The sequence below is a fragment of the Chanodichthys erythropterus genome, chromosome 14, assembly GCF_024489055.1.
Source record: "Chanodichthys erythropterus isolate Z2021 chromosome 14, ASM2448905v1, whole genome shotgun sequence".
NCBI lineage: Eukaryota > Metazoa > Chordata > Actinopteri > Cypriniformes > Xenocyprididae > Chanodichthys > Chanodichthys erythropterus.
Window position 1 is genome coordinate 1306506 of NC_090234.1, and position 60948 is coordinate 1367453.

General features: G+C 39.0%; 2 protein-coding genes across 14 annotated transcripts in view; both read left to right on the forward strand.

Annotated features, from left to right (window-relative positions):
* The window catches only part of LOC137036379 (NLR family CARD domain-containing protein 3-like), a 32817-nt gene extending 9925 nt beyond the window's left edge, over positions 1–22892 (forward strand). The window contains exons 8-13 of one of the 12 annotated variants that reach the window (XR_010897173.1): positions 9046–9092; positions 14481–15006; positions 15170–15269; positions 15457–17313; positions 17402–18728; positions 19855–19962. Coding sequence is in view for 3 of the 12 variants with exons in the window: in XM_067410523.1 (XP_067266624.1) it covers positions 9046–9092; positions 19855–20435 (628 nt within the window). In the remaining 9 variants the exon portion in view is untranslated. Of the gene's footprint in view, positions 1–9045; positions 9093–13915; positions 17314–17401; positions 18729–19854 lie in introns of those variants that run through there. The other 11 variants (XR_010897166.1, XR_010897167.1, XR_010897170.1 and 8 more) reach the window with 11 other exon arrangements.
* Positions 22893–32156: 9264 nt separating this feature from the next.
* On the forward strand, positions 32157–57797 carry LOC137036297 (NLR family CARD domain-containing protein 3-like). 2 transcript variants are annotated; one of them, XM_067410389.1, is made up of 10 exons: positions 32157–32271; positions 32498–32580; positions 37017–37130; positions 37350–37463; positions 37684–37785; positions 37883–39691; positions 40803–40976; positions 44054–44227; positions 45694–45740; positions 57033–57797. In XM_067410389.1, exons 2-10 carry the CDS (start codon positions 32531–32533, stop codon positions 57587–57589), a joined length of 3141 nt encoding a protein of 1046 aa, XP_067266490.1. In that variant the 5' UTR covers positions 32157–32271; positions 32498–32530; the 3' UTR covers positions 57590–57797. The 2 variants fall into 2 exon arrangements, with proteins under 2 accessions (XP_067266490.1, XP_067266489.1); XM_067410388.1 differs by lacking the exon at positions 32157–32271 and having other exon boundaries at positions 32473–32580.
* The last annotated feature ends 3151 nt before the right edge of the window (positions 57798–60948 follow it).

Sequence of the window (60948 nt, forward strand, 5' to 3'; positions counted from 1 at the left end):
ATGTAGGGAATCTAAAATATATGAAAGTTTCATTTTTAAAAATAATTTACAATAAAAAATGAACTTTTTCACGATATTCTAATTATATGACCAGCACCTGTACACACACACACACACACACACACATATATATATAATATACAGTGCTCTCCACAATTATTGGCACCCTTAGTAATTATGAGCAAAGGCGGCTGTGAAAATAAATCTGCATTGTTTATCCTATTGATCTTTCTTTCAAAAAAATCACAAAATTCTAACCTTTCATTGAAGGAAAACAGTTGAAAGTGGGGGGAAACTCACATTATGAAATAAATGTTTTTCTCCAATACATGTTGGCCACAATTATTGGCACCCCTAGTAATTCTAATGAGTAAAATATCTCTGAAGTATATTCCCATTCATATTTACATTTTTTAGCACACCAGGGTGAATAAACATGAGGAAACACAAAGGCCAAATTCCCTTAATCATTCATCACAATGAGTAAAACCAAAGAATATAGTTCTGTTGTGCAGCAAAAGAAAAACTGATTGTCGAGCTTCACAAAAAAGAAAGTGGCTGTAAGAAAATAGCTAAAGCATTGAAAATCCCCATTTCCACTATCAGGGCAATAATTAAGAAGTTCCAATTAACTAAAGATGTTACAAATCTGCCTGGAAGAGGATGTGTGTCTAAATCGTCATAATGCACACTGAGGAGGAGAGTTTGAGTGGCCAAAAACTCTCCAAGGATCACAGCTGGAGAATTGCAGAGATTAGTTCAGTCTTGAGTCTCAGAAAGCCTAAAAAAATTATCAAACAGCACCTACATCCCCACAAGATAACTAAATCAATAACTAAATCAGCATATTATCATCTCAAAAATATTGCAAGAATTAGATGCTTTGTCTCCAGTCAAGACTTAGAGAAACTTGTTCATGCTTTCATCACCAGCAGGGTGGATTACTGTAATGGGCTCCTCACTGGCCTTCCCAAAAAGACCATAAGACAACTGCAGCTCGTACAGAACGCTGCTGCCAGGATTCTGAGCAGAACCCGAAAACATGAACACATCACACCAGTCCTCAGGTCCTTGCGCTGGCTTCCAGTTGCATTTAGAATTGATTTTAAAGTACTGTTACTCGTTTATAAATCACTCAATGGCCTAGGACCCCAATACATTGCAGATATGCTCATAGAATATAAACCTAACAGATCACTCAGATCATCAGGATCAACACACTTAAAAATACCAAGGGTTCACTTAAAGCAGGGAGAGTCTGCTTTTAGCTGTTACGCCAGCCGCAGCTGGAACCAGCTTCCAGAAGAGATCAGGTGTGCTCCTACAGTAGCCACATTCAAATCCAGACTCAAAACACATCTTTTTATCTATGCATTTGCTGATTGAGCACTGTGCTATGTCCGAACTGTTTGCACTTTATTTTATACGTATTATCTTTTTATTCTTTTAATTCCTTTTCCTGTTTTTATTTTATTTTTAATGTATTTTATATCTTTTATGTATCATCTTGATTCTGACTTTTAATGCATTTTAAATATTGCGGTAAAATTCTCTGTTTTTACTGTTATTTCTATTCCTTATGTTCTATTTTTATTATTATTCTTTATGTAAAGCACTTTGAATTACCATTGTGTATGAAATGTGCTATACAAATAAAATTGCCTTGCCTTGCCTTGCCAAGATGTTCGGGAGGGTTTCAAGAAAAATCCTCTGCTCTCATCCAGAATCAATCTCCAGCATATTCAGTTGTCAGACACGACTGGAACTTTAAATGGGACCGGCTTCTATGGTCAGATGAAACTAAAAAAAAGGGCTTTTTGGCAGCAAACCCACCAGATGGGTTTGGTGCACAAATGGATAAAAAGTACCCCATGTCCATGGTTAAATATACTGCTGGATCTTTAATGTTGTGGGCCTATTTTTCTGCTGGAGGTCCTGGACATCTTGTTCAGATACATGGTATGCATTTTATGAAATACCAACAGATAAAAAATCAAATCCTGACCGCTTCTGCTAGAAATCCAATAATGGGCTGTGGTTGGATCTTCCATCAGGACAATGATCCAAAACAAACATCAAATCCAACACAAAAATGGGTCACTGAGCACAAAATGAAGCTTCTGCCATGGCCATCTCAGTCCCCTGACCTGAATCCTAAAGAAAATGAGTGGAGTGAATTGAAGAGAAGAAGCACCATCATGGAGCTGGGAATCTGAAGGATCTAGAGAGATTCTGCATGAAGGAATGATCTCTGATCTCTTGTCAGGTGTTCTCCAAACTCATCAGGCATTATAGGTGAAGACTCAGAGCTGTTCTCTTGGCAAAAGGAGGTTGCAAAAAGTTTTGAATAAAAGGGTGCCAATAATTGTGGTCAACGTGTTTTGGAGAAAAACATTTATTTCATAATGTGAGTTTCCCCCCACTTTCAATTATTTTCCTTCAATTAAAGGTTCGAATTTTGTGAATTTTTTGAATGAAAGATTAAAAGGATAAACAATGCAGATTTATGTTCACAGCCACCTTTGCTCATAATTACTAAGGGTGCAAATAAATGTTGAGGGCACTGGATCACACGTCTCTTACGGTGTGGTTAGGAGTACATCAGATGACCACTTCCCCCCCTTTCCCTAGTTCAGAGCACTATTTAAGGTCTTTTATCTTGACAGTATGAGAACACTCTCAACAGGGGCTTTTCATTAATTTAGAGTTAATGTTAAGTGGTCAACTGATTTCTTTGAAAGATTGCTGATATTCCTAACTTGTAGAGCCTTTTCTGTATTATCAGCACAAGGAAGACACAAGTATAATAAAATACATTTTATTAACAAAAGATAAACAAGAATAACTAACAAAACTACTAAACGAATACCATGAATGATAAAGGAATAAAGTGCATAAGATGAAAAGAAAGAAGAGTTACGTTATCTTATGGAAAGATAAACTGTTTCTCTGAAAATAATAAGGTGGAGAACCTTATTATGCACCAAACAAATAAACGAGAGATTATTTGTTATTAACTAACATCAGCTATATTACATCTAATAGGAATTAGGAAATTATATACTGATAATATACAACAATGCCAAGGTCTCTGGAAAGAGGTTTGGTTAAGTGATATTTACGTTCCACTTGGTTGAGTCCGATGACGGTGACGTCTTCCACTGATTGTGCTGGGTGACAATGCAGTGGGGAGAGGAGCCAGAATCTGTTTCAACAGTCTTGAACACGAAGCTCTGTGGGATGCTGATCTCCTGGAGCACCAAAGGGTCCTAAAATCTGGAACACGCAGATGAGGCCCTGCTGTAGGTGCAGAAGATCCTTAACAATCTGGAACACGCAGACGAAGGTACCTTGGAGTGAAGGTTTGCTCTCCTGAGCTTAACCTTGTTGCAGATGCTGTTACTGTCTTGCTGGACGGAAACTCTGAACGTAGTGTTTGTTAATGTCTCTTTCCTCGCAGGCTAGAGGCTCAGAATGTGGTCGTCTCTGTTGCTGCCTCACAAGCTGTAGACTCAGGTCGTAGGACCTTTTGTTGTCTCTCTGGATGAACCAGAGGCTCAGAATAGTGTTGTATCTGTTAGTGTCTCACCCGATGGGAGACTCAGAACGGTGTATCTGTTAATGTCTATCCTCATGCAGGACAGACTCAGAACAGTATATCTGTTAATGTCGCACTCCTCACAGAGTTAAGACCAAGAACAAGGAGTGTCTGTTGAAAGGGTACCTTTATCCCTTTCCGATGAGGAGGAGATTGCATTTTGGCGCTTCTCCATTTGAGTGCTGTGATTGGCTGCTGGCATCAGAGGGGACACACACAGTGTGGCCCACACTTCTCCCCCCTCTGGAACTCATTTGCATAAAGCACAAAGTTGGAAGTCTTTACAGTGTCTTTAAAGTTTACTGTGGCGAGGGGGGCGTGGTTCAGCGAGGTCTGCAACCGGAGAGAATAGCGGGAGACGCTTGGTAAGTGAGTGGGTTGAATACAAATCACGAACACCTGTTTCTCATTCCAGTGATTGGCGCGGAGATAGGATAAAACGCCGTGAGAAGCAGGAGTGTGAGAGAGAGGGGAACTGCTGACTGAGTCGTGTCGAGGTTCTTGGAGTGAAGCCCTTGTGGATTGTGTATACCAAACTTGGAGAGAAGCCCTTTGTGGATGGTGTATACCGAACCTGGAGTGAAGCCCTTTGTGGATTGTTTATTTTTGTTGTTGTGCGCTGCACAGTCTTTCTGTTGAACCTTTTTTGAAAGTTAATAAAGTCTCAGTCAGCAGTTGTTCGTCGACCCTGTCCTCTTCCTTCCCCAACTACGAACTTAACTGTGCTACACTGGTGCCGGGACGGACCCCACTCCTGCTTCTCCCCTTTCTCCGCGCCAACCATTCAGCCCACTCTCTGCCACTGGGGCGGCGGGCAGGTCTGGGCCGGCCTGTTGGCGGTGTGGGGATCCGGATCATTTTGTGGATAAATGTCCGGTTATGGAGGTCGGGACAATGATCCGGGTCCCCGACAATCCACAGGCCGCCCCTGGTCAAGCTGGCGGGTACCAAATACCTGTGAGTATCAAGGGGGGTACCTATCAGGCTTTGGTGGACTCGGGCTGCAACCAAACCTCTGTTCATCAAAGCCTGATTTCATCTGAGGCGTTGGATACAGGCCGCATGGTTGGGGTTCAGTGCGTGCACGGGGACGTGGTGAGATATCCTGTAATGCCCGTCATCATTAAATTTAGGGGACAAAAGCATAGTGTTGAGGTGGCAGTTAACACGCACCTCCGGCATCCGATAATTTTGGGAACGGATTGGCCTGCGTTCAAGCAATTATTGGGATGTTTATGCTCGGATGCCTCTTGGGGGAAAGGAACGCGGGGTAGACAGGCGCGCGTGCAGGTGGGAGAGACTGATCAGAGACCGGAGAGTTCTGCTGCAGGGGAGCGGAGTGAAGCCGGAAGACTAATTCTTCCGGAACGCGATGATTTTCCCCTGGAACAGTCTCACGATGAGACGCTAAAACATGCATTTGAAAAGGTCTGCGTAATTGATGGTCAGCCTCTCCAGCCTGGACGTCCGCTTGTTTATCCGTATTTTGCGATTATAAGAGATAGGTTGTATCGAGTGACCCAAGACACTCAAACAAAAGAAGATACAACCCAGTTGTTAGTGCCAAAGAGCCGCAGGGAAATGCTTTTCCACGCGGTTCATTCTAATCCGATGGCGGGGCATTTGGGACAGGCGGCGACACTAAATCGTCTCATAATCCGTTTTTTCTGGCTGTTCCAGTTGGTAAACCCACCGGCCACCCCAAAAGCGCCATTGCGCCCACTCCCATTAATGCAGGTCCCCTTCGAAAGAATTGGTATGGACCTCATCGGGCCATTAGAACAATCCACAAAGGGCTTCACTCCAGGTTCGGTATACACCATCCACAAAGGGCTTCTCTCCAAGTTTGGTATACACAATCCACAAGGGCTTCACTCCAAGAACCTCGACATGACTCAGTCAGCAGTTCCCCTCTCTCTCACACACTCCTGCTTCTCACAGCGTTTTATCCTATCTCCGCGCCAATCACTGGAATGAGAAACAGGTGTTCGTGATTTGTATTCAACCCACTCACTTACCAAGCGTCTCCCGCTATTCTCTCCGGTTGCAGACCTCGCTGAACCACGCCCCTCTCACCACATTTACCAATGCATTTCTCACTTTCCAAACCACCACCAGAATACCTTTGGCAGTATTCTAAACAAATAGAGACTAAACATGATGGAAAAAGTTTGAATTGTCATTCAATTGTACGTTAACAGCTGCATTTGTATCAGATGTTGCACTACAAATAGCTGTCGCTGAGAATACTTATTTCTGTGAATAAGTATGAAATGGATGTGTAGTTTGCATCAGTTCTAAGGTTTTCAAACATAGTTTTGAATGGATTTGGATGGATCTTGGTGATCTCTCTTTGATTCACCCATTGCTGCTAAGGTCCCGAGGAATTTTTATGGCAGTCTCTAGGAAACCTTAGCAAGCAGTCTTTAGATAGATGAAGGGCAGAAACTCCATGTGGACCAATGAGAAGTCCTGTCCTTCTCAGGCTTGGTACAAGAGGTCTTCTTCTTGCCCTCTGAAAGAGGTCTCAATGTTGTCCTTCCATCTTTATCTGATGGCGTTGGACAGTTTGTTTGTGTTAGTCCACCAAGATCCAATCAAAATGTAGCAAACCTTTGTCCACTGTTATGGACAGAGAGGGGCCCGGCCATAAACTGGGCCCTAGAATGTGCTGTTTACTACACATTTGAACTTGTTTTGCGGATGGCACTCTTGGATTGAGGATCTTGCTGTGTGAATGCATCTTTAGAGAGCGTCATATTTGCTGAGAGTGACGACATGGTTTGGGTGTGTTTTATGTAAATGACTTACCTCTGGCACACGATCCCTCATTTAAAATACTCTGAATTCATCAACATTAGAACGAGGTAAAGAACTAATTTCTGTGCATACGCACATGTTGTGAATTAGGTGGAAAGTTTTCATAAGAAGTTCAAATGTAAACAAGGCTGTACACAACACATTGTGCATATACAGATATGTAGGAATATATAGATTTGTGTATGTCAGTGTTTGGTATACAATAGAAAGAGAATAAAGATTACACATTATTTACTTGAACATAATCTTTTACCAATTTAATGCATCCTTGCTGAATACATTTTTTTAATACAAAAATCTTACTGACTCTGAACTATTGAATGGTACAATGTAATGAAATATTTTATAGAACAATGATCAATTCTTACCGCATCAGAATACATTAAATAGACCATAAATCAATCCTCTCAGACACATCAGTAGATCTCCTCATGATCTCTGATCTTCTGGATCTTCCCCTCTTTCATCATCACAGTCTCCAGCATTACAGAGCATCAAAGTTTCCACTTCTGATGCTGTGACCTGGATGTTTTTTTTGTTCCAGTGTCTAAAGTGAGAAGAAAACAACAATTAAAGTGTAAATGTAAAAACAAAACAAGGCTTGTCCCAAGTGCAAAGTGTACGCTTGTGTTTTCCTACTGTTGGGACATTTCCACCTGATTCAACATAATTTATTCACTACCATTTTGATGAATTTTTATAGAAAATTAAGAAATGACCTCAGAAATCTACAAACCCGATTCCAAAAAAGTTGGGACACTGTACAAATTGTGAATAAAAAAGGAATGCAATAATTTACAAATCTCATAAACTCACATTTCACAATAGAATATAGATAACATATCAAATGTTGAAAGTGAGACATTTTCAAAATGTCATGCCAAATTTTGGCTAATTTTGGGTTTCACTGTAATGTCATGTCATGTCTTGTTTTGGTTTTGTTTCATGTTCACGGTTTATGGTTTGTTTTCATTGTTATGCTTTGTTTATTTTGCCATGTGTTTTGTATCATGTGTTTCCATTGCCCTCATGTGTTCATGTCATGTGCTTCCCCTGTCTCATGTGTCATGTTCTGATTGGTTGTCATTGTCATGTGATCTCAGTTCTGTCTTGCCATTGGTCCTCTGTCTTCATTGTTCACAGGTGTTCCTTGTTTGTCATTAGTCTCCCTGTATAAATAGCCCTCATGTTCCATTGTAATCTTGTCTAGCTTTGTTGAATGTAACCTGCTGTTTGGTGTGCGTTTGTGTTTATAGTCAAGTCAAGTCAAGTCAAGTCAAGTCTGTGTTTATGTTCCTGTTCCTGTTCATGTTAGTATGTTGGATTATCGTCATTAATAAACTGCACATGGGTTCTTAACTACACTTGCCTCCAGTGGACTCCAATGTTACATTCACGAGAGCTGCACATTCCAAAAAAGTTGGGACAGGTAGCAATAAGAGGCCGGAAAAGTTAAATGTACATATAAGGAACAGCTGGAGGACCAATTTACAACTTATTAGGTCAATTGGCAACATGATTGGGTATAAAAAGAGCCTCTCAGAGTGGCAGTGTCTCTCAGAAGTCAAGATGGGCAGAGGATCACCAATTCCCCCAATGCTGCGATAAAAAATAGTGGAGCAATATCAGAAAGGAGTTTCTCAGAGAAAAATTGCAAAGAGTTTGAAGTTATCATCATCTACAGTGCATAATATCATCCAAAGATTCAGAGAATCTGGAACAATCTCTGTGCATAAGGGTCAAGGCTGGAAAACCATACTGGATGCCCGTGATCTTCGGGCCCTTAGACGGCACTGCATCACATACAGGAATGCTACTGTAATGGAAATCACAACATGGGCTCAGGAATACTTCCAGAAATCATTGTCGGTGAACACAATCCACCGCGCCATTCGCCGTTGCCAGCTAAAACTCTATAGGTCAAAAAAGAAGCCATATCTAAACATGATCCAGAAGCGCAGTCGTTTTCTCTGGGCCAAGGCTCATTTAAAATGGACTGTGGCAAAGTGGAAAACTGTTCTGTGGTCAGACGAATAAATTTGAAGTTCTTTTTGGAAAACTGGGACGCCATGTCATCTGGACTAAAGAGGACAAGGACAACCCAAGTTGTTATCAGCGCTCAGTTCAGAAGCCTGCATCTCTGATGGTATGGGGTTGCATGAGTACGTGTGGCATGGGCAGCTTACACATCTGGAAAGGCACCATCAATGCTGAAAGGTATATCCAAGTTCTGGAACAACATATGCTCCCATCCAGACGTCATCTCTTTCAGGAAAGACTTGTATTTTCCAACATGACAATGCCAGACCACATACTGCATCAATTACAACATCATGGCTGCATAGAAGAATGATCCGGGTACTGAAATGGCCAGCCTGCAGTCCAGATCTTTCACCCATAGAAAACAACTTATTTTTCCCTTAAAATGATACATTTTCTCAGTTTAAACATTTGATATGTCATCTATGTTGTATTCTGAATAAAATATTGAAATTTGAAACTTTCACATCATTGCATTCTGTTTTTATTCTCAATTTGTACAGTGTCCCAACTTTTTTGGAATCGGTTTGTAAAAAGTTTACTTGTGTGTGTATGTGTGTGAATGTGACACTGTGTGTGTTTTTCAGTGTGGATCATGGAGGAGAGATCAGGATTACAGCAGGACTACGTAAATGTAAGTACACACAGACACTAATTAATAAAATTTAATAAAACATTGTTTAGTATGTTTTTAAAGCTATTTTAAATATGAGACTCATGAAATGTCCTAATTTTTCATGTTTACATCATAATACCAGTGTAATACCCATGAAATTATACAAATTTGTGTCATCATAAATCACAAAAAAAGCACACACACATACACACGCTTATTCACTCTCTCTCACACACACGCATACACACAATTACAATTACACTCTATAGTCCTATCTTATCCATGGCAATTTCAGTCAGAACCTCATTTAGTACAAAAGCTATTACAGAATGACGTTTCTTAAGCGCATTATATTATCTTAACTAGCAACAGGAAAAGTGTATTACAGAAACATCCTAAACTGTCTTAACTTTAGGACAACCCCACTGATGTCCTAACTTCAAAATATTTTGAAAGCCAAAAAAAAAAAAAAAATCACATAACCCTCAGTTATTTAATAGTTTAGTTTTGTGGTTCACTTCATCAGAATAATATATCATGTATATTTTAGTGTGTGTTTTAGCATTAGTTGTGTACTTATTTAGTTTTAAAAAATAGTATTTTATCCTCTATTTGAGTTATCATTCCTATAGGGACTTTTATTTTGAAGTGTGGTTCCACAGGAGAATGGAAGATGGACACACAAATGAACAGAAAGATAATTAATGAATGTCATGTGACGTCACACAGTGGAGCGGTCTCCATCTGTAGGACTGAACTGTAACATGCGTCTATCTGCTGTACTGTGGTCTGATAACAGCAAATCACAAAGAAATGGATTAATGTTTTACAATATCCCACAAACCCTGAGCGTCCTCAGTAATGATCGCTGCTATTGTAGGGTTGACACAATGCCACCATCCCGTAAAATACAGGATTTAAAGGTTAAATTATGCATATCAAATCAGTACAGGACAAGATTTGTCCCATATTTTACACAGATCCACACATACTTGAATAAACGAACAAGCATTTTGCATTGTGGATAACACTAATAGCAGTAATAATGAAATAAATTTCACAAGAAATAACAGTGAAGCTCATTTTAGCATCTTTGTTTCCATAGCGACAGAGTCTGGAGAGCGTGCACTGTAAATCTGTGTGTAAATCTGTGTGTAAATCTGTGTTCACACTTCAAGCTCATGACCGTCTTTTAAACACAAGACACTCTCTGGGTATTGAGCTGAATGGGGAAAGTTATCACTGGGTCTTTCAGAAACTTCTGATGAACACAAGTTAAAGCAGCATGTGGTGACAGACACATCCATGATTATAAAATCTGGATAATTTATTAGCCTAATATAATATTCCATACATTATCAGAGCTGCTTAGACAGATAATCATTATATTTTTTAGACATTAATAAACAGATTAATTAATATGATTGATTTATCATTCATATTAATCATATACATGCATAATAAATAATCCTATCTGTCATTTACAATTTATAAAATTGAAAAAAGTTTCTGAAAGTGCTTAATTATTTACATAAATATGGGACAAAAATTGACATAATAACGTATTCCTTATTTAAGGCCCCATTTACTGAAATCATGTGACTTTGACGCTCCGAACCACTGATTCGAAACAAAAGATTCATATAGCTTCGAGGCAGTGTTTTGAAATCGTCCATCACTAGATATTGTTGAATAGTTATTTTGTTTTTTGGAGCACAAAAAGTACTCTCGTCGCTTTATAACATTAAGGTTTATTGTTGAGATGCTGATATTGTTGAGGGTCGTGAACGCCTTATTTTGCCTTACTGATAAGAGAGATCACTGGACTCCTACAGAACACTCCAGACTGATCAGAGAGCTTTATTAGTGTAAGTAACATGACTGACAACACAAGAGATGTGCTTTACCCACATTATTGACAATTTCATTCAGAGATACTTGATATTCATGTAACATTACAGGTTTTTTTTTCAATTGCTAACGAGCGTTTACCAATACTTAAAGTACTTTTTCTAAACTCTTACAGTTTTTCCAGTTGCTAACAAGCATTGTTTAATACTGAAAACACATTTTCAAAACTTTTCACACAGTCAGTGAAACAGAAGTCAATGCAGACCAAACTGTGAACCATTTTGCTTTCAGACAAAATGCATTCAGTGACCACACTTTTCAAAATTCAGGAACTCTTTTCCCATTCGTACTCCACATCATGCAAAATCTTATGTATTTTTCTAATGCTAACACCCTGCATTCAAAATGATTAAAAACACATTCAAAACAGAATGATGGCAAATTCCAAGCATTTATGCAGTAATTATTTTAAAATATTCTCAATTTTATAGCCAAAAATTAAAAAAATAATCATTACAAGCTATTTGCAATTTTAGCTGAAATTCCACCCAGGTATTCTGCCTTAGTCTCATTACCATGATTTAGTATAGAAGGGGATAGTTTGGAACAGAATTTGTTGGCCAATATGGATCAAAGAAGAGCGGTTCAGAGAGGGAGAGTGCGTGGAGGACAAAGGAGAGGAAGGCCAAGAGTGGTGATCTCTGGTGGCCAAATGCAAGAGAGAGAGTAGACTAGAACCATCACTGTAATTTACAGTTTTTTACAATCACTTTGCTACTATTTTCAGAACCTTGATGTCATTTTTCAAAACTCTAGACATAAAAAAAACTCAAAACAGTTATCATTTGTAACACAGGCTGTCTAATGTTCAAAACATTGCATTGTGCATTCATATCTTTAAAGAAATCTTGCACTTGCACAATCATTGGTTCAAAACACAAATTTACTGTGAAATACCACTGAAACATAACTATAGATCACACACAAACAAGCAACCGATAGTTTCACTGTGTCATTGTTCGTACAATCATTAAATATTGTAGAACAAAATAGGTGATACAGGTTTCATTATGGTACTACATGTACAGTAAATACATCTCTGTAAAAGTACTGCAGTAGTAGAGAGAATACTACAGACACAGAATCATTGAACAAAGTTTGATATATATTGTTGCAAAACACTACAATACAATCACAACATAGCTTTATTTGAATCAAAGTAAAAATAATTAGCTATGAAATAGAAAAGAAAAGACAGTACTGTAAAACATCAAATGCAGTGTTCCTCAACTTGCTTGTACTGTATGAAACTTTCATGATTTAAAGTAAACATGGAAGATTGTTTGTCTGTTTCTATACAACTATGCAATAAGAGTAATGCAACGGTTACTTATCATTTTGAGTAGTTGTATCAATTGATAGTTAGATCATTGTAAGGAAATGAATAGACACTCATTTGAAATGTTATGTGTGAATTGCCTTTTGAAATAGTAGTAATTTGATGTTAAGTTGTGTCATATTTAACAGGTGATTTTTGTTGAATGAACAAATGATCTAAGTTTTATGTGTATTGTATCCAAGCAATTGAGAAAAGGGTTAGAGTTTTGAAAAATGTGCATTTTGATCATTGGTTGTGAGTTTTGTGTCTAGAGTTGTGAAAAATTACATCATGGTTCTGAAAATAGTAACAAAGTGATTGTAAAAAAACTAACTCTATGGGGTGTGTGTGTGTGTGTGTGTGTGTGTGTGTGTGTGTGTGTGAGTGTGTGTGTGTGTGTGTGTGTGTGTGTGTTTGTGTTTGTGTGTGTTTGTGTGTGTTCACAGTTTGATCACTTTTTTTCAAGAGTAAATCATATGGACGTAACGATTGATTGTTTTTCCTCAAAGTTTTGTTCTTTGTAGACGTCCCTATCTGCTATTTTACATACAGAATGTGTATGTTGTGATACTGCAAATTAAACACATAAACTACATTGTGTAGACATCGCCTACTGCTTTCCCTTACTACAGCCCTTGTGAACAGTGACTGAAGAACATGTTGTATTCTGCGCACTGTCAGGGAAGGGCAAAAATACATCAAAATGTATTGTAACTGCCGCTCTTTCATACAAAAGCTTTGGCTACACATCTATATTAGGGAGGATTCGCTGTTTGTTCATAAAAAAGGTCTTCCTGTCTTACTAGGTGTGTAAAATAAACAACCCACAAAGTAGTTTCGAAAATATGCAAAGAGATATATTCATAAGAATTAATAGTTGAATGTCTCACACAATAGCATTACAATCAATACCTCCAAATATAAACAATTGTGAGCAATAGAGAAACAACAATTCTTATCTGGAATAAGTTGGTGTGAAGTCCATACAGTTAATGTCCAAATCCCACAGGCAGAAAGTCAGACAGAAATCCAAACGATAAAGGTCTTGCAAAAATCGCAAAAAAATAAGTCCCCAAAGACAAAAATAGATGTATTTAATCATTGTGAAACATTGTCCATCATCAGGAATTCACACAGGTTGAGGCATTTGTTGCCTTTCAAAATCACGACACCGACCCAGCATGAATTAAACCATTAAAAGCCCCATGCAGCCATTCAAGCAGGCCAAACCATGTGGGACTAGCGTACCACGTTAACCCACTTAGCGGTAGTCACCAACCATGAAGCCCCTTTACAATAGACAATATGTGCAATTAGACAAACATCCACAATATTATAGTGAGTAAATACACTTATGACATGAAAAAGAAAACATGACTTATACTGGGCGAGAAACCTGCTCGACAGAAGTGACTTGAGAGTCAAAATCAGGTAGGCCATTCCTACCTCCCCATAGCAGACTGACTCCTCTGACTAAACAGCAATTATTCCTACCTGCCTATAACTCACTAGCACCCCCTTTATGGTGAGGCAGAGAAAACTATGATAACAGTTTCTCAAACTGTTACAGTATTTTAAAATAAAATACCAAATACCTTAATTTTTGTCACAGAGACGAACTCCGTGATTCCCTCCTCTGGCCATCGGAGGGAGCCCTCTCCCGAATACTAGCACACACACACACTATATTTCCCACCAACCCCTGCACTTGGACTAATTACCCACCTGCTGTTCATCATTTACTGGACTAATAAGGACGCTTTCACACCTCATTCAAACACGAAGTCTTGTATTGCCGTGGTGTACAATTCTGAGCGTTATTCTATATTCTGCCTGCCTGCCTGTTACTGAACCTGCTGTTTACCGTTTACGAATCTCTGCTGCCTACCCCTGACCTGTGCTTTGTTACCCTGATCTGTGAGTGTTATCTGCCAGCCCTGACCTTTGCCTGTTCCCTGTTATACCTGTTTGCCCCTGATCTAACTTGCCTGTACGACTACGAGCCTGTCTAATAAAAGCATGCAAATGGATCCCAGCCTGAATGACGATTCATTACAGAAGACTTCGCCAGCTCAAGATCCAGCTGCTTTCAACCACCTGTGTGCTACCATGTCAGCTCAAGCCAGCCAACTCGCCACTTACCAGCACCAGCTGAACCACCTTACCTCTCTCTAAAGGCTCTGCAAGGTCTCCAGACAACTGCGCCGCCCATGCCACCAACACTCGCAGTGGCGGCCATTAACCAGGCAGCCGAAACGCCACCCTCTCACCACCCGCGCTTGTCTCTGCCAGAGAAGTGTGACGGCGATCCTTCAAAATGTAAAGGCTTCATGTTGCAATGCTCACTATACCTCAACCAGCAACCCGCTCTGTTCACCACTGAGGCTGGTAAGATTGCTTTTGTATGTTCATTATTCTCTGGCAAAGCGCTTGAATGGATAACTGCTGTATGGCGGGATGATGGTACCGCATTTTCTTCCTTTGAGTATTTTGTGCAGAGATTCAAGGAGGTTTTTGATCACCCCAGCGACGGAAAAGGGGCGGGTGACCGGCTGATGAAGCTGAGACAGGGACCCAAGACCGCTGCCCTGGCGTTTCGCACCCTAGCTGCACAGACGAACTGAGTGAACGATACTTTGTAGACCTGTTTTCAGAGAGGGTTAACACATGAATTACAAGCTGAGCTCGCCTGCCGGGATGAAGGTAAAAGCTTAGATCAGTTCATCAAACTCACCATCCAAATAGCCAATCTCCTCCGTTCTCGCAAAGTCACCACTATGTCTGGGGTTCGCACAGGTCAGCCCAGTGAACATGATAATTCTGAAGCCATGCAAATTAACTCTTATCATCTGTCTAAAACGGAGAGAACTCGTAGGATGGCTCATCGCCTGTGTCTGTATTGTGGAAATCCAGGACACATACGGAACAATTGCCCAGTCCGATCACGCTCTGAAGACCCACGACCGGTGAGTGATGATAAAACAGTCTATCAATCTGACATGTGTGTTTCTGTCCCCATAACGCTACAGATTGATTATCTCAAGTACAGTACTCACGCTTTGCTGGATTCTGGAGCAGCGGGGAACTTCATGTCACAACACTTTGTTCAACAGAGTCATATTCCCATAATTGCATGCTCTTCTTCCCTCACAGTGGAAGCGATAGATGGACGCCCGCTGGGCACCGGGGATGTGAAAGCCATCACCAAACCACTCACCATGCAGATAGGACTCTTCCACACCGAGAAAATCCAATTCCACATCTTACCCACCTCCACTTCTTTTTCGCAGGGAAAAAGGATGGCGGTTTACGGCCCTGCATTGATTACCGTGGACTCAATGAAATAACTGTCAAGTTTCGCTACCCACTTCCTCTGGTCCCTGCAGCCCTAGAACAGTTACAAACAGCCAAATACTTTACCAAACTGGATCTTCGCAGCGCTTACAACCTGATCCGCATCCGGGAAGGTAATGAATGGAAGACAGCATTCTCCACTGCCAATGGCCACTATGAATACCTTGTAATGCCCTTCGGCCTGGTCAATAGTCCTTCCATATTTCAAGCATTCATTAATGATGTATTCCGTGACATTTTAAGTAAGTTTGTTATCGTCTACATCGATGACATTCTGATTTATTCTGACACCCTCAGTGAACATATTCAACAGGTCAGGGAAGTGTTGAAATGGCTGATCCAGTATCAACTCTATGCGAAAGCTGAAAAGTGTGAGTTTCATCAGACTTGTGTGTCATTCCTGGGCTACGTAATCAGCCCCGACGGGGTAGCCATGGATGAAAAGAAGGTCTCAACGATCTTGATTTGGCCACAACCAAAGAGGCTGAACCTACGTCAAGCCCGATGGTCCCTGTTGTTCTCACGCTTCCACTTCATAGTTACATACAGGCCAGGCTCAAAGAATGTCAAGGCTGATGCACTCTTGTGGCAGTTTGAAGGTGAGCTCATACACAAAATTCCTGAAACTGTGTTGCCTGAATCTCTCGTTGTTGCTCCCATTCAGTGGAATATCACGGCTGAACTCGAGGAGGCCAATTCCCAGACTGAAATCCCGCCAGAGTGTCCTCTGAATAAAACCTTCGTCCCTGAGAATTACAGAACCTGAGTCCTGGAGATGGTACACAGCTTACCCGCATCTGGTCACCCTGGGATCACAGCTACAATACACCTCCCAGAACCGCTTTTGGTGGCCATCACTGGACAGGGATACTATCCAGTTAATTCATCATTGCACCACCTGTAATGTTAATATATCTTCCCATCAGTCACCTGCTGGTCTACTCCAGCCACTACCCATACCTCAGCACCCATGGTCCCATATTGCCATAGATTTCGTCACAGACCTACCACCATCTGATCAATACACCATCATACTTACCGCTTCTCCAAAGCTTGCCGACTCATTCCGCTGCCCAAGCTCCCCACTGCTATGCAGACTGCTGAACACCTGTGTAACTGGGTATTTTGACTGTATGGTTTACCTGAAGACATCGTCTCTGACCGTGATCCCCAATTCACATCCCGTCTCTGGTCTGCTTTCTGTCAAGCACTCAACATTAACGTCAGTCTCACCTCCGGCTACCATCCACAATCGAACGGACAAATTGAATGCCTTAATCAAGAACTCATCCGTTTCCTTCGATCATACTGCAGCCAGCATCAGAATGATTGGGCCCGATTCCTCCTGTGGGCCGAATATGCTCAGAACTCACTCCGCAAACTAGCAACAGGTCTGACTACCTTCCTGGGATACCAACCTCCTTTATTCCCGTGATCAGGGGAACCCACCGATGTGCCCGCAATAAATGACTGGATGAACCGAAGTGAAGCAACCTGGAACAGAGCACACACTCACCTGCAGCACGCTGTCCGCCGAACGAGAGAGCAAGCGGATCGCCACCGCCATCCCGGTCCCACTTACCGTCCAGGCCAATGGGTATGGCTGTCTACCAGGGACCTACACCTTCAGACACCCTGCAAAAAACTTAGCCTGAGGTATGTTGGTCCATTTCAGATCATTTCAGATCACCAGTTTCATTCCGTTTAGCATTGCCTGACCATTTCCGTATCTCTCCCACTTTAGGTGTAGGGGTAGGGGGGGGGCTCTGTCACAGAGACAAACTCTGTGATTCCCTCCTCTGGCCATCGGAGGGAGCCCTCTCCCGAGTACTAGCACACACACACACACACTACATTTCCCAGCAACCCCCGCACTTGGACTAATTACCCACCTGCTGTTCATCATTTACTGGACTAATAAGGACGCTCTCACACCTCATTCAAACGCGAAGTCTTGTATTGTCATGGTGTACAATTCTGAGCGTTATTCTATATTCTGCCTGCCTGCCTGTTACTGAACCTGCTGTTTACCGTTTACGAATCTCTGCTGCCTACCCCTGACCTGTGCTTTGTTACCCTGATCTGTGAGTGTTATCTGCCAGCCATGAACTTTTCCTGTTCTCAGTTTATGATTTTGCCTGTTCCCTGTTATACCTGTTTGCCCCTGATCTACCTTGCCTGTACGACTACGAGCCTGTCTAATAAAAGCATGCAAATGGATCCCAGCCTGAATGACGATTCATTACAATTTTAAGCATATCAAATTAAACTAAAAAATACAGCAGCCACACCATGTATCAAAATAAACTCCTGTATTTTTGTATTTTAAAAATACTAAAAAAATACTTTTACAATAGAGCATGAAATTTATTCGCAAACCTTCCATCATTTGGACTATTTGATCGATCCCTTCACCATTACACTGACTTAAGTAAACAATGTTTGATAGCAACAGCTTTTTCAATCAATAAATCTGACATATGTGACCAGTTAAAGGCACACTATGTACAGTAAGATTTTTGGATTAAAATATCCAAAAACCAGTAGAACAATGTTATATATTTTGTTGACTTGTGTACTTACATTATCCCAAATGTTTCCAAGAATGTTTAAATCCAGAGAAACAATTTTAACAGGACAAGAGCTGTGTCCGTGTGTCGCCTATCAATGCATCATACCCTCAATTTCCGATTTTATTTTGTAGAAACCATGGGAACACCAAAGACACATTATATTCCTCATATGACTAATAAAACATATTATATGTTTTATTCAACAGATAAGGAACTGTTTGGATTCATTCATCGACTGAAAACTAATCATGTTATATAGCTGCTTTTTAAATCTCGTTTTCTTGATTTACAGTGAGTACCATGTTTTACCATGACTAACATTGATCAAGCTTACTGCAGTGTCTCATAGTACCTGCCAATGTTAATAATCTCGTCCATGAACATGATTTCTGCCAGAGTCCTGTCCCGATTCTTTTCCACTGGCTGTAGACATGAAGACAACACATCCCATGATTCCACAAAATCAAGGATAAGCAACTGAATAAGCGACTTCTAGTGGTGAAAATTTACATATTGTGGCTTTAACAGATCAAATATTAAAATATCCCTGTGATCTCCCATATGAAGGTCAGTTTTAAAGTAACCAACAGTTTAATGTTTAACAGTTTGTGAATGACTCTTGAATTGTGTCTTAATGTAGTAACTTTAAGTTTGGTAAAAAAAAAAAAAAAAAAAAAAAAAGAGCCTACTTTGCATTAGCAACACTGACTCAATGACAAACAAGTCATTCATAAGAAGACAACTGATGGCACCTGTGTTCATAGCAACTAGTTTCTAACTAATTAATCAATTGATTGTTAATCATAAATATAGGGGGCTGCTGCTCTGTATAATAGTTTTCAAGAACATTATGTAAATTGGTAAACTATTTAGCCTAGCTACCAAAATTAACACCAAAACTTAACATCTGTTCTGAACTCAAGTCTGTGCAAACCACTAAATAAGCACCAATCAGAGGCCGCATTTTTATGATGTCATCATGTAGACTTCATACAAAGTATTTTACAGTATTTTAAGTCGATGTTTGATGCTGGAAAGACTTTCTGAACACACAAATGATGTGCAACAAAACACTATTTCATGGAGTCTGTAATTACTGATCAGTGATAGACTTTGTCTTTTCTATCGCACTGATCAAACTTCTCCTTCTGCAGCTCTTCATTAAAATCACACTGTTTTGATCCTCCATTTTAATCTGGAGCGTTTCTTCACAGCAGCTGCTCTTGGTAACAGACCTGAGAATCGATCACCGAACTGATGGAGGCTTTAAGATTCACAACTACAGATGAGATTCTGTGAGAGAGGAGAAGATCCTAAATCAAGTTCAGATCTGAGACAAATCCTACATGAACTTGTCAGATTCTGGAATAGATCCAGACCAGAGCAAAGCATGCTGGGAACTGCCCAGTTTCAGTTCGTTCAACACAAATGATGAAGTGAACTTCAGTTTGACGTGTTTAAGTGGATTTACTCCATTAAATCAGGACAGAATGTGCAGTAATTGTGTGGTTTAACTCATTTTAATGAAGTTCATTTAACAAGCAGCAGAAATCATGTTTACAGTGTAGATTAAAAGATGGACAGATTGATGATTCCTGATTGTGATGTGTTTTATCTCCATCAGATTCCCATCGGATCACTCCGGATCTGAACACAGTGAGTGAATGGATCCGTCTGTCTGAGGAGAACACAGTGATTACTGACACTAACACACCACAGTCGTATCCTGATCATCCCGACAGATTTGATGTGTATAATCGTCAGGTGTTGTGTAGAGAGAGTGTGTGTGATCGACGCTGTTACTGGGAGATTGAGTGGAGTGGATGTGTGGATATATCAGTGTCATATAAGAGCATCAGGAGGAAGGGACGGGGTATTGAGTGTGTGTTTGGATCTAATGATCAATCCTGGAGTTTGAGCTGCTCTTCCTCCAGATACTCATTCAGACACAATAACATAAAGACTGATCTCCCTGTAGAGCCCATCAGCAGGAGAACAGGAGTGAATGATGATGATGATGATGATGATAAGGAGGTGAATCACTTTAGAACAGGAGTGTATGTGGATCACAGTGCAGGAACTCTGTCCTTCTACAGCGTCCCTGGAGACACAATGATCCTCATCCACACAGTCCAGACCACATTCACTCAACCGCTCTATCCTGGGTTTATGGTTTGGTCTGGATCAGTGAAACTGTGTTCATGAACAGACTGTAGAGAGACTCTACCCATAATGCTTTGAGCTCATGATGAATCAGTGACAGAGAGACTCTACCCATAATGCTTTGAGCTGATGATGAATCAGTGACAGAGAGACTCTACCCATAATGCTTTGAGCTGATGATGAATGAGTGACAGTGAGACTCTACCCATAATGCTTTGAGCTGATGATGAATCAGAACAGAGAGACTCTACCCATAATGCTTTGAGCTGATGATGAATCAGTGACAGTGAGAATCTACCCATAATGCTTTGAGCTGATGATGAATCAGTGACAGAGACACTCTACCCATAATGTTTTGAGCTGATGATGAATCAGTGACAGAGAGACTCTACCCATAATGCTTTGAGCTGATGATGAATGAGTGACAGTGAGACTCTACCCATAATGCTTTGAGCTGATGATGAATCAGAACAGAGAGACTCTACCCATAATGCTTTGAGCTGATGATGAATCAGTGACAGTGAGACTCTACCCATAATGCTTTGAGCTGATGATGAATCAGTGACAGTGAGACTCTACCCATAATGCTTTGAGCTGATGATGAATCAGTGACAGTGAGACTCTACCCATAATGCTTTGAGCTGATGATGAATCAGTGAAAGTGAGACTCTACCCATAATGCTTTGAGCTGATGATGAATCAGTGACAGTGAGAATCTACCCATAATGCTTTGAGCTGATGATGAATCAGTGACAGAGAGACTCTACCCATAATGCTTTGAGCTGATGATGAATCAGAACAGAGAGACTCTACCCATAATGCTTTGAGCTGATGATGAATCAGTGACAGTGAGACTCTACCCATAATGCTTTGAGCTGATGATGAATCAGTGAAAGTGAGACTCTACCCATAATGCTTTGAGCTGATGATGAATCAGTGACAGTGAGAATCTACCCATAATGCTTTGAGCTGATGATGAATCAGTGACAGTGAGACTCTACCCATAATGCTTTGAGCTGATGATGAATCAGTGACAGTGAGACTCTACCCATAATGCTTTGAGCTGATGATGAATCAGTGACAGAGACTCTACCCATAATGCTTTGAGCTGATGATGAATCAGTGACAGAGAATCTACCCATAATGCTTTGAGCTGATGATGAATCAGTGACAGAGAGACTCTACCCATAATGCTTTGAGCTGATGATGAATCAGTGACAGTGAGACTCTACCCATAATGCTTTGAGCTGATGATGAATCAGTGACAGAGACTCTACCCATAATGCTTTGAGCTGATGATGAATCAGTGACAGTGAGACTCTACCCATAATGCTTTGAGCTGATGATGAATCAGTGACAGAGACTCTACCCATAATGCTTTGAGCTGATGATGAATGAGTGACAGTGAGACTCTACCCATAATGCTTTGAGCTCATGATGAATCAGTGACAGAGAGACTCTACCCATAATGCTTTGAGCTGATGATGAATCAGTGACAGAGAGACTCTACCCATAATGCTTTGAGCTGATGATGAATCAGTGACAGAGAGATTCTACCCATAATGCTTTGAGCTGATGATGAATCAGTGACAGAGAGACTCTACCCATAATGCTTTGAGCTGATGATGAATCAGAACAGAGAGATTCTACCCATAATGCTTTGAGCTGATGATGAATCAGTGACAGAGAGATTCTACCCATAATGCTTTGAGCTCATGATGAATCAGTGACAGTGAGACTCTACCCATAATGCTTTGAGCTGATGATGAATCAGAACAGTGAGATGTTATAGAGTCTCTTCATTACATTAATACTGTTGTGACACTGTTACAGTAAAGACATGTTTTACCGCTCCATTTATTACAATGATTTCATGTCTAATATAGTTTTAATTTTTTTTGTTGTTGTTGTCTATTTTATTCCTCTTATCCATTTTAATGTGTGTATGTCTTTAAATGTGAATGGGTCTGTCTGTCATGTGACTGATCACATGACAGGAATCAGGAAGTACACCAGTATAAAGGAGGCAGCATGGCAATCAATCTCTCTCTACAAATGCATCGGTGATCAGCAGCCCTGGATTGTGGAGTTTATTCTGTCTCTTTATATATATACTTTATATACACCGGTGGACACTTCTCACTTTCACACTGGAAACACACTAGGATTCTGATGGACTGTTTTATGGTGAAAACAGACTCTGTTCTTTTAACAGTTATTCTAGTTTATTGTGTTGTTTTCAGTTTCTTGTGTTTATTGTAAATACATTCAGTTTATTCACTATATTACTGTTGTACGTCTCGTCTATTTAAACACTCCAAACTCTCACACAGTTTAATCTGACCCTATTTTAGTTCATGTAAACTCGACCAATAGGGCCAATCGTTACACTGTCACTGAAATATCATGTCAGAATGAGTGTGTGTGTGTCTGTGTCTGTGTGTGTGTGTTTTCATGATTTATGAGGACACACACAAATACAAACCCGATTCCAAAAAAGTTGGGACACTGTACAAATTGTGAATAAAAACAGAATGCAATGATGTGGAAGTTTCAAATTTCAATATTTTATTCAGAATACAACATAGATGTCAATGATCAAATGTTTAACCTGAGAAAATGTATCATTTTAAGGGAAAAATAAGTTGATTTTAAATTTCATGGCATCAACAGATCTCAAAAAAGTTGGGAAAAGGCCATGTTTACCACTGTGTGGCATCCCCTCTTCTTTTTATAACAGTCTGCAAACTTCTGGGGACTGAGGAGACAAGTTGCTCAAGTTTAGGAATAGGAATGTTGTCCCATTCTTGTCTAATACAGGCTTCTAGTTGCTCAACTGTCTTAGGTCTTCTTTCTCACATCTTCCTCTTAATGATGCGCCAAATGTTTTCATTTGGCCATTTCAGTACCCGGATTCTTCTTCTACGCAGCCATGATGTTGTAATTGATGCAGTATGTGGTCTGGCATTGTCATGTTGGAAAATACAAGGTCTTCCCTGAAAGAGCTGACGTCTGGATGGGAGCATATGTTGTTCTAGAGCTTGGATATACCTTTCAGCATTGATGGTGCCTTTCCAGATGTGTAAGCTGCCCATGCCACACGCACTCATGCAACCCCATACCATCAGAGATGCAGGCTTCTGAACTGAGCGCTGATAACAACTTGGGTTGTCCTTGTCCCCTTTACTCCGGATGACATGGCGTCCCAGTTTTCCAAAAAGAACTGCAAATTTTGATTTGTCTGACCACAGAACAGTTTTCCACTCTGCCATTTTAAATGAGCCTTGGCCCAGAGAAAACGCCTGCGCGTTTAGATGTGGCTATGTTTAGATATGGCTTCTTTTTTGATCTATAGAGTTTTAGCCGGCAACGGCAAATGGCACGGTGGATTGTGTTCACCGACAATGTTTTCTGGAAGTATTCCTGAGCCCATGTTGTGATTTCCATTACAGTAGCATTCCTGTATGTGATGCAGTGCCGTCTAAGGGCCCGAAGATCACGGGCATCCAGTATGGTTTTCTTTGACCCTTACGCACAGAGATTGTTCCAGATTCTCTGAATCTTTGGATGATATTATGCACTGTAGATGATGATAACTTCAAACTCTTTGCAATTTTTCTCTGAGAAACTTTCTAATCTTGCTCCACTATTTTTCGCCGCAGCATTTTGGGAATTGGTGATCCTCTGCCCATCTTGTCTTCTGAGAGACACTGCCACTCTGAGAGGCTCTTTTTAATACCCAATCATGTTGCCAATTGACCTAATAAGTTGCAAATTGGTGCTCCAGCTGTTCCTTATATGTACATTTAACTTTTCCGGCCTCTTATTGCTACCTGTCCCAACTTTTTTGGAATGTGTAGCTCTCATGAAATCCAAAATGAGCCAATATTTGGCATGACATTTCAAAATGTCTCACTTTCAACATTTGATATGTTATCTATATTCTATTGTGAATAAAATATAAGTTTATGAGATTTGTAAATTATTGCATTCCTTTTTTATTCACAATTTGTACAGTGTCCCAACTTTTTTGGAATCGGGTTTGTATGTGCAACGCATGCAAGAGCCTCTTGTTCCAGTCATGAGTATTTGCGCTCTGCCATTGTAAGTGTTTGTGAAGCTAAATCTCCCAGTTTCTCTGTATCATGCGTCTGAATCTGAGCAAACACACACCAGTCCAGAATCACAGGCATTGGTGGAGATCACTGAGAGAAAGGAGCGGTCATTCAGAGCTGGACACTGAGAGCTGCTTGACCTCATCAGAACTGGTGTGAGCAGCTTCAGATCATGTGAACGTCTCTTTATCCTCGACACGTTCACACATGATCCTCCAACACTGCAACATTCAGAGGAGCACAACAGACACACAACAGTTTGGTGTTGAGCTGGTAAGCGTACGCCAAAAAGAACAACAACCGCATCATGGAGGGGTTTGCAGTGCAGATGTTGTCTTATTTACAACATGACAATGTGTTTCCGCTGCGCTGAACTCCTGCATCTTCAGCGTCAGAACCGTATGAGGCTGATATGAGCATCTTTATTCTGTCATGTGTCTCCACCGCTCTCATGTGTGTCTGTTACACTGTCATTTTCTGAACAACACAAATACAGTATACATTATATACACTACCATTCAAAACTATGAATGTCTGTAAGCTTCTGAAAGAAGATTCTTCTGCTCACCAAACTGCATTTATTTGATCACAGTAAAAGAGTAATATTGTGAAATATTGTTACAATTATAATAACAGTTCTCTGTTTGAATATATATTTAATTAGTGTCTCAGAGCTGCAGCTCAATTTCTTCTTCTTTAACACAAAACCTTTTATTTGAAGTGTTAATTTGTAAAATGGGTAGACAAGCTACTTTAATGAAAAACAAAGAAAGAGTCTGTTAGTATTGATCTGTCTATCTATGCATAATGTCAAATAAAGTTATTCCATAATCTGCTCTAAATATCTGTATGGTGTCATTTTTTATTACCACAGAGAGCAGAATATCACATGTTCTTCAGTCTCTGTTCACAAGGGCTGTAATAGGGGAAAGCAGTAGGCGAGTGAATAAGTATGCCAGAAACCTCAGTAATCATAAATGAGTAGTCGAGAAGTTCCCGGATGATCTACTGCTTCCGCCCGGATTCTGAAGTGTTCCTCGCTGGATACTTTTCTATCCCAGGAGGCCATGGGAGAGGATACGACATAATCGAACACTAAGGAGAAAAGCGACGCGGATGCTGTCAAATGTGAGTATTGAAATAAAGTCACATTTGTTGAACTACTGTAGAGTAACCTGCTGAATGTGTGAAGATGCTGGATACTATAGTTGAGATTTTACTGTAAAACATGATTTATTATAACAGGAGAGCTCTAGTAAACACACATAACTTAATTCTCCAAAGAGGATTTACATATTCTAAACCATATACATCTTAAAGATGCTTAAAAAATGTTTATTTAACATCTGACAGGAACGTCTTCTTTATGTATTATGACTTATGTGTGATGGATTATGATCTATGAGTGATGTGTGTTTGCTGTTATTCACTGTTGTCAACACTTCTTACATTACATGAATGAAAATAATGTAAATAAATCTACATAAAATAAGTTTAATTTATTTTATTTGTCCATTAGTACTGTTGGTAAATTAAGGAACATTTGTGTTGGATAAAAAGTGAGTAAAACACATCAACATGTGAATGTAGATTTGAGCACATAAATCTCAGAGGAAACTTGAATCTTGTCTGATGTTACAGGGACAGATGATCACGTGTGTTTATCCGGTGATGAAGGAATGCCATCAAAGGCTTTGAGTAAGTATACTACAGAAATGAATACAAATCTATTTAAATCTTAAAGGGATAGTTCACCCAAAAATGAAAATGTGTTGTTTATCTGCTTTCTCCCAGGGCATCCAAGATGTAGGTGTCTTTGTTTCTCCAGTAGAACACAAATGATGATTTTTAACTCCAACTGTTGTGGTCTGTCAGTCGTATAATGCGTGTCAATGGGAACTCCATCTATAAGAGTCAAAAAAACATGCACAGACAAATCCAAATTAAACCCTGCGGCTCGTGATGACACATTGATGTCCTAAGACACGAAACGATCGGTTTGTGCGAGAAACCGAACAGTATTTATATTATATTTTACCTCTAATACACCACTATGTCCAACTGCGTTCAGCACTCGGTTAGTGAGGTCTGATCGCGCTCTGACAACAGCAGTGATGTCTGGCACTCATTGAAGTATAAGCGCGAGAGATCACTGTTAGGATGCTTCTGTAGTACCCGTTTCCTATCCATAGTTAAGATAAGATTATGCACTTAAGAAATGTCATTCTGTAATAGCTTTTGTCCTAAATGAGGTCCTAACTGAAATTACCTCCCAGATAGCAAAAATCATCTGGCCCAGTTCTGGCCCAGACCATTCATAAGTTCTGGGCCAGATCCGTGCAACGGACTTGGGCCTGTGTCTTTTGGCACAACGGGCCAATACCGGCACGGATCCGTTTTTACACATCCGGACCAGTACTGGGCCACCTCCGGACCAGATGCGGATTCCTATATGGTGATTTGGCCCAAGTGTGGGCCAGATCTGGTCCAACTCTGTTCCGGATCTGGCCCAGTATCACACCAGATCTGGGCCAGCTCATTTTTTAGAAACACACACACACGCGCACACACTCTCACTCTCTCCTTCAGGCATCTTTGTCTCATATGCATCGTCTCGTATGATTAAACATCTTGAATTATGCTACTGATATTTTTTTCTCTGAAGTTTCAACATGAAAGTCTTAGACAACAAAAAGTTGAAGTACTGATTTAAATGTACAGACACTTACTGTACTGAAAACTTTTCTTTACAGTAAAATACCACCTGATAATCGTGTAAACCACATGTACCAGATGTGGGCCAGATCTGGGCTGGATCTGGGCCACACTATGTTGCTGTCTGGGTAGTATAAAAACAAAGTCAGCAACTACTTCCCTGTAAACTGTCACAGATCCCTTGTCTCCAGTAATCCAATTCCCATGATCCTCCTGTTCTCCACACCTGCACTCACTTCCCTCGTCATCTCCCCATCATCACTCATCATCATCACCTGGAATTCCTTGTTAGCACTCCCTATATATATGGACTCACTCCCTTCACTCCTTGTCTGTTCTTATATGTTATACATTGTGTTTGATGTTGTCTTTCTCCGTGATTTCAATAAATACCCATTTGCTGTGGACGTCTGTGAAAGCCTCATCTTTAACAACACCAGACCGTAACATAAACATACACTTCAAATAAAAAATTGGACAAAGTAAAGGTATTTAGTTTTGATCAGTTTTGAACTCAACTCAAAGTTCATATAAACAACCTAAAGTCTCTATTCACAAAGCAACACAAAAAGTTAAACAATCAAACTTTAAACAAACTTTAATTAAAGTATATATGAAAGAATACATTACAAGAATACACAAGCTGTGTAGTGACAAGTCTTGGGAAAAACGATGAGAAAATGTCCAGAAAAGAGGCAGCGAAAAGCTGCAAAGAACATTTAAAAAAAAATAATGCAAAGTTAATGAACTGGAAACACATGAACCAGGGTAGGAATGCCATGGAACTACTTAATGCTGTTTAATTAACAAGGACATTGTGGACTTGAGTGAATGACGGACCCTGAAGTTGTCTGCACCATGTCACTGAACACAGGGACACAATCAGAGCTGAAGATGGTCCAGGTGTGGGTTGGAGGAAATTGTAGGCTTGAGGGTGAGTTTGTACTCTGTGAAACTGCTAATGTCTGTTGTAATCTGGACAGTGAATCCAGGGATGTGAGGCAGATGTTCACAGAGGTTACTGTCTGAACATTGTGCAGCCCTGTGTGAACTCTCCTCACACACACACATGATAAAGATCCATGTACGCCCAGTCATTGCAAACCGTGGGCTGTTATCATTGTTAGTTGGCATTGAAAATAATGTTCTATGACAATCCATATTCTCCCTTTGACCATCGCTTCTGGAGACTAGCTCCAACTGTCTACAGTGCAACAGCTATGCAGGGTTTCACAGGTCTTGCTTTGCCCATCAGCACAAGTGTGTGTTTGCACCTCTGCCTTTATCGACCGGACAAACACTGACATTCAGAAGATGAGAATCGACATTCTCTGACTCTGTTCATGCAGGGCCATCTGGGGGAGAGGCACAACTGATATCTGTATGTTTGGGAGGTTTATTTCAAGAAAAGACTAATCGATGCTCTACAAGGTTCCAGTCCACCATGGGCAATAAAAGGGTCCATTTTAGTTCAGAGACTCTCTGTCAAATAGTGATTTTTCAGCTCCCTGAACACTTTTGCATGGATCAGGCAGATATCAACCAAAGCCGGCCACAATGGCAGAACATGAACCGTGCTAAAGTTCTAGACCATTCAGAATAATGAACAAGTGAAAATCCCAAAAGGATTTTTGGGAGGTCCATGATCAGGAGGAAGAGCCACCCAACAGGAGCTGCAACACTTGTTGGTGAAATCTGCAAGGAAACAGAGAGACAAGGCCTGTGTTTTTCTGGACGTTCTGGAGGCTACAGTGAGTCTGGATTACACATGTGCTGGTGAGGCTGTCACTGAGTTTAGGACGAAACAGGTCTTAAGGTGATCTTCGTCAGCTGCATATGATGCTTCAGAATGGAGATTTTGTGAGCTACTAACAGCTTGACAGCATTGTGGAAGAGCTTCCTGTGAGTCAGTTAAAGCTGCAGATCCAAGTGCTCTCCAGGTGTCTACTTCAGTGGGTTTGTGCTGTGAGGGTGGGAGACTTCATGAGTCCCTTCCTTACAATCTCAAGATTAAAGCGGATCCTAGGGCTGAATGATTATGGCCTAAAATCAAAACCTCGATTAATTGAACAATTTACCTCGATTACGATTAATGAACGATTATTTTGTTTCTGGTTGCTTTTTTTTGCCCTCATAGTTCACTGACAAGGTTTGTACTGTAATTATGATTGACTATTAAAGTTGGGATATTTTTTTTCCTATTGAAAGAGCGATCTGACATAACAGTTCACTTTCAGCAGTTATTTTATCTATGCTTCATAACATTTCTTACAGATTTCTGTTCGTTGTAAATCAGATAAAGATAAATTAGTACAGTACCAGTACAAGTGATTGCGTGTGTGAATTAGTCATACCGTCTCTATATTAATTGTGAAGCTGTAAATAGTTCCTTCAAAAGTAGAAAAATATATGTTTTAATAAATTTCTAAGCTACTTCAGTGATAAATCACAGGACAGAGCTGAAAACTTGTTTTCTGATCTTCACGTTTTGTGCAGCTACTGTTTGTATGAGTGTTCGTGCCACAGTGCAGCTGTGCGAGCGCAGTAGCTCAAAATAGTATACATCCAATCATCTAAAATTTTAAGGCAAACCTTAAAACAAATACAACTGACAAAGTTTAGAGAAAGACGCAAAGCTCACCACTCGCACGCCATCACTATGTGTTGAACCGCCATTCACCTCCGTGTTGCTTTTATGCCACTGACTGGACGGGGCTCACATGGCTACACACATGGTAGTATGTTTTAAAGGGGAAAGTATTAACAGGATTAAAAAGACAAAATAACTGACATGGGAAAATTACGTCGGTTAGAGGTTCTGAATTTCGGTTTCGATTACTTTTTGATTAATCATCCACTCCTAGCGGATTCCCTTTCCATAGTGCCAGTCTGTAAGAAAAACACTCAGAGGATGTAGAGCAGCGTATGGAAGAGGAACATCCGCTGGACGACACGTGTTATCTAAAACAGTAGTTCAATACTTGCTCTTTAACTCCTGCTTGAAATGGACAAGCTTTGAGTTGATGTCAATGCTGATGTTTGACCTGAAGAGGCGTACGAGAAATACATCAAAGAATGTCACAAATACAATATTGCTGTGAGGAGTTAGTGTTTGGAAATGAAGTTTTGAAAAGACAGCTTTGTTTTGGTACGGCAGAACCGGAGCTCTCAGTGTCGGTGCACTGCCTGTGACGAGATAGTTAGCAAACGTCTTGTCAATAGGCGGCAACGACACATACCCATGCTGGCCCAATCCCTCCACATCAGTGAAATTCCCCCGCTGATGTGGATGAATTCTGGCCGAGTATGGGTTCTTCCATGCCTTCTTGATCTCTATGTGGAAATCTGGAAGGAATGGAAGGCTCACTGGAGTTACAGGGTTGTGATCAGAAAGAAACCGTTCGTCCAACCTGCCGCGAGCGGTCTCTTTCCTCACGCGCTCCCACGGCAGCTGCAGCCTGCCTCAGCAGGAGCGGGGCCAGACCCACCAGGCGCAGATGTCGACGCCCCTTCTCTCGAGAAGAGGGCCAGGCGGTAATGGAGCTTTTTGATGGGAAAACGCTCACAACTCTCACAGACAGCGCCCTCAAGCACTGTCCGTGCGTGTTCTCCCCCCAGACAGTGCACGCATAGGGTGTGCGGATCTTCCGGAGTCAGAAATCTCGGGCATGGATCCGCAGACTTCCTAAAGCGCTTTTCTTTGTCCTCAGACATAGTAGTAGATTTCTTACCTACAATGATTGTTTTAACGACAGTGGCGAGACACAAACAGTCCCCAAAGACGATGAGATACTGACTGCTTCTCCAGGCGCACCTTTTGTACTTCTGGGTCGCGCCATAGGCTGTCGCCGGCCAATAGGGATTGGAGTTGTTGGATAGTTGGCTTTCAGACACCGAGTCACGTGACATTCCCCATAGCGTTTGCAAACGTAGAGTTGAAGTTCCCTTTCGAAAAGGAAACTGCATAAACATCACGGGCTAATACAGTGATTAGCTTGTGATTCTTACCTCTATATTGCTTTTTTTTCTTCTTTGCATCGCTTCCTGCCTTGTGCCCCTGATAATTTTCTTTTTTCACTAATTTTTTAGAAATTATACTTTCAGAGCACATAAATGGCAAAACTATTTTAACTGCATGCGCCATGCATAATTAATGCGTTATGATTATGTATTATAATTACGTCATGACGCAGAAAGTGTTTAAATTAGTTCAACATGATCGTCGATGATTTCGTTGATGTCAATTTTATTTTATTCCAACATTAATTTAATCAGTTCGATGATCGATACTAAAATTCTTAATTGTCAGTTTGCTTAATATATGGGTGTAGGAGTGCACAATGGTCACAAGAGGGCGCTCTTCTGAGAATAAACCTTTAGTGCGGCTCCCCAGTCATTTGGGGGAAACTACCTATGTCGCCTATGCCACGGGCCGGCCCTGCTTGAACCGCTCAGATTAAGAGAACTATTTAAATAAACAAAATGATTTTGCCCAAATTTGTCTAGAAGGACCCTTTAGGATATAAACTAGTAAAGATAAAATCATCCACCACTATTATTATTATTATACTATCCACATAAATTATAAACAGAATAAATATAATTGTTTGTTTTAAGGCTGTTTGTGAATCCTGCAGCTGTCAACTGTGACTGAAAATTTAGGAGTAAAATAACCCCAAAATAGAGCAACCTTTAACCTTCAGGGGAATAAAAATCAAGAACTCAGCAACAGTTTAACAGTATCCCCAGTAAAACCACAGTCTTTCAGCTCTGAAATTGATCTAGTCTTCATTTCTTTAGGCAGGTTTTGAGTCGGTTTTGTGCTGGACATTTTTACAGGATCTGGCAACCCATGACATGTACTTCATGTCATAAATGAAGGTGAAAGTACATCTTCAGAGCTGATGTTTCGCCATTATTAAACAGACAGAATTGATAATTTACCAGACAGAATATCATTAAATCTGTAATAGAGCCGATTATAAAAGTTTAGGCAGGAATTTATGTGTATCTACTCGATGGAAAAGCTGTAGGATTTCTGTGAATCGGTATGTATGATATTCTTCAACCTAAAGAAAATGAACAATGTTTCTTGTGTGTTTAATGCTGACTGTGATTGTGTAAAAGTTTAAAGATCATTTGTGTTTACATGTGACTAACTTCATGTATTTGAGTGATGGTGATCCATTTCTCCAGCTCAAGATCATTCAGATGAGTTATAAAAGCTGTTTGATTACTTTAGTTTCTGTGATTGTTTGTCACTTCCGTCTAGAGTCAGAGGTGGAGATCAAACTGTTCAGATCCATCATGGACGACACACAAACATCCAGAAATCAAGAATATTCTCCAGAACACAGGTACTTTGAGTAACTCATTAAATATCCTTTTATGTTATAGAGGAAATTACTGTCTGCAGATTTTCATTTCTGGTTTTTAAAAGTTTAACATGTACTGAAAACAATAACCCTCCTTTTTAAAACACTTTCGGTAACTGGTCTCAACTTAAAAGAATCTTGAATAATTCCACGTATAAACATAAAATGATTTCACTTGATTTTCATTATGAATATCAGGCCGCTCTGGAAGTATTATCTAACGATATGAAATAACGATTAAAAGTTTCTGCAACATCCTTCAGATTAGAAATTAAGTTCCCTTCCTCCTTTAGGTTAATTTTTGAAGACTTCACATTTACAGCATTCGAGTTTCCTAAATGTTTTAGCATTCCCCAAAGCTTTTTTGATTCATGTCTATTTTCATTTATCTTATCCTTGAAATAATTTCTTTTTGCTTCTCTTATCATATCCCTAACCTCATTTCTTCTTAATTGATAAAGCTCTAAACTACTGCCTTCCAAATCATTCTTAAACTTTATAAAACAATCATTCCTTAATTTGATCTCTATTTAACTCTTACTTTCTTATATGGAGCTACACTATCTAACCTTAATAAATAATTCCTTAAAACAAACCCAAACTTTATCAACATCTTTACAACCCAGTACGTATGACCAATCAACTTTTTCACCAAATCACAAAATAACTATAATTCTTCATCTATCTCACAGATACAGTGTTATGACCATTAAATTTTGTCTTCTGCACATTTCTACATAAATATATTAAACAATGATCACTCATAATTTGCAATTCCAATTTCAGAATCCAAAATCGGATCGACCAACCATGTTTCACTACAGCCCAGTACTGACACCTTGAGCTCAGGACATTACAGTCTTATCTCCGTGATCTTTAGGAGTAAGCTCCTGACATTGAGCCATAAGTAGACCCTTTGAGGTCTTCCTGAACTCTATACCGCAAACAGCACCCTCCTGAACTGAGCTTACCGGTTCATCCAGTTGCTTAAATTAAATCATAGACACATTTGAGAGTGTTGAAAATGATGTTATAACGTTACTCTGAGCGTTCGCTCAGCGGCTGCTGTGAGACACTGTTACACACTGCAGTAAGATAGATCGATTTTACAATATCATATTTTTATTTTTTTATTTATTTATTTTTTTTTATTAGGAGTGCAAAACTTACAACATAGGGTGAACACAAAACATAACAAAAAAACAACAACAACAACAATAAAACAGCAGTGATAGTAACAGCAATGAAAAATAAGCAGAAATGACAGATGGGTAATAGTAGAAGTATGTAAATAGTAATTGCATGTATAATAATATTTAGTGATAACGGCAACAGTAATATCAGTAATAATAATAACAACAGTAATAATAACAATAACGATACTAAAGATGGTGATGGTAAGTTGTTGTAATGAGGCAGACTCAGAGAGATCCATGTGCAGCTTTATTGTATAATCGTGGTCGTACAGGCTGGGGTCAGACAACAGCAAGGGCAGTATCAGAGACAAGACGTAATCAGGCAGACAATCAGGGCAGGCGGCAGGCAAGACAGGGTAAACCAGAGAGTAGGCAGCAATATCACAAGGCAGGCGGCAAACAGAGTCAGAGGAGTTAAGGCAGTCCAAGGTCATACACAGAGAAACTATACACAGGGATAAACGCTCAGAAATGTTAGCCGTGGCAAAACAAGACTTCGCGGAGCATTGTGGGCAGCTTTCATTGAGTCCCATAGCACCGAGTCAGTCACATTACCAATATCGTTTTCAGACAAAAAGTACCCAATTGTTTCTTTTATGTAATCACAGAATTTTATATCACTCAAAAGAGAGTTGTCAAATCTCCAATTATACGTCCATTTTTCCAACCTCAATTTTAGGTCCAGTGATATTGGGGCATGATCTGATATTAATCTGTATAATATGATATTGAGTGGACCTAACCATTTTTAACAAATTTGAATCTATAATAAAAAAATCAATTCTAGAATAAGACTTATGCACTGATGTGTAAAAAGAATATTCTCGAGCTGATGGGTTTAAATGCCGCCATATATCTACCATGTTGAGATTCCTCAAATAAGTGTGTAAAGTTGCTGCATATTTACTCTTTATGCTACGGTTTGGCTGTACATCTTTAACCGGATCAATGACACAGTTAAAATCTCCCCCAACAATCAGATTACATAAAGCATTGTCTGGTATTTTGTCGAAAAGTTTAAAAAAAAAAACACGGGTCATCGTAATTAGGACCATACAGATTGACGAGTGTAATAGGAACTGAATTTATTTCACCACAGACAATTATATATCTACCGTTATTATCAGATACCGTCTGTTTATGTATAAATGGTACTTGTTTCTTTACAATGATCGCGACTCCTCTTGATTTAGTAGAAAAATTCGACTGATATATTTGAGCTGCCCATCCTGGATTAAGGAGCGCTTTTGCTGTTTGTTTTATGTGTGTCTCTTGTAGAAATATAATTTCAGCGTGTAACTTATTAAGATGCATATACACCTTGCGTCTTTTCACTGGTTGATTCATACCTCTCACATTCTAACTCAGAAGCCTCACTGTGCCTTCTCCATGTGTTTGACCTATTCTGTTCATATGCGAGTAACTCTATGAAATGAAAAAATATTTCCTGACATCCGACGAGAATTTAATTCACACAAGCCTTTCAACCAAACTATAAACATTCCCCTTTCCCAAGAACAGCGATCAGAACACACGAATACAAACAAAAGAAATATTACCCCCCCCACCCTCTCCAACAACTAAAATGACTTAAAATGCTCCACGTTACTACTGGATCACTCACCACCGATGCAACGTAATCCTCCGTGTCCTCACCCACAAAGAGCTGTCTTTCCTTCAGTGAAGTGTACCAAACATAAATAAACTGTTTAATGAACCTCATATTTGTCCAAATTTGTCCAGTTTTTTCAAACCTTAAATTGTTTGCTTAAGTCCATTTCTTCCACAGGCCACTTGTCCACGACTCGTGATAAGTAGGTTCCAGCCTCCTCAGGTGTGTCAAAAGTTTTAGTTTCACCCTCCTTTTCGGTCACAATTAGTGTAGATGGAAACCGAAAGCCGTACCTGATTCCAAGATTCTTGCATTTTTTCTTTATTTCAGCAAATCGAGATCTCTGCTTTAACACGTCAGATGTCAGATCTGGAAAAATGTGTACCCTTTTTCCTTTATATTCCAGAGATTTCTCTCTGGCCAGCTTCAAGATTAACTCCTTCGTTTGGTAATGATGTAACCTGACAACCAACGCCCTCGGATCATCATCTTTCGGTCTCTGCAGGGCCCTGTGCGCGCGATCAATCTGGATAGGTTTGGTGAAGTTTTCCGCACCCAGCAGATTCCATTTCCATTAAAAACTCCGTAGGTCTGCCATTTTCTTCCTTCCCTGCAACACCTATCAGACGAATATTACTGCGCCTGGAATGAGACTCAAGATCGTTGCATTTATCTCGGAGTCTCTTACACTCTTCCATTATTTAGCGTACTGTTTCTCGACACATTTCAGGCGGGTTTCATGACTCGTGGTAGCCTCTTCAATTGACGTAACTCTTTCTGCCATGGTCGTCAATGTGGATCGTAACTCTGTTAATGTTTGCGTGAACATGTCGAATTTTTGGCTAAATGAAGTGTTTAAAGCTGTTATGACATCCATGATGTCTTGAGTGGTAGGAGAAGTTGAACTACCATTAGCGCCAGTTAGTTTCGACTCCCCCACGGTGTTGCTCGAGGCCTTGTTCTGTTCGTCGACCTCTTCATGATGTCTGCCATCTTTTTTTAAATGTTTTGGCATTGCTGTGGTTTTGTGGATTCTCTACTTACTATTAAACAACTTTAAGGATTAAAAGAATTGTTTCAGATTCATTTATTGCAAAATTATTTGGAGGGTTAACGGAGCTTAGACGAGAGCGGCTTTCTCCATGCGAGCCGGAACCGGAAGCCAAAACATGTAAATATTAAAGCGTCTTTGATGTTTCCATGGTTTCTACAAAATAAAACCGGAAACCAAGGGTAACGCGGGTATGACGCGATTGACAGGTGACTCCTCAGACGTCCCGGAGCCTTGGTTAAAATTGCAATTTTCTAATGATTTACAAATATTTGAAAACATTTGAGATATTGTAAGTACTCAAGTGAACAAAATATATAACACTGGCCTAGTGGTTTTTGGATATTTTACTACAAAATTCTTATGACATTTTATATTATCATGTATTTTCTACAAGATATAGGACATTCTTCTTGTGCTTTCTTTGTGGGTATTTTTATCTTATCTTTACGTTATAATGTAAAACACACATTAGAGTTATTAATTTAATGATAAATAAAGAATTGAGTTGTTGAATACAGTAATTTGAAGTATTCACAGTAATCTCTCTCTGTTTTAGTTCAGTTCATCAGAAGAGATCAGAGCCAAAGCCCAGCTGTGTGTCTATGCAGAGTGATGTGTCTATGGGTCGGCCAATAGACTTTAAGAGTGAAGATACACGGACTGCCCTCAGGTATAACATTTCTATAAAAACATGATAACAGTATGGCATTCTGTATTATCATGTATTTTCTACAAGAGATAGGACATTCTTCTTGTGCTTTCTTCGTGTTTTTATCTTTACTTTATAATGTAAAACACACATTAGAGTTATTTCTTTAATGATAAATAAAGAATTGAGTTGTTGAATACAGTAATTTGAAGTATTCACAGTAATCTCTCTCTGTTTTAGTTCAGTTCATCAGAAGAGATCAGAACCAGAGCCCAGCTGTGTGTCTATGAAGAGTGATGTGTCTATGGGTCGGCCAATAGACTTTAAGAGTGAAGATACACGGACTGGCCTCAGGTATAACATTTCTATAAAAACATGATTATAGTATGACATTCTATATTATCATGTATTTTCTACAAGAGATAGGACATTCTTCTTGTGCTTTCTTCGTGTTTTTATCTTTACTTTATAATGTAAAACACACATTAGAGTTAATTCTTTAATGATAAATAAAGAATTGAGTTGTTGAATACAGTAATTTGAAGTTATTAACATTAATCTCTCTCTGTTTTAGCTCAGTTCATCAGAAGAGATCAGAACCAGAGTCTATGAAGAGTGATGCGTCTATAGATCATCCAATACATTTAAAGAGTGGAGAAACACAGCCTGATCTCAGGTAAAACATTTCTATAACAGATATTTGAATTTGAATATGTGATACAGAACTAGGCATTGTGCTTATTAACCCATGTAATAATGTGGTGTTTTTACAGCCATAAAGCCTACAGCCTCAACACATTTAGATCAAACCTGAGGAGGAAGTTTCAGTGTCTGAATGAAGGAACAGCAGCGCAGGGAAACACAACACTCCTGAATGAGATCTACACTGAGCTCTACATCACAGAGAGTGAAAGTGGAGAGATCAATAATGAGCATGAGGTGAGACAGATTGAGACACAATCCAGGAGAGCAGCAACAGAGGACACACCAATCAAATGCAATGACATCTTTAGACCTTTACCTGGACAAGACAAACCCATCAGAACTGTGCTGACAAAGGGAGTCGCTGGCATTGGAAAAACAGTCTCTGTGCAGAAGTTCATCCTGGACTGGGCTGAAGGGAAAGAGAATCAGGACATCCAGCTCATATTTCCACTTCCTTTCAGAGAGCTCAACTTGATGAAGCACAAAACACTCAGTCTTTCAGGTCTTCTTCATGTCTTTTTCCCTGAAACCAAAGAAATATCCAGGGATGAATATAAAGTGTTGTTCATCTTTGATGGTCTGGATGAGTGTCGTCTGTCTCTGAACTTTAAGAGCAAAGTGAAACTGTGTAATATATCTGAATCAGCCTCAGTGGATGTGCTGCTGATGAGCCTCATTGTGGGGAATCTGCTTCCCTCTGCTCTCATCTGGATCACCTCCAGACCAGCAGCAGCTGATCTCGTTCCCTCTGAGTGTGTCCATCGAGTGACAGAGGTACGAGGCTTCAATGACCCACAGAAGGAGGAATACTTCAGGAAGAGAATCAGTGATCAGAGTCTGACCAATACAATCATCTCACACCTGAAATCATCCAGGAGCCTCCACATCATGTGCCACATCCCAGTGTTCTGCTGGATCTCAGCCACTGTTCTAGAGAAGATGTTGAGTGAAGCAGTGAGAGGAGAGATTCCCAAGACTCTCACTCAAATGTACACACACTTCCTGATCATTCAGACCAACATCAAACATGAGAAGGACTATCAGAAGAAAGTGAAAGATGAAGACATGATTCTCAAACTGGGGAAACTGGCTTTCCAGCAGCTTGTGAAAGGAAACCTGATCTTCTACGAGGAAGACCTGAGAGAGTGTGGCATTGATGTGACAGAAGCATCAGTTTACTCAGGATTGTGCACTCAGATCTTCAGAGAGGAGTTGGGCTTGTTTCAGGGGAAAGTCTTCTGCTTTGTTCATCTGAGCCTTCAAGAAAATCTAGCAGCTCTATATGCACACATTTACTGTACAAACGAGAACAGAAATGTGTTTGATCAAAGCAAACAAAGTTTGTTGAAAAAAAAATTATTGTTCTTGTTTCAAAATAATTCATCAAAACATGTTTCATTATCTAAGCTGCATCAGAAAGCCGTGGATAAGGCTTTACAGAGTAAAAATGGACATCTGGACCTTTTCCTGCGTTTCCTTCTGGGTCTCTCATTGGAGTCCAATCAGACTCTCTTACGAGAACTACTGACACAGACAGGAAGCTGCTCCTACAACAAAGAGGAAACAGTTCAGTATATTAAGCAGAAGATCAGGATCAGGGAGAATCACTCTCCAGAGAGATCCATCAATCTGTTCCACTGTCTGAATGAACTGGGTGATAATTCACTGATGCAGGAGATCCAGCGTTATCTGAAATCCGGAAAAATAGGAGAAACCAAACTCTCCTCTTCACAGTGGTCAGCTCTGGTTTATGTGTTGCTGACATCAGATCAGAAGATGGATGTTTTTGATCTAAATCAGTTTATTGGAGCACAAAATACAGCAGATGAAGTTCTCCAGAAGCTGCTGCCTGTGGTTAAAGAATCCAGATCAGCTCAGTAAGAAACACTGACAACAATCACTCCACTTTCAAAACATGATCACATTTATGAATTTAGCATTTGTTTTGTAGTTTGATGATAAAGCAAACAGAAGAGTGGCAGTGGTATTAAATGTGAAAATCAGTTGTTGTGATAAAAAATGCATTAGAAATGAGAAAAGGTGACTACAGCTTCTCTTTCAAAGATACAGTATCGCTTGTACATATTTCCTTTTTTTTTTTACAGATTTAGATATGAACACTCGTCATAAAAACCTCAACAATGGTGACAATCAACAAAATATTTAGATAAACAGATCAGCTCATCACAAAACAAGCTGCTAAAAAGTTACAAGAAAAAGAACAAGAATAAAAGTAGAAAATAGTAAGACAATTTGGCATCATAATTTATTATTGATGCAGTGTATGTTGAGAGCCATGAATGATTTTTGTACTGTGCTGTTACCCAGCATGCACTGCAGCATAAAGCTTTTAATTGATTGTTACCATTGATGAGTTTCATGTGCTGTTTGTTGACATCTGTGCATCTAAATAATACTGTAGTTAATAACGTCTGTGTTTTTAGCATTGTTCACCATTCCTGATTATCTAATGCTGTAGTATCACAGGGTTGGTAGTGCACAACAGAATATCAGTCATTAGACTCGAAAATTTAGCAGGATGTTAAAGTAACCTTCAAGTTACCCCATGATGACTATTTTTCCTGTTGTTCGATAAATATAACTAGTGGCCTGCATTATGATGTATGTATGTAGTTCCTTTCAGAGCACAGGTAATTCAGATTTGGTAATCTGGATCATTGACTGAATAATCTGATTTGTACATAAAATATTTGATAAACTGCCCTGGTTTGATGCTTTATGAAGAGTTATTCTATGAATTATTGAAACATTTTACACTTACGTATATAATCTAAAGGATGCTATTTAATTTTATTTTGTAGTCTTAAATTATGTCTTAAATTCAATAATCACTGAATACATCTGATGGTTTTAGCTTTGCCTCAACTAAATTACTAAACTCAAGGATTCTGCAAGTCATCTGTGCTTTAGATTATAAACTCTACCTAATACGCATTCATATTGCTGTTTGTTTTGTCCTCTACACAGGCTACAGTCCTGTAATCTCACTGCTCATTCCTGTGAGAGATTGTCTTCAGCTCTACATTCCTCAAACTCTGTCCTGAGAGAGCTGGACCTGAGTAACAATGACCTGAGGGATTCAGGAGTGAAGCTTCTTTCTGATGGACTGAAGAGTCCAAACTGTCAACTGCAGATCCTGAGGTAAATGGTTTTCCATAAAATTAACACAATGCTATCACAATAAATGACCATTAAATTTTGACATGTGCTCTTAATGAAATGCCAGAACAAAAGACAAAACAACATTTGCAGTAAAGTACTTGTTGCTCACATATCATAGTAGCCTAGTTTGTGCTGAATACAGTGTAATGAGACCTTTTTTCATTAATATGCTTATAAGCAACTCAGAAAAAGCACAAGGGCATGTCAAAACTACACTAGGACCCCAAATCAGCCTCAAACCGCAGAGGGTTAAAAACTGTTGCCAAGCCTCAGCCATGCCCACTAATCTGGAACGTATTCTAAAGAGCAAAATTTCCGAAAGTAGACACTCCTCAATGCACCGTTGTCTTGATGATCGACAAAACTGGAACAAGACAGATAGGCCATAACTCTGATGCATAGTAGTGTTTACGTTGCCAGTAGCTTCTAGGCCAGGCGTGTATGAACCATGGCGTTGAGTCCCTGCATCTCTTTAACCTAACAAGGAATCCAATGCACTTTCCTTGTTTTCAAAGGCGCTTTTTACGATTAAGAAAGCAGCCCTTAGAGTTACAGCTAATCACAGGAAAGGTAGAAGATGCCCAAGAGTTCAAAAAGTGACCGTCAATAGGGACGCGTCTGCAGCAGTCTGCAGAAGACATAAATCAAGAAGGGCTTGTTGATCGTAGGTAAGTAAAGTGGTGAGTAATATATTATATATTGCTTTATATATAGCAATATATAAAACAATTGACATAGATGAGAACTGAAGGCAAGCCAGCAAACAACCCAGCGCCATCTTAAGCACCAAATGCATTAAGGTGTGCCACTGGTATTTTTTGTTTTTGTTTTTTGTTATGAGCTCCCTGTGTTTTTTTTTTGCTAAAACAAAAGTTATTAGTTAGTTGTTTTAAATTTAAAATTATTTAAATGAAAGTTTTTAAAGGAATTTATGAGAAAATAAGAATTTATTAGTAACTAGAATTTAATGAATTTGTACGGAGCCCCACACATGCAGGAAAAAATAGTAGGCTAAATCGTGCGCACAATTTACTTATTCGTTCCCTTGATTTACTAATTCATGCGCACGATTTAGTAAATTGAGGGAACAACTTAGTTAAGCGTGAGCACAATATACTTTTTTTCCTGCATGTCATGTGTGGGGCTCCATAAATTTGACCTATTTGTAAATAATAATTTATTTATAATATGCACACATTCCCTCTTGAAAGGATGTTTTTTTCATCTCATCATATTTGAATAAAAATTTAATGCATCACGTAAACTATATTTTCAATTCAAAACAATATGAAAAAACAAGAAAATCCCGCACACTATCAACTTGCAAAAGTTGATTGACAAAGCATTAAGCACTACTTTTCAAAAGACACGTTCTGAATTGTTAAAAAAGAGGACAAAAAAAGTAAAAAAGTATTCTTTTACTTTTATTACGACCTATTCCTCTAAGTCATATTTGATATGATCCATTTTTAAAAAATATTGGTATTTGTTGTCTTCTGATCCTGAGCTGAGCACAATTTTCCAGCATCCTCCACTGATTGTATTTAAACGAGCGAAAAATTTAAAAGATCATGTATTACACGCTCGTTTTCAAAGTTGCATCTCTAGTTCTTCTCAGAGATTAATTATGGAAAAAAAATGGAAATTATCGTTGTGGTAATTGTGCGCAGTGTAACAATACAACTAAAACCTCATTCTTTTGTCACCCTAGAACTGGGAAGAAATTTGGTATTCATTCTGTTATCACTTGTGTTTCTACACGTTATTTATCTGATTCGGTGTCCTTGTGGCTTGGGTTATGTTGGAAAAACTTCACGTCAACTAAAACAAAAAATTAGTGTTAATTAAGTAAGTGTAATTAGTGTAATTAGTGTTCCCTCCTAGGACTTTTTTCCCAGTGTTAGCACGCTGGGTTTTTCTCCTAGGGGGTTTTTTCCACCCCTGGGAGTCAGCCGACATTGGCTTAATGTAGCACCATCTTGTATATGTTACATATTACCACGCTTGTTTGTACAGCTTATTTTTAACCACTTCCCTTTTTTCTGTGCTTCTAATATGTAAAGCTGCTTTGAAACAATTACCAATTGTAAAAGCGCTATATAAATAAATTTGACTTGACTTGACTTGACTAGTGAACATAAAAGTTCTATTAGAAGAAAAGATGTTAACTATCCAGTCGCTGCCCATTTCTTGTCTTTTAATCACGATGTTTCCTCCTTACGCTTCTGTGGGATTGAGAAAGTGAGTGTGCCACCTAGAGGGGGCGATATTGAACTGCTCTTACAGAGACGTGAATTGTTCTGGATTTTTACCCTTCAGACTTTATCACCTATGGGTATGAATGATGAAGCAATGTTATGAAATATGATTATTACATATATGATATCATTAATAAAATCTTTATATATTGTATTCACTCTGTATGTAATTGTGGAGTTAACAATGTGATGTGGTGTTAATGATTATTCAATCACTAATCTTGATTGGATATTGATGATTCTTCACTGTGATTTGTCATGTTTTAAATACAATGGTGTTTGGATACAATGTTGATGCCTGATGAAGATCATACGATTGAAACGTTGCAAATAAAGAACTTTTTTTATTTTTTTGCAAGTTGATAGTGTGCGGGATTTTCTTGTTTTTTCATATTTTGACTATACCAGTCTTTTTTCCTACGCAGCTATCTATGACCTACAGGTGTGCGACGCTAATTGATCATCAATTCAAAACAATGAAATTTGAAAAAAGTGGAATGGAAAATTACTGGAATTTATTAAACGGTTAAAAATAAATAATATCTACTGAATGGCGGAAATAGATGTAAATGTTTGAAAAAAATTTCTTTAATTCAAATAATTATAAATGAGTCTGTTGACTTCACTACATTAATAAAAGTAAATTAACACTTTTACTCTAGTACATTTCCACAGACACTTTTGTTAATTTTGTACAGAAAATACCTGCAAATGCAAACTGCACAGGTCAGTGTGTGATAATGACTGATCTGATTGTCAATCTAATGTCATGTTTGCTGTTGCTGTGTGTGTTTGTAGGCTGTCTGGCTGTATGGTGACAGAAGAAGGCTGTCGTTATCTGTCTTCAGCACTGAGTTCAAACCCCTCACACCTGAGAGCGCTGGATCTGAGCTACAATCACCCAGGAGATTCAGGAGTGAAGCTGCTCTCCGATAAACTCAACCATCCAAACTACAGACTGGACAAACTCAAGTATGTGAAGCTGGAGGAGTTTTGTAACAAGCTTAGCTTTAGTTATACTGCAGAGGCATTCAGTGCTTGAATCTGATTGGATGACTAATGTTCTAAGGTGTGCAATCTTTTTTCATAGATCTAAGGGTCTCATTCACTAATCATGCATCCCTAAAAATTTGTGTGTGAAATATGCATACGAACGTTTTCACAACAAATCATGATTCATCAATAACTTTCACTAAATAATTTATGAAAAAATGTGAAATGCAAAAATCATTCTTGGTGGCTTTACAAACATAAGATGAAATTTTAAACAGAGATATAGATTTTTAAATATTATATATAAAAAAAAATATTTTTTTTCAATATATTCATATATGATTCATATATGATTCAATATATATATATATATATATATATATATATATATATATATATATATATATATATATTCAGAAAAGGTGCATTATAGCTGAAGCTGTGAGGTAGCTCTGAATAAAGACGCAGATACACATATGTACAGCTGCTTAATCAGAGGTAATGCCTGTATAAAGGGTGTCTATTGCATTTGAACTTGTTTTGCTGATGGCACTCTTGGCTCGGGGATCTTGGTGCGTGAATGCATCTTTAGAGAGCATCATATTTGCTGAGAGTGACGACATGGTTTGGGTGTGTTTTATGTGAATTACTTTCCTTGGGCACACAATCGCTCATTCAAAATACTCTGAATTTATCAACATTAGAACAAGGTAAAGAAAAAACTCCTGTGTGTACGCACATGTTGTGAATTAGGTGGAAAGTTTTCATAAGAAGTTCAAATGTAAACAAGGCAGTACACAACACATTGTGCATATACAGATATGCAGGTATATATAGGTTTGTGTATGTCTGTGTTTGGTCTACAATAGAATAGAATACAAATTACACATTGTTTACTTAAACATAATCTTTATTCAATTTAATGCATCCTTGCTGAATACATTTTTTTTCAATAAGAAAATCTTACTGACTCTGAACTATTGAAAGGTACAATATATTAAAATGTTTTATAGAACAATGATCAATTCTTACCACATCAGAACACATTAAACCATAAATAAATCCTCTCGGACACATCAGTTGATCTCCTCATGATCTCTGATCTTCTGGATCTTCTCCTCTTTCATCATCGCAGTCTCCAGCATTTCAGAGCCTCGACTTGATCAAAGTTTCCACTTCTGATGCTGTGGCCTGGAAGTTTTTTCTTCCAGTGTCTAAAGTGAGAAGAAAACAACAATTAACATGTAAATGTAAAAAACAAAACAAGGTTGTCTCAAGTGCAAAGTATACGCTTGTGTTTTCCTACTGTTAGGACATTTCCACCTGATTCAACATCATTTATTCACTACCATTTTGATGAATTAATAGAAAATTCAGAAGTTACCTCAGAAATCTAAAAAGTTTCCTTGTGACTGTGTGTGAATGTGACTGTGTGTGTTTTCTAGTGTGGATCATGGAGGAGAGATCAGGATTACAGCAGGAGTACGCAAATGTAAGTACACACAGTGCTTTACCCACATTATTGACAATTCCATTCATTGATACTTGATATTCGTGTAACATTACAGTTTTTTTCAATTGCTAACGATCATTTACCAATACTTAAAGTACTTTTTCTAAACTCTTAACACAGCAACACTCCTACATCACACGATTAGCCAAATAGTTAATTTTCTGCCCAAAACCATATTTTGTTAAATAAACACAAACTCTACATTTCAAAACACTAAAAACCTTTTTCAACACATACTAACTATCAAAACACAGCAAACCTGATTCAAAATCGAGTCGTTCTGTCAAACACTAGCACTATTTTTCTATCAAACATGAACATATAGTCAATCAATGACTGTCAAAATACTAACAGTTGATGGCATTATGAAAACTGCATTACTGTCATGTTTCAGTTCTACCTGGAGAAAATATGAAAGTTTTTATAATTCAGTTTCCTTTTACTGCAGTAATAGTAGAATGCTTACATGTGATCCAATCAGAGTTGAATGTGTGCATTCTTGGCAGCAGAAGTGAGTCATTATTTTATAGAATATACAGTAGAAAAAGAGAAGAAGAAAGTAGGGCAGCAGGTCAGCTACTGGTCAGATGTGTCTCCTATGCAGAACTTCAGTTGATCCCTCCGTTGAAATCTCTTTCTGGGGTTGGGTGTGTGGTGTTGATGTTGACCCATAGAGGGTGGGATGGTAGTAAAGGCCCCAGTATACTTCAAACGAAATCGAAGAACGAACTGATGTGACATCATTTCAAACAAAATCAGGCCAAAATGAAGTTCATTTTGTGTTCTTTTTGGAAGTTCGAAATGGCTTGCCAAAGCGAACTTTCAGGAAAAGTTCGCTGCAGCTGCAAAACACGTTCGTACCACCATTGGTCAGTGACGTTAACGTAACAGGAGGTGTGCGCTGAGGCTCCGCCTTCACTCGCGTGGGATGCGTATTTTCGGGTGAAAACACGAACACACTCGATAGCTGCTTAATTGTAGAAAATTAAGTTGTGCTTCTGATGAAATGAGGCACTGACACTGTTTTTCATGGTGTGGCCTCAACAGACGGATGTTCTGCTAAATGTGTTTCGAGTTTTGAAAATGTGACTACAGATTGGACAACAGTATGTTAGCAACTGAAAAAAACTGTAAAATCATTAACCTGTCCTGAGGTGAAGCAGAGGTAGTCTTTAAAATCACGTGTTTTAAACAAGAAGCTTCACAGATTGTGGACGAGGTAGATAGCAGAACTATAGCAGAAATTATTGAGATTTATTGTTATTGAGATTTTTTTTTTAAAGGCACAAACATTCACTCACACACACACACACACACACACACACACACACACACACACACACACACACACACACACACACACACACACACACACACACACAACACTGACTGACACACTGAAGAAATAGAAATCTAAATAATGTGCTTCATGTGGTTATAAATTAATTGATTTTATTCAAATAAAAATGTTATTTAAATGTTTGTGCATCAACATGAATACATTGTTACACCAAAAAAAGAGAAGAAATAAAAAAAAAACCTAAACACAAAGGTGGGATCAGGTAAACAGCTCTTTTACAGTTGCAGGTTAACACTTTTTACAGTGCAGAGTAAATCAAAAATACATTAATAACAAATAAAACAAAATTACAAATCCTGAATTGGAGAAAGAAACAAGACAATCCCTCTGAAACTGTCAAATTGAGAACTGTATGAATTGTAAGAAAAACTAGAATGTACATTTCCTGAAGAAAATGTGAATGGTGCTTGCAGTGGCAAAACTCGGCACTTGGTTGCTAGGGTGTTTCTAGGCAATTGCTAAGGTGTTCTGGGTGGTTGCTAGGGTGTTCTGAGCAGCTGCTAGTCGGTTGCTATGGTAACATGGGTGGTTGCTAGTGTGTTGCTAGGCAGTTGCTAAGGTACTTGGGGTGGTTGCTAAGGTGTTCTGGGTGGTTACTAGGCATTTACTATGGTAATCTGGGTGGTTGTTAGGGTGTTATGTGGTTGGTAGTTGTCACAGATGGTTACTATGGAGTTTTTATAAAATTCTTAGCATGTTTTTAACCCGATTTAGCACTTAGCTAATGACTATTAGCATGTAGCTATTCACCGCTAGCATGGGTCAAAAGAGCCAAACTCCATGTCTCTACGATGCTCTGATGCAGAGATATAAGTCTTGCTAAACGGTTGCTAGGGTACTCTGTTTGGTTGCTAGGGAGTGGCTTTGCAGCTGCCAGTGATGATACTCCAAAGGCTGCTTGTCAGTGTAAATGATGTAAACCAACCCTATGATGTTCAGATTTGAAGATATCCCTCTTTGGGTTTGGGTTGCTAGGGTGCTCTAAATGGTTGCTAGGGCATGGCTAAACTGTTAGCAGGCTTAAACTAATAGACTGCATGTGTGCCCAAATGAGTCAAATGGGGGATTTTTTGATTTTTAGAAAAAAAAAACTTTATTTTGCCAGACAACAAATCACTGAATCAAATACATTCAAATTAGTAACAAATCAAAAATTAAATCTCCCTCAATTACAGTACAAATAATATTACCATAACACCACTGCAATTTAAAAGACTCAATGTCATTCATTAGTTTATAGTATTTAAATTCAACATCAATCCTAGCCTTTATAAAAGATTTAAAAAGAAGTACAACATCTTGACCATGTCTGTTCTCCATTCTATTTCTTCTTGTGATATAAATCGCAAGTTTGGCTTGTCCAACAATAAAGTTCATTAGCTGCCATTTTATTCTCTGTTTTTGACAATATTTTGATCCTAAAACAAACACATTAGGAGTAAATTGTTCCTGACATCTTAAAAACAAATTCTTGAATAAAATAAAAAGTAATCTCAATCTAATACATTCTGTAAAACAGTGAAAAACCGTTTCTCTTGCTCCACAAAAAGCACATTTTTTCAGCAACATCTGAATTTATAACAGAAACAAAGGCATTAACTGCTATAGCCCCGTGCAAAATTCGCCACTGCAAATCACCGGTTTGTTTATTACACCACTTTATTTAAAACTTTAACGAAACACCTATAAAACAATTTTCCTGAAACCAAACCCAAATCAAAATCATACATCCCTTTTAAATCCAGAAGTATGCTAAACATGCCCTTTAAATCTGGTGAAATAACATTTTTTGGAAAGGGATCCCTCCTATCTGGAATCAGACTTCCATTACCAAAATTTTGCAACAAGGTTGATTCTTCCTCTGTTAACCTTCCTTTCCACATTTAAAAAAAAAAAAAAAAAACTCAGTTTGATGTGAAGATCTCTGGCCTAGTGCAGAGGCCAAAGCAGATACATTCCTTAAGTCAGGTCCTGCCACATCAATTAACCCTCTGGAGTCTGAGGCTGATTTGGGGCCTGGAGAAGTTTTGACATGCCCTGACATTTGTGCTTTTTTCAGTTGTTCATAAACATATTAATGACAAAAGTGTCATTACACTGTATTCAGCACAAACTAGGCTACCATAATATGTGAGGAACATGTATGTACATGTTTGTATTTTTGAATGAATAATGTTTATGTGTGGTTATTGAAAAAACAAAAAACTTAAGTCACTGAAATAAGGCCAAAAAATATATATTAAATCTGTGTTCACAATACTTCTGGGTATTGGAGGTTGTAGACTAGAGTTTTTGCTTCAAAATTATGTAAAAATTATAATGCCTACTTGTTCATATAAAACAATATATTGATTTAGTTTTTGTAAGACACTTTTTGTCAAGAAACACAGTATGCGTGGAGGCGTGAATCATCATGAATAATGGGAATAATGGGGCATTTACACCTGAGAAGACAAAATAATCACATAATAATGACCTGAAATGACTTGCATATTACAGTTTTTCTTGATTGTTTACACACATTTTCTGAAAGCATGCCTCATATTCTCAAAACTCTACACACAAATAAAAAAACACACACACAATGGGCAAAACTCCTCAATTCTCCTGCAAAATGAAACTTTACATTCAAAACAATGTTATTTCTTCTCAAAATGGTATTTTGTTTTCAAATGACACACACAAACCATCATATGAATAGACATTTATAAGAACCAGTTGAACACTGATGTGCTCTATGTAAAACACTATGATGAATGGAAAACACTTTTCCATTCATCATAATGACTTTGGTCTTTATTTGGTTCAGTGTTACATTTACTACAGACAGTAGTATATATATATATATATATATATATATATATATATATATATATATATATATATATAAAATAGTTTTTATAGTCAGAACACACAAATACACGGTAACAAATATATTTTATTTTTCCAACAAAAACCATGTACAGTGCACATCCCAACCAACGCAAAGTTGCACATACAGTACAAAACAACAGAAGAATTTACTGTATACAGTTACAGTAAAAAAAAAAAAAAAAAACTATGCTGCCCCGCCTCTGTTTCCATTGTTGGCATCCATTGCTCCAAAACAGAAGAGCTCACCTGTTGCCCTTTTATGCTAAAGCTCTGTTTGCTAATTGTAAAAATGTGTGACAGGTGTTTGCCCATGTGATGAGTCAGTGTGCATATTTGAATGGCAGTGTGTTCCTTGTGAAAACAAGAGATTTTTCTGCCCGAAAATTGTGCCAAATGCAGAGAATTGTGTGTAGTGTTTTGAAAAAAGTGTGTTTTAGAACTGCAATGTGAGTGTAAAGCAGGAATTGTGCTTGTAGTTTAGCAGAACTGGTTCAGGGGGTTGGTGCATGAGTTACATGTTGTGGTCATTGTGTCTCAAGTACCAATATTTGTTTGTAAACAATTAAGAAAAACTGTAATGAGGCCTTTCAGTCAGGTAGGCTGTGAAAAAGCCCTCTGTAATCATGTCTCAGCTCAATTTAAAATAATGGTATTCTATTAGATTCTTTAAAATATAATGTATTTCTGTGATGCAAAGTGTCTGAACAATTATGTAACCTCTATGGCATTTCATATAGGCTTTTAGCTTAAAAGCATGCACATTTGGAGAAATATTGATGGATTCTCATATGTTTATGTCAATATTATATATTGAGGAGTAATATTTATTCAATTATCATCACTATAAGTGCTGGATACTGTGTTTTCAATTCATATTTGCAGCCAGAGGGCGCTCTGTACACCTTTAGGCCACAAATTATTCTAAAGAAGAAGAGGACATTTCAGGAATGGTGTTTTCAATTCATACTTGCAGCCGGAGGGCGCTCTGTGCTCATTTAGTCCACAAATGTGCACAGAGAGAAGAGAACATTTCAGGAAGTAACGGCATGTCTTCCAGACTCGCTAACCATGGCTTTTACATCCAGATAAACACTTTTCAAGACAATAAATACATGATTGAGACGATGTATGCCTGTATTGACTTGAGAATTTGTGTCTGAATAGCGCTCGCTCCGTGGACGTGGCCGCATTAGCGGATAATGAGCTGAATCACGGACTTCTGACATGTCTCTTTTCATACAGATTACATAAACACAGCATTTTTGTTTTCGATATGACTTACATGGTGTAAAACCTTACATTTCAACATTTCTTAAAACATAAGTCTAAATTTTTTGTGATTAGTATTCACTAAGTTATAGTTCATTTTCTGAGAACTATCACATTAAACTTTGTTCAGAGGGAGAGGACAGATCATGCATCATTTTAGTTTTCTTTATTTTGCAAAAAGCACAACATTTTGTTTTTACTCCGAGTGTTTACAAATAAAAGAAGATATTCTATAGTTTCAATTGATATATTACTTATGTCTCTATGTCTCTATAATGCCGGCGCGTTATCAGACCTCAGGGAGTTAAACGTCTTACTTTTACCATACCAGAGCCACATAGCCTTTGTGTGAGACCTGGCAAACACTCATTTGATAAATCAAAGCGAGCTCCTTTAACCAAAGGCTCTTCGAGCAACCAAAACAAAGATTCTGTTTTACAATCCCTGGTAAGATTAAAATGTCCCCACATTTTAAAAAAGTCCATGGTAAAAAGAGGGTAAATCCTTTAAATTCAACTGTCTATGATCCAGAAGCATCAAGGTGCAGTCAAGTCCAAGTCCATCAGTCTTCTGTAGAATAATCTGGGCAACTTTTCTCCATACCAGATCTTCAGGTCCAGTTAACAGTCTTTGGATAAATTGCAAGCGAAACATTACTAGTCTACTTGGAAAGTGCACCAGTCCTTGACCTCCTTCATCCACAGGCAAAAAAAGTACACTTTGAGGAACCCAGTGAAGCCGATCCCAGTAGAAATCCACAAACATCGCTTGCAACCTAGAAAGCCAACCGGGAGGAGGGTCCACACAAGACAATCTGTGCCACAAAGTTGAGGCAGTCAGGTTGTTAATTATTAAAACCCTCCCTCTAAAGGAAAGCTGTGGATGTATCCACTTCCACTTCTTTAATCTACCCTCCATTTTTTCAACCACCCCAACCCAATTTTTTCCTTGCTGGACAGAATCCCCAATAAAAACTCCAAGGTATTTGATCCCTCCTTTTTTCCAAGTTAACCCACCAGGCAATAATGGTGGACCGTTCTCCCATTTTCCAACAGCCAAAGCATCACTTTTACTCCAGTTCATTTTAGCAGCAGATATAGTACCAAACTCTTCAACAATTTTAACCAAAGTATTTTTTCATGTCATTCTGTCCATTAACCATAATCATTACATTATCAGCATAAAGGTGCGGTCACACTGCACTTTTCGTTCCATTGACTTCCATTCAAACGCATGCGAATGCGTCAGACCGGAAAAGCAAGCTCGTGCGAAGAATTTCGCATTTCGCTGCGTTCCAAAGTTCAAGTTTGGTGAACTCTGACCTGCGAATTCACATCACGTGAAGACGTGCAACCAGTAGAAGATCGATTCGTCACGGCATGACCTCTTGGCTGAATTAAAAGAATTATATTTTTGCAGTAAAGTCAAGTAGGTTCTATATTTTTACATTTTGAATGTATTGCTTTAAGTTATGTGTTGAATTCATGTTTATAAAAAAGACGTTGTAGACCGTGACGTCATATCACGACCGTTACAGCATCCGAATAAATTTCGCACGTTCAAAGTCTAGTGTGACCGCGGCTATAAGCTGATATCTGATGGTGCAAATTGTTATGAGATAATAGTAAACCTTCTATTTTAGAACGTAACTTATCTAACAACGGTTCAATTGCTAAAGAGTACAGCATTCCAGAAAGTGCACATCCCTGTCTAATGCCTCTATTAACTTTAAAAGGGGCGCTCAAACCACCATTGATTTTTAGCATACTTTCAATATCCTTATATAACACTTTGATTAATCCAATAAAACCTGGGCCAAAATTTACATTTATATTTACATTTATTCATTTGGCAGACGCTTTTATCCAAAGCGACTTACAAGTGAGGAATACAACAAGCGAGTCGTCATGACGAGGCAAATAGACATAAGAAGTGCTTGCAATACAAGTTTAGGCATTGCTCAGAGTATCATAAAGTACAATAGAGAAGGATTAGAGGAAGTGAAAGGATAGGAATAAGAAGTTTTTTTTTTTGTTTTTTTTTTAAGATGAGGTTAAGTGCTCATGAAAGAGATGAGTTTTCAGCTGTCTTTTGAATATTGCTAAGGATTCTGCATTCCGGATGGAGGCAGGAAGATCGTTCCACCAGCAAGGAACAGTGAACGAGAATGTCCTGGAGAGTGATTTCGTGCCTCTCTGTGATGGTACAACAAGCCTTCGCTCCTTTAATGAGCGTAGGCTTCTGGTAGGAGTGTATCAAATCAAAAGCATTCAGAGTTTTCCAAAGGTACTGGTGCTCAACTCTGTCAAACGCTTTCTCTTGATCAATGGAAATGAGCCCTAGATTGATACCCAAAAGGCCAACAAGTTCTATTATGTCCCGAACAAGAAACATATTATCCGAAATAGACCTACTAGGCACACAATACATCTGGTCAGGATGTATGACCTGCCCCATCACCTCTCTCAGTCTGTTGGCCAGAGCCTAAGAGAAGATTTTCAAATCCGAACACAACAAGCTCACTGGTCTCCAGTTCTTAATTTCTTGCAGATTGCCTTTTTTGGGTAGAAGAGTAATCACAGCTCTCCTACAACTCAGGGGTAGAGAACCCTTAGCTATGCTCTCCTTGAGAACATCCAAGAGATCCTCACCCAACACCTCCAGAAAGGCTTTATAAAATTCAACTGGAAGACCATTTTTCTTTCCAAATTAAAAAAGAACTTGGATGGGCATCCATTTGCGTAAGATTTTGATAACGCGACCTGACCAAAGCTCCCTTTGCCTTCAACCCTAGCAGGTCTGCAATACATAACTTTTTGGACTTAAGGGCATCAATACCACTCTGCTCTCCAGTGACCTCTATCAATGATTGTAACTCTACAATTTCAGCTTCAAGTTTTTCAATTTTTGTGTTATATTTTTAGAAACATTGAAAGTATACTGTTGACATAACAACTTTATTTCAACTTTCCCACAATCCAACCACTGGCGCAAATTCACAAAACACTCTTTTTTCAATTTAAATTCCTTCCAAAAGAAAAGAAAAACCTCTTTAAACTTTAAATCACTCAACAGAGACATTAAAATGCCAATAGGCACTCATTGACCATATATTTGCTATAAAAGCTTTACATATAACAATAGCATGATCAGAAAAACCAAAAGGACAAATGTCACAGGTTTTCACAATATTAAAATGATGTTTAAAGCAATATAATCTATCTAATCTGGCCAAAGAAATTAAATTGTCTCGAGTATGTGCCCACGTATATTGCTTATCATTTTTATTCAAACGCCTCCATATATCACACAACTTATGAGTTTCAATCAAAGTTCGTATGGCTGCATGAGGTTCAGCATGATTCCGATCTAGTACATAATTCTCTGTGCAATTAAAATCACCACCTAAAAACAAATACTCATCAGAGTTACAACTTTGCAAAATCCCATTAAGACTATTAAACAAACAAACTCTCTCAGCACCATTAGTGGGAGCATATACATTAATAAACACAACATTAAATCTTTCAAATTGTGCCTGTATAAAAATAAGTCTGCCAGGAATTTCATATTTGACCTCAGAGAGCATAATACCACTCCTTCCCATTTTTTCCTCCAATCAATTTAGTTTAAACCATCACTATGTGTCTCCTGAATGAACACAACATCAATTTGCTTTTGTTTTATTAATTCAAAAAACAGTGCCCTTTTATATACATCTCGTTCCCCGTTCATATTAAGAGTGCCTACCCTCACCACACTCATAAGAAAGAATGAGAAAAGGAGTGGTCTCAAGACAAACTTCAGCATGTGTGAGCAAAAAAAAAAAAAAAAAAAAACTATGTTGTTTCAAAGCCATCCTCTGCTTGAAGTTCTGTTCTCAGTTTTGCAGCAATTTTCTTTAATCTATATATTTCTTGAACAGTAAACTGTTCTCCACCCTTGCTTCTCATTACCACTCCAACAGAGTCAACAAACATTTTGCGGTCTGAAAAAAATCTGTAACCTGGACATTCTTCATGTTTTTTGTTCTTTGTAAAAAAGACCTAACCCTTCCAAAAGAATAAGCACTACGCCTATTCCTTCTATTATCCCAAGCATCACTATCAGAGTCTTCAACAGTACTGCTTTCAACATCATTACATGCATCAACTTGTAATTCTGACAATTGTTTTGACTTTTCATCCCTTCATTATTTTCACTTTGTTCCTTTTCCTCTTAACAGAAGGCATTTTGAAAAGTGCATCATCACTCACATACTCTGCATTATTTTCATCATCTTTCACCAGATCAGCTGTTTTGTCAATAACATTTGAGGTTTCCCCCTCTACCACTCCTGATTCTTCCATCCTTGCATCACTTGTTCCAGCTTCTGCTGTAACACACACACTTTCAGCCTGCTCACGTTTGGCTGCCCTAAAGGCGTCATCATTTACAGCTGCCTCGTTGGCCGCTGTATCGGCCCTTGCATCGTCAGTCTGTTCTGGACACAAACTTCTAATGTGCCCTTCCACTCCACATTTAAAACATTTCATAGTCTCAGAACTTGCAAACACAACATAATCAAAGCCATCGACTTTAAATTTAAATGCCACATTTATTTAATCCAATTCACTTTTTAATACCATGTAAACTTGTCGTCTAAAAGAGACCACATGCTTAAGTAAAGGGGATTTACAGCCCAACGGAACGACTGCGCTCCTCAGTTCACCTCAACTTACTGTTGTTACCCTCAAACTTAATTCCACAAAAATAATATATGCCAGACACCAAAAACAAGTAATAGGGAGAAAAAGAAAGAGGACTCACTCTCCCCGTAGAACACTCACTCTCACACAACGCTGCCCACTCACTCCGCATGCGCACAGAGAAAGAGAGAGAAAGGGTTCCTCAGGCCCTGTGTGTGTGTGTGTGCGTGTGTGCGTGTGAGTGTGTGTGTGTGTGTGTGTGTGTGTGTGTGTGTGTGTGTGTGTGTGTGTGTGTGTGAGTGTGTGTGTGAAAGTGACAGTCGAGAGTGACGTAATGTTCGTGAATTAGAATTTTTCAATGTTAGTCTATGGGACTTTTTTAGCTGCTTTTTCATCCTCTGTCTGAACATCGTTGGTCCGATTGCTTATGAAAGTCAGAGCACACCTCTCTCTCCTCAGTGATCTGGTCGATTTGACTCCTCATTGCTGGAAAGACTTTCTGAACACACAAATGATGTTCAACAAAACACTGTTTCATGGAGTCTGTAATTATTGATCAGTGATAGACTTTGTCTTTTCTATCGTGCTGATCAAACTTCTCTTTCTGCAGCTCTTCATTAAAATCACACTGTTTTGATCCTCCATTTTATTCTGGAGCGTTTCTTCACAGCAGCTGCTCTTGGTAACAGACCTGAGAGTCGATCACCGAACTGATGGAGGCTTTAAGATTCACAACTACAGATGAGATTCTGTGAGAGAGGAGAAGATCCTAAATCAAGTTCAGATCTGAGACAAATCCTACATCAACTCCTCAGATTCTGGAATAGATCCAGACCAGAGCAAAGCATGCTGGGAACTGCCCAGTTTCAGTTCGTTCAACACAAATGATGAAGTGAACTTCAGTTTGACGTGTTTAAGTGGATTTACTCCATTAAATCAGGACAGAATGTGCAGTAATTGTGTGCTTTAACTCATTTTAATGAAGTTCATTTAACAAGCAGCAGAAATCATGTTTACAGTGTAGATTAAAAGATGGACAGATTGATGATTCCTGATTGTGATGTGTTTTGTCTCCAACAGATTCCCATCGGATCACTCTGGATCTGAACACAGTGAATGAATACATCCATCTGTCTGAGAGGAACACAGTGATTACTAACACTGACCCAGAGCTTCAGTCGTATCCTGATCATCCAGACAGATTTGATGTGTATCCTCAGGTGTTGTGTAGAGAGAGTGTGTGTGATCGACGCTGTTACTGGGAGATTGAATGGAGTGGAGTATATGTGAATATATCAGTGTCATATAAGAGCATCAGCAGGAAGGGAGGTGGTGATGAGTGCTGGTTTGGATATAATGATCAATCCTGGAGTTTGTTCTGCTCTCTCTCCAGTTACTCATTCAGACACAATAACATAAAGACTGATTTCTCTGTAAAGCCCATCATCATCAGAACAGTGAATAAGGAGGATTACTATAGAACAGGAGTGTATGTGGATCACAGTGCAGGAACTCTGTCCTTCTACAGCGTCTCTGGAGACACAATGATCCTCATCCACACAGTCCAGACCACATTCACTCAACCGCTCTATCCTGGGATTGGGGTTTATATTAATTCATCAGTGAAACTGTGTTGATGAATCAGAACAGACTGACGAGAGACTCTACCCATAATGCTTTGAGCTGATGATGAATCAGTGACAGTGAGACTCTACCCATAATGCTTTGACCTGATGATGAATCAGTGACAGTGAGACTCTACCCATAATGCTTTGAGCTGATGATGAATCAGTGACAGTGAGACTCTACCCATAATGCTTTGAGCTGATGATGAATCAGTGACAGTGAGACTCTACCCATAATGCTTTGAGCTGATGATGAATCAGTGACAGTGAGATTCTACCCATAATGCTTTGAGCTGATGATGAATCAGTGACAGTGAGACTCTACCCATAATGCTTTGAGCTGATGATGAATCAGTGACAGTGAGACTCTACCCATAATGCTTTGAGCTGATGATGAATCAGTGACAGTGAGAGTCTACCCATAATGCTTTGAGCTGATGATGAATCAGTGACAGTGAGATTCTACCCATAATGCTTTGAGCTGATGATGAATCAGTGACAGTGAGACTCTACCCATAATGCTTTGAGCTGATGATGAATCAGTGACAGTGAGACTCTACCCATAATGCTTTGAGCTGATGATGAATCAGTGACAGTGAGATTCTACCCATAATGCTTTGAGCTGATGATGAATCAGTGACAGTGAGACTCTACCCATAATGCTTTGAGCTGATGATGAATCAGTGACAGTGAGACTCTACCCATAATGCTTTGAGCTGATGATGAATCAGTGACAGTGAGACTCTACCCATAATGCTTTGAGCTGATGATGAATCAGTGACAGTGAGACTCTACCCATAATGCTTTGAGCTGATGATGAATCAGTGACAGTGAGACTCTACCCATAATGCTTTGAGCTGATGATGAATCAGTGACAGTGAGACTCTACCCATAATGCTTTGAGCTGATGATGAATCAGTGACAGTGAGACTCTACCCATAATGCTTTGAGCTGATGATGAATCAGAACAGAGAGACTCTACCCATAATGCTTTGAGCTGATGATGAATCAGTGACAGTGAGACTCTACCCATAATGCTTTGAGCTGATGATGAATCAGTGACAGTGAGTCTACCCATAATGCTTTGAGCTGATGATGAATCAGTGACAGTGAGACTCTACCCATAATGCTTTGAGCTGATGATGAATCAGAACAGAGAGACTCTACCCATAATGCTTTGAGCTGATGATGAATCAGTGACAGTGAGACTCTACCCATAATGCTTTGAGCTGATGATGAATCAGTGACAGTGAGACTCTACCCATAATGCTTTGAGCTGATGATGAATCAGTGACAGTGAGACTCTACCCATAATGCTTTGAGCTGATGATGAATCAGTGACAGTGAGACTCTACCCATAATGCCTTGAGCTGATGATGAATCAGAACAGAGAGACTCTACCCATAATGCTTTGAGCTGATGACGAATCAGTGACAGTGAGACTCTACCCATAATGCTTTGAGCTGATGATGAATCAGAACAGAGAGACTCTACCCATAATGCTTTGAGCTGATGATGAATCAGAACAGAGAGACTCTACCCATAATGCTTTGAGCTGATGATGAATCAGTGACAGTGAGATTCTACCCATAATGCTTTGAGCTGATGATGAATCAGAACAGAGAGACTCTACCCATAATGCTTTGAGCTGATGATGAATCAGTGACAGTAAGACTCTACCCATAATGCTTTGAGCTGATGATGAATCAGAACAGAGAGACTCTACCCATAATGCTTTGAGCTGATGATGAATCAGAACAGAGAGACTCTACCCATAATGCTTTGAGCTGATGATGAATTAGAACAGAGAGACTCTACTCATAATGCTTTGAGCTGATGATGAATCAGTGACAGTGAGATTCTACCCATAATGCTTTGAGCTGATGATGAATCAGTGACAGTGAGACTCTACCCATAATGCTTTGAGCTGATGATGAATCAGTGACAGTGAGACTCTACCCATAATGCTTTGAGCTGATGATGAATCAGTGACAGTGAGACTCTACCCATAATGCTTTGAGCTGACGATTAATCAGAACAGAGACTCTACCCATAATGCTTTGAGCTGATGATGAATCAGTGACAGTGAGACTCTACCCATAATGCTTTGAGCTGATGATGAATCAGTGACAGTGAGACTCTACCCATAATGCTTTGAGCTGATGATGAATCAGTGACAGTGAGACTCTACCCATAATGCTTTGAGCTGATGATGAATCAGTGACAGTGAGACTCTACCCATAATGCTTTGAGCTGATGATGAATCAGTGACAGTGAGACTCTACCCATAATGCTTTGAGCTGACGATTAATCAGAACAGAGACTCTACCCATAATGCTTTGAGCTGATGATGAATCAGTGACAGTGAGATTCTACCCATAATGCTTTGAGCTGATGATGAATCAGTGACAGTGAGACTCTACCCATAATGCTTTGAGCTGATGATTAATCAGTGACAGTGAGACTCTACCTATAATGCTTTGAGCTGATGATGAATCAGTGACAGTGAGACTCTACCCATAATGCTTTGAGCTGATGATGAATCAGTGACAGAGAGACTCTACCCATAATGCTTTGAGCTGATGATGAATCAGAACAGAGAGACTCTAGCCATAATGCTTTGAGCTGATGATGAATCAGAACAGAGACTCTACCCATAATGCTTTGAGCTGATGATGAATCAGAACAGAGAGACTCTACCCATAATGCTTTGAGCTGATGATGAATCAGAACAGAGACTCTACCCATAATGCTTTGAGCTGATGATGAATCAGTGACAGTGAGGCTGCGTCCAAAATCGCATACTTCCCTACTATATAGTATGCGAAAAACAGTATGCGAGGCGAGTAGTATGTCCGAATTCATAGTATTCGAAAAACAGTAGGCGAGAAGTACCCGGATGACCTACTGCTTCCGCCCGAATTCTGTAGTAGGCATTCGATGGACGCTGCGCTATCCCGTGATGCCACAGGAGAGAATTCTTCATATTCAAAAATGGCGGAAAGCGGCGATATGCAGCTCATTCAAGTCCTTAAGTACCTCAGGAAAAAACTGTGTTTATTGTGATTAAATTGCACTTGTTTAACATTATGTAAGTAAACGGCTGACTTATTGAAAGTTTAAACAATGTAATGAGAAGATTAAGAGTTGGCTGTAAAAAGATGTTTACTCATTATTATTACTGACAGCACATCAAGCTAACGAACAGGTCGAGATAACGTTACATCCGCTTGTTAACACTTTTATTTAATGGAGACGTTCGTTGTTAAGCAGTTTAATGAGATTAGAAAACTTAACGGACAGCAACATTCAGGCGCCAGTAGTTTATAGGGCTCACAGTTTGAATTTTTTTTAGAATATGTAACGTATAT

What these genes read in the sequence shown, in the direction of transcription:
- LOC137036297 (XM_067410389.1), top strand. Translation starts at nt 32,531, where the DNA reads ATGGACGACACACAAACATCCAGAAATCAAGAATATTCTCCAGAACAC. An exon ending in GAAACACAGCCTGATCTCAG is followed by an intron (nt 37,786 to 37,882) that starts GTAAAACATTTC and finishes GTGTTTTTACAG; the next exon opens with CCATAAAGCCTACAGCCTCA. An exon ending in AAAGAATCCAGATCAGCTCA is followed by an intron (nt 39,692 to 40,802) that starts GTAAGAAACACT and finishes TCCTCTACACAG; the next exon opens with GCTACAGTCCTGTAATCTCA.